The sequence below is a fragment of the Notamacropus eugenii genome, chromosome 1 (genome assembly GCF_028372415.1).
Source record: "Notamacropus eugenii isolate mMacEug1 chromosome 1, mMacEug1.pri_v2, whole genome shotgun sequence".
NCBI classification, from domain to species: Eukaryota; Metazoa; Chordata; class Mammalia; order Diprotodontia; family Macropodidae; genus Notamacropus; species Notamacropus eugenii.
This window is the reverse complement of record NC_092872.1, coordinates 598496267-598568355: the sequence shown is the minus strand read 5'-3', so window position 1 is coordinate 598568355 and position 72089 is coordinate 598496267. Positions and strand designations below refer to the sequence as shown.

The window sequence follows — 72089 nt, the reverse complement described above, 5'->3', positions numbered from 1 at the left end:
GGAGTCTTAACAAACATGAGGAAGGATAGAAGACAATTGGGGGCTGAGGCCAACTCTCTATTATTTTCCTATAGTCTGCTTCTAGATCCTAGGAACTAATTAGCTCTAGTCCCAACTGAAAGATATTCCTATTCATCACAAGTGTCACACATTGCCTAGAAAAGGATATGACCCTGGGAAAGCCCTCCAAAATATCATTCTTCATAAAGTTGCCAAAGGATCTGAAATTTCACCCTTAAAAATGAATTTCTTTGGATTAAACACAACATCTTTCTATGACCTTCTTTCAAAAGACAGGTAACCTGAGTGTCTAATGCCTTAATATATCAGTGAATCAAATCTTCTTTCTGAAGATAAAACAGAACCAAAGAAGAGAACAGTAGAGTTCTTTGGTGGATGAGTGGGGGAAGATAAAGAAATGAGAGGAAGGAGGATGCCAAATGCAAACCACCTACTTCACAGTTTTGCCAAGAATAGTTCTTGCCTACCAAAAAGAAGGAAGATTCCCCCTATACTATAACCAGCCTTGGTAAATCTAAAACTTGAATGCATAAATGCAAAGCATTCTGGGAACACCATGTTCTAACCTTCTCCCATTACAGAGCTGAGGTTTTATGATTAGCTAATTGTCATCATAAAAACAACAGATTGCTGGCTGGGGAGAGGCACCAAGATGGGAGAAACAGGAAGATGAGGAAGAAACAAGAAAGAGGAATAATTTACATGGGGGTTAAATGGAGACAAGTGAACAGATGAGGGGAGGTTGGGATAGAAGCAACAGTGAAGGAGTGTTTCAAAGGTTTAATGCCAACATTAATTCAAATCATCAAAATATTTTTAGATATCCAGTATTTCTTACATGGTACCATGTTAGGTGAGGAGGAGACAATGATACAAATAATAATGATCACTGTACCAAAGGGCCTAAGACTCTATTAGGGATATGGAAGATGGTAGATATACTGATTAAGTATGACATTATATAAATATACAAGTAAGTATAATACAATCACTTACATACTGGCTAGTCCGAAAACACATATTAATCAGCACTCTGTGCCAATCACTGCGCTAAAACATCGGCAATACAAAGAAAGCAGGCCTTGCTCACAAGGAGTTCACAATCTGACGTTAGGGACAACATACAAACGACACATACCAACAAACAGTATACAAAAGTGGAGAGAAGCAGCCAGAGAAAGGCACTATCAAGAAGAGGGATTAAGAAAGGCTTCTTTAAGAAGGTAGGATTTTTTTTTTTTGTATGACTTGAAGGAAGCCAAGAGACAGGGAAAAGGAGGATGAGAATTCCAGAAGCCAATGAAAATCCCTAGAGATGGAAGATGGAGTATTTTGTCTGAAGAACAGCAAGGAGGTCCATGTCACTGGATTGCAAAGTACCAGGTAGGTAAGTAAAGTTCAAGTATTCATGAAAGGTAGGAGGAGACCAGGTCATGAAAGGCTTTGAATGTCAACAAATGATTTTATAATGATTCTGTAGATGAATGATAGGGAACCACTGGAGTTTATTGAGTGGGTGGGGTGGTGGTAGAGGAAAATATGGTTAGATCTGTGCTTTAAGAAGATCACTTTTTATCAGCTCAATTGAGTAGGCATGGGTGGTTGGAAGTGTGTGGAGGGGGAGACCTGTGGAAGGCAGAGCAACAAATGGTATTTTATTGGCATTCAAAGCCTTCCACAACCTGTTTTAATTCATTGCTTTGTTTTGTAAGTGTAGACCAACTCAGAAATTGTCACAATTAATAAGTTAATGTGTACCCACCATGCTTGAGAGTTTAAAAATACATCAACTAAAAAGCTAATGGTATCTTAGACTGCATAAAGAAAGAGATATAGTATTAATTACTGGAGAAGTGATGATTCCAATGGATTCTATTTTGGTCACCCCATCTAAAGCAGTATGCTCCATTCAAAATGCCGTATCTTAGGAAAGAAATTGATAAGTTGGAGTTCATTCATTGGAGGATGGTGAGGACAAGGAATGGTTTCAAGCGCCTATCGAAGGAACTAGGGGAAAAGAAAAAAAATGATTTAGCAATGGCAATACTTTTTAAGTATTTGACTAGCTGTCTTGAGAGGGACTAGACTTGTTTGGCTCCAGAAGGAGGGGTAGGAACAACTGGTAAAAGTAGCAAGGAGGTAGAATTAGAATTGACATAAATAAAAACTTTTTAACAATTAGAGCTATCCAAAAGTGTATGTGCTCTTTCACAAGGAAATGGGCTTCACTTCACTAGAAGTATGAATAGTGCATGCAAATAATTATTTGTTGCAGATGTCAAAGAAAGGATTTGGGGTCAGTTATGGATGGGGTTACATGGCCTCTGAGGTTCATTAAAACTCAAAGACTCTATGAAATTAGTTGAAGTTTGAAATAATTCCATCTGGGCACTGTGTCAGATCTGAATAATATGTGAATAGCTTCAGCTCCATACCAGACTTTCTGTGACTTCACATGGCCAAAAGACTAATGAAGACAAAGCGTCCCATAAAAATGTTTGCTGATTGACATTTTATTTAGGCTCAGCTGCAAACTTAGTACCCTTCTGTCTGTATAGCGAGTTAATCTTGAATATGTTGCTAATGAAGTCACGGGTTCCAGACTAAATGTTCTTAATTTTTTACCTGTGTCATGGACTCCTTTGTTAGTCTGACTAATGCTATGGACCCTTTCTTGGAATAATGGCTTTTCCCCCCTATATTCATCATTGAAGGGAATGCTAAATTTCTGTTAGAGCTTACTGAAAATAAAGATATATTTTTTCCATTCAAGTTCATAGATCCTCTGAAATCTATCAGTGGATCTCAGGTTAGCAACCGCTATTCTCAACTCAGAGGTTAGTTACTTTGAGAGAAAAAAAAATGTGTCATTTACTTGTCACATTAGGAGAGAAAAAAAGGTTAGAAGAGTGTGGATAGGTGAGTCCATAAATCACTACTATTGGAAAAACAACTCAAAGTGATCATCTCCTGATCTTGGATGATAAGGGCTGGAAATTGGCACCAGAATCACAGAACTTTGTGTATATGTTGCTAGTTGGGAGATGGGTTCAGAAAAATTGGGGTAGAAAATACTACTACCACTCCACTCCACCCCCACACATATACCCTATTTCCCAATTATCAAACCCTGGAGAAGGAAGAATAAGTCCCAGGCCCCACACCAACTAGGTTGTTGAGTGTTGTATCAATTGTTCTGCCTAACTTTGGGGTCTGCTAATTAACCTTTGAGCTAAAGTAGCTCTGTGGATTAACAAAGGAAGGGGAAAAAAACAGAACCTTCTTCAGCTACTTGAGGTGATTTTCTAGACTTTTCCACTTAGAAGACAGAGATTGGAGGTGCATTCAAAAGGAGCCCTCAGTCTTTGGAATTCCTGCTTTTTATGTGCAGGCTTTCATCCAAAAGTTCCCTAAACCTTAGACTAAAGCAGTTCTACATAGCCTTTATGGGGTAAGAGACCACATTCTCCCCAAAATAATTCCCTATATCCTCTCCCAGCATCAGTGTATGCACCATGACTTTTCCTTATCTGACAAATCAAGAAGTTGATTGGATGAGATAATCTGTAATGCCCCTTCCAGCTCTGCTTTGACTCCCAGGCTCAACCAACATTCTGTTACTAGGCATCAAAATGAAAAGGAGTGAGTACCAGCTCAGTTTGGTTTCTAATGACTTCAGAGAATCTTAATACCAAATTAATTTTAATAAGATATTTATTTATATACAACTACATGTATATGCAAACATATATGCATGTAGGTATGTGTATATATGTATTATGTGTATATGTATGTGTGTCTCCATGGCACACACCATGAACAAATAGTTTTTTTTTGAGCAATTGTACAGAAACTAATTTTGAAATCCATTGAAACACAAAAAGGTATACCAATTCCTGGAAATCTGGGAATTGCTTTCTTAAAAATTCCTGTCCCTCTACAACTCATCTGATGGAACTCTCCAGAGCTGAAAAAACTTTGCTCCAAGAGAAAAGAAACTTTGATTATTTTTCCCCTAAGAACAAAACAAAACAAAACAAAAGCACAGCCATTTCTTAGAACTTCAGTTATGAAGACATCCAGGGCAAAATTCTTTTGAGTTACTCTTTCATTTCTCAGCCCAATAAATGGAAGCTCAAAGAATGTGGAACAAACCTTTCCTCGCTTTCTTCCCAGCATTCTTGATAATTAATCATATCCAGAATCCAATTCTAGATTGAAGGAGGGAGACTAGGGTAATACGTGAACTTACAACTGACTTCTAAATTGGTCTATCGTATTGGTTGACTATCCTTACTTACAAATGGAGCCTGAGAACCTTATCCATTTCACATCATCAACTGCATTATCTCCTCATTCCTTGACTCATAGTTCTACATATAGATTGTAATTTGATTACCCTCTGGTTTACAGAGTCTATGTTCTGTGACTCTGTGAGTATATATACCTTCTTCCTCCTCATTTGGTGTTCTGATCCATACTATCTTTTTGTACTTTTCAACACTTTTTGGGGTTCTGATCTTTTCTATCACTTTGTACCTTCCCAACTTTTCCTTTTGAAGGTCTCTTTCTAGGTTCCATTTCCTGTGTACTTGACGGTGACATCTCGTAAAGATAAACACATTCATGAACTATAGAAAGCATATTTCCAGCTTTTCCTCCCAATTGAGGAATCCTTTAAATAATATTCCTAATGTAAAGTCATCGCACTCTGCTTATATAGAGTGATGGAGGACTGAATGGAGGTTTGCTCCGTTACTGGATGACTCTGAGCATTAAAAAGTTCTTATGTGTGTTGAAACAAACGATACCTCTTTTTAACTTCTGTGAGTCCCAGTTCTATATATGTTGTCTTCTACATAACAGCCCTTCAAATACTTGAAGACAGCTCTAATTTCATCCCTTCCCCACCCAAGTCTTCTCTTTTCCTAAATTAATATCCCTAGTACCCTGAATTGTTCCTTCTATGACATGGTATTCAGAATCTTTGATGTCATTTGTATACCCTCAAACTTATATGTGAGTGTCCCTCTCACATCTGCGTAGATGTATCCAGATCAACGTAGAAGGTAGGTGAAAGTTTACTTTGTTTGGACAATATATTTTAAATGAATAAAGTAAAAGACTGTATTAGTTTATTTTTTCTTCTGTTTTTAGCAGCTTCACCAATAATATTGGTTCAAATAGAGCATATTGTTAATTAATGCCCCATTATCTTTTCCCCATGAAAGACTGTTAAACCAGTACTGCCTGGTCAAAATAATGATTAGGTGGGGGTCAAGAAAAGAGCCCTGTTTAATAACAGTATAAACCTTACTGTGGCTTGGTCAGCATTTTAAACCATCTAGGAATCCACATAAATGTCCCAATGCCTGGGGTTCCCATTTTTCTACTTTATCTACAAAGATATCCATTCACTCAAAGCAATTAAAATAAGTAATTAAGGGCCTGCTATGTACAAGGCAGAGTGCTAAGCACTAGAAAGTTGAATTAATTGCTAAGAAATGATTCCCACCTAAAGGGAGATTACCCTATACAAAACACTCTAAAATGTACAAAAAGAAAACAAATCTATAAGGCAGAATGCAATAAGTACAAAGGTAGTTTAAAAAAATACCTTGTTAGAATAGGGAAATGTTCATTTCTATTCAACTCTAGTAAATTGGATTCAGTTTAAAAGAATGTTAACTATCTGATCTATGCCTAGCACTAAACTAGATGTTGAAGATGAAAAGTGTTGACAAAATGTGCCCTCATGGAACTTTTCATCTAGACAGAGGATAAGATGCATATATAAAAAGACAAGTCCCAAACTAAACATAATCAACAAGTATTTATTAAGCACCTACTATGTGTCAGATATTTTTCTAGGTACTGCAGATGAAAAGATAAAAATAAAGTAGTTCCTACTCTCAAGGATCTTACGTTCTATGGAACAACATAAATGTACATAAATAAATATATCCAGAATATATGCAAAGTAAGGTAGCTTTCAAGGTCAGGAATATACCATGTGCTAGAGAATAAGGAAAAGATTTTAGGTATAAAAAGGGATGCTTCATCTGATCTTAAAGGGGAAAAGAAAAGATCTGTGTGATAGAGGTCTAAAAGTTTTCAAGCATTTCAAGCATGAAGAAAAGTCAACTAGCGATGGGAGACATAAAGTTATATGGCAAAAACAGTAAAAAGGCCAGGTGAGCAGTTATTGGATAGTTTGAGTAAAAGGTAATGAGTGCTTGAACAATGGCAGTGACTGTGTGAGCAGAGATAGGGAGTCATATACAGGGGACATTTTAGAGGCAGAAAAATGCATTTTGGCAAATGAATTGCTAAGTGGGGTGAAGGAGAATGAATAATCAAAGACAAAATTGAGGTTATGGCCCTGAGAGACTGCGAGGGCAGTGGTGCCCTAGAGAAAAATGGAAAAGTTTGGGAGAAAGGATGATGAATTTTGTTTGAGACACGTTGATTTTGAGATGTCTCTGGGTCTTCCAGTTAGGAATGTTCAAGTAAGCAATTGTTTATGTGGGATTAGAGCTCAGTATAGAGACGAGCTATAGGTAGATCTAAAGATAGAAATTATAATAATGCTTAACACATACATATGAGCTGTGAAGGCAAAGAGCTGTATGACTTCTGGGGATGGAAAGGTTGTCAGTGGTAGGCTTTCTGGAGGAGATGACGTTCAAGTTGAATGGTTAGGAATGACATAGCAGATAAAGTTGTTGGGCTTGGAGTCAGGAAGACCTAACTTCAAATCCTACAATCTTCAGTGGGTCACAGAGGCAGGGGATGGAATGCCAAATTTGGGGAACTACAAGTAGTCCAGTTTGGCTGGAATACGGAATATGTGAAGAAGACAGATAAAGAACGTCTAAAAAGTTAGGTTGGAGTCAGGCTGTGTAAGGCTTTAAATTAAACAAGTTTTCATTCTCTTCTAGAGGCAATAGAAAGTCACTGATGATTCTTGAAGAGAGGAGTGACATTTTCTGGACTATGTTTTAGGAAAATTATTTTTGGCAGCTATGTGAAGACTTGTATATTGGAGAAAAAAGAGACTAGAAATGTAGAGCTGTTGATAGAATAAAGAGAATTATTTTTTCAGGTTTGGGCATATTATATGGTTATTGAACTACCTTCCAATTCTAATATCTTTGCCAAGAAAAGCCCAAATGGGGTCATGAAGAGTCAAACATGACTGAAAGTAACTGAACAATGACAACGTTATCGTATGGCTTTGTGTATTTTTCAATGTATCTTCACTTATATTTCTTATTTAATCCCCAGAAAAACACTTTGGGGAAAATGTTATTTCTGTTCCACAGAATAGCAAACTAAGAGCGGGTATAAATGATTTGTCCAAAAATACAACTGAGGTCTACTGTCTTTTTAACAAATGTTCTTTCTAGTATACCATGGGGCCTAAGGACTAAGGACCTGAAGGACTAAGCTGAAGTATAATGGATGTATTTTGGATATTACAAAAGTCACAAAATAACAACTGAGATTATTGCTGATTGAATTTTTCTTTCCAAGTATATAAAAAAATTGGGTGTATGAGAAGTACAGGGTGGTGGGGCATGTGGGAGCCAGCTGTAATTGTTAACCCAAATGTCAATTTTTCGGTGCTAGCATTTATACCTCATAAATCAGCAAATGCTAGAAATTAGGACTAGAAATTATGGTTTTGTTTGGTCTCTATGATTTAGACTTAAGAAAATGATAGAGAAAGCATCAATAATTCAGATTAAATTTAAAAATATGTCTTTGTACATTTCTGGGGGGCTTGCTGTTAAACATTTACCAGCACACCCCTGTGAGTAGGAGAGAAATGGGGAAGAACAGTGAGGAAGGAAGTATGCCAAATGGGTCTTAGTATTCTGTTTCTATTTTCCTTGGAACTTCTAGGATTGTTGAGCCACCATTGGTGAGATCATCTAGACCTATAGAAGATAGGCTCTTCTTGATTATTTCCATTTTAGTCCCATAACCAAATCTGTGAAGCATACGTTTAAGAGCTAAATTTCTGTTCAAAATCAGGAGAGGGTTACATTGCTCAGAGAAGAGTTTCTTATCTCTCCCAAAGCGGAAGCTTCAGATGGGGACATCCATCCATTTTATAACATTTCAAAACTTCAGTGTTTTAAAGATCTGTAATTTTGTCAGCTAGGCACTTTCCCTACCAATTCAAAGCACAACTACTTAGTAACTTAGTATGTCATCCTAGAGAATTTTTATGGCCAAAAAAAAAATCATCATCCTGTGGCTAAACCATAAGTAGCAATTTATATACTCAGGCAAATGGCAGCAGTGAAGGAATTGAGGATGATGGGAGGAAGGAAGAAGAGGTAAGGAAATCTAAGGCTCCTCTAGAGTAAAACGAGTGCATTTTAGGATACCATGAAGTTTCTAAGCTTCTGAACTGGGAGGCTGAAATGAACCTGATGTTGCCCTCTCTTGCTATTAGGGGATGTCAGACAAGGGAGAATGCTATTGGTAGTCTTTTTTGCCCTAGGACAAAGTGCTGATTGCCTCACTCTAATGACAGCTCTGACCTATGGCCAGTTAAGTGAAGAGTGTTATCTAAGGATGGATAGTAGTTAGATAGTAGAAAGGCAGTCTATCTTCAGGCCCATACTTAAATGCTTTCCTTTCCAAAATAAGGGAAAATCAAAACGTCCTCATCAAAATGAGTAAAGCAATTATAAACAAAAAATAAGAAACTAATTCCTGTGGTATGAAATCATTGATATGATATGGGGACTTCTATAGCTGGGGTAGCAGAACCTTGATGTTGCAAAGAACCAACTCTTTTAGTAGAAGAGATCTATTTTGAACTCGATTCTCTGTTCCTAGATAGTTTATATTGATTTTTTAAGGTATGGAAGAATCCTTAAAATATATGGAATCAACTCTAAGTACATTTGAAAAAAAGTTCAAAGATAGAGATATTTGCAAATAAGGTAATCACTGAAAGAGATCCTCTGAAGTAAACTATTTTGTTAAAGCTTAGGCTATCTAGCAATTGAGCCATGTTTCCATGAAAGCTGAGTAGTGCATCCATCTAGACTACAGGTTTATAAAAGAACTGCATTGTTCATCATTGCATTAAATTAAAAATTCATTTTTTTTTTGCATTTGCCCAAACAACATAGATAGGAGAAGCTAACACGTGAGTGGATGTATGCCTATATGGTTTTTAATAAGCTGTACTATGTGTAATAATTCAAGCCATCACAGAATCTTACAGCTAGAGGGGATCTTAAAGTTACCCCAGACAGCTGAATCTGGAGTCAGAGGGCATGGCTTTAAATTCCATTTCTGCTACTAATTACTTGTAAAATCTTGGACAAATTAATCAATCAACAAACATTTATTCTCAGACTAGGCGCTAGTCACTTAAGAATACAAATGCAAAGAAAGAAGCGACAACTCTTAGGGAAATTACATTTGAATTGAGTCACTTAGCCTTGGGGGGGGTGTCTCAGTTTTCTCATTTGTAGAATGAAGAGAAAAGACAAGATGATCTCTGAGGTCCTTCCCTGCTCTAAATAAATATCACCTACTTTACAAATTCCAGTGGCTCCCTAGTACCTCTAGAATCAAGCTTATATGTTACTGATTAACTTTTAAGGCCCTTCACAACCTAGGCCTAGCAAGTACTTACACCTGCATGGCACAGTACTTCCCCTCCCCCTCTCTTCAATACAGCCAAATTGACCCTCTCTGTTCGTCCCAAGTAACGTTGTCTCTCCTATATTTCTGTCTTTGGATTGGCCCTCTTTCAGGCCTCAGCCATACTTCTTTTTACTTTCCCCTCATAGAATCTTTTTCTTCCTTCAAGACAGTTTAAGCAATACTTCCTACGTGAAGTCTTTACTAATTCCCTCCAACTGCTAGTGTCTTTCCTCCCAAACAATCTTGTACTATAATAAAATGTATAGTATTATATAGTATATTGTAAAATGTAACATGTTATGTTATATTATATTACATTATATTATATTTATATCCATCACTTAAAAATTTTTTTTCAAAGCACTTTACATGTAAAGTATCATCTTAAACAGTCCTGTGAGGTAGGTGCTATGGTTACTCCCATTTTACAGATAAGAAACAGAGGCTGAAAGAGTGAAGTTACCCAGGTTACTTACCCAGGATCATATCGCTAGTATTTCTGAGGAAGGCCTCGAATCTAAGGTTTCCTCACTCCAAGTCCTGTGTACTGCTTCACCCCATAATAGAAGCTGCCGTTTATTTAGTATTATCTAGACCTCTATTCACTAGATTACAGGAAGGATTTTGCAAAGAGGTGGGGTTAGATAGAATAAGGAGTGGTCTTTAATTTTGGAGAAGAATCAGTATTTATTGATCAGAAGGGACCTAGTGGATCATGTAGTCTAATTTTCTAATTTTGTTTAATTTTAAAATTTCTTTTTCAATTACTAAACATTCTTCCCCTCTCACCTTTCCCTATGTCCCTTGGTTCCTTAATTTTGTAGATGAACAAGGCCTAAAGAGGTGAAGGTAAATAATTATTATTGTCCAAAGGCCTACAGTCAGTTAGCTGGTTTTTTCCCACCTCTCTATTTACTCTGTCTCGATATAGACTCAACCTAAAGGACTGGTAAATTCCAGAGGATTTCTGCTCAGTTTCTTTAGAATAAAATTTCCCCAAACGTCAGTCATGGAAGGGCCTTAAGAAGCCATCAGATTTGGTCAGGAACCTTCCCCACAGCAACCCCAAGAATGGGTCATCCAGTTTCTGCTAGAGACCTCCAGGACTGGGAGCCTGCTACCTCATGAAACCACCTCCCCCACCATTGGACAGACTCACATTCTCTTCTGTGATTAAATCTGGAAAAGTTCACATTTAGGTGAAAGGAACTCTGACTTAAGTAAACAAAATGCTTGTTGACTGAGCCTGTGTCCCCACAAACAAAGCAAAGTGGAGCATTGACACGACAGGCTCAGTAATTCAGTTTAAGAGAATTTCACCTGAAATATGTGGCTCCTTAAAGCATTGTTTTCCTTGTGAAATACCTGGACAATTGCTTCCCTTCTCAGCTTACTTGGGCTCTGGAGGTATAGCCAATGGGTCAGGTTCCTGCCCGATCAGCATAAGCCACAACACCCTCTCCATTTCCAAGTAAACAAACAAGGAAGAGGGGTCTAGCATTGGAAACAGGACAGGTAGAGACACAGGCTGAGCAACTGACAATAGCAGAGGCTTTCCCAATTGGCTGAAAGGGGCAACAGAACAGGCCTCAGCCCCATTTTTCTTCTGTACATGAAGATAAGAAGCAGATGGCCCCCTTCCAAGAACAAACACCTTGAATTTGAAGCACATCTTCATCGTGATCCACTGGACAGAATTTACAATTGTGTTTTATCTGTCTGGGCCATGGTGGCCAGTGACTCAGGAGGAGTCCTAATAGCAGGTATAAATCTGTAGCATATTTGAGTGTGCTCAGGCTGTGGGATGGGGCTAGTTTCATTGAGGAGTCTGCTGTGACTTGGCCATTCTGAGCACACAATTAAAAACAGAGCCCACACCAACCTCCAGAAGCCAGGGAAGACATTGCAAGTCATTGCATGTGGAATTCAGCTCTATAGTTTGCTGTGTGCACGTCGGGAGACCCTCAGGAATGCACGGCAGGGCAGCTTCGGTGCATTCAAAACAGAGAGACTGCCTTAATCTTTGCAAAACTAACAAAGATAAGCAGCCATAGCATTGAGTTGGCTGAAATTAGCAAATGGGGCTGCTACACAATGCCCTTGTTACCATTAGCCAGGCAGTGACCGCTGAATGGCACTGCTGAAGTATGCTGGCAATGTTTAACAAACCATCTGTCTTTTTTACCTGTTCTTACTAAACAGGAACCTTTGTTTGAACCGAGGGATCCATCCAGCACGGCTGCTATCTGCTCATCGGCAAGATTAATCTGCTACCCATCATCCTATTAATTTTAGAGCTGCCTTTATTATTGCATGGGATCTTACAGGATGGCTCATGTTGGGCCCAAGTTTGGAAGGAGAATAGATGTTTTGCTTTTCTAATTGTAACCTCTGTATCTAGTTCTGACTTACAAAGGACAATACAAGGAAAATCCCGTGAAAACTTTCCTGCCTGCAAGTGACATTTCAATATCCACCTGACTATTACCTCCAATGCCATTTCCCCTAATTTGCAAATTTCTTTTTCTTTCTTTCTTCCTTCCTTCCTTCCTTCCTTCCTTCCTTCCTTCCTTCCTTCCTTCCTTCCTTCCTTCCTTCCTTCCTTCCTTCCTTCCCTTCCTTCCTTTCCTTCCTTCCTTCTTCCCTTCCTTCCTTCTTTCCTTCTTTCTTTCTTTCTTTCTTTCTTTCTTTCTTTCTTTCCTTCCTTCCTTCCTTCCTTCCTTCCTTCCTTCCTTCCTTCCTTCCTTCCTTCCTTCCTTCCTTCCTTCCTTCCTTTCTTTCTTTCTTCCTTTCTTCCTTTCTTCCTTTCTTCCTTCCTTTTCTTTTTCATACCCTGAAGGAAATGAAATGTTTGTATCCAAATAGCAGATTTTCCATTTCCAAAAACCAAAACAACACCCTCTGGAGATGGTTATATGGTACTTTCATAGTAAGAAAAACAAGTGCTTTTAATTATTTTAAAGAAAAACTTTTGAGAAGGGAACTGTGATAATTCACAAACATTGTTTAAGAGGGACACTGCTTTTGAGGGGAGGAAAAAGCTACCAAAATTCCTTCAGTAAGAGCTTATTCTTACCAGTTTCTCCACCAATGACCGTCCTCTTTCCATAGAAAGAAAAAAGATACTCCTCATCTTCTTTTTTATGTGGAAGAAGAAAAAGCTTCCCTTTGCAAAGACTATAACAGAACTAGGCCTTGAACTCAGAATACTTTGCACTTGTTCCAAATGCCCAGATTGGCTTTTGGCTTTATCAGCAGCTCTGTGGTGCTGTGGATGGAGCGCAGGTTCTGGAGTCAGGAAGACCTGAGTTCAAATCCAGTCTCAATCATTTACTTTCTGTGTGACCCTGGGCATGTCATTTAACCCTGTTTGCCTCAGTTTCCTCATCTGTATAATGATCTGGAGAAGGAAATGGTAACCTACTCTAGTATCTTTGCCAAGAAAATCCCAAACAGGGTCCCAAAGAATAGGACATGACTGAAGTGACTGAACAACAACCTTGTGGAACAAACATTTGACTAGGAATTAGGAGACGTGGGTTCCAGTTCAAGTTCTACTGTCTACTATTTGAGGAAAGCAGGTCTCAGACACCTTCTTGGACCTCAAAGTTTCCTCACTTATAAAATGAGAGTGTTGAATTACATAGTTTCCCATTTCCCATCTCTCCAAGGAAAAGAGGTGGCATATTTTCCAAATCTTCCCTACGGCCAAGATTACACTTAGTATTTTTTTTAAAAATCTTATTATTGTAAATATTATGTATATTGTTTTCTGGGTTTTGCTTATTTGAATGTTTTAATTCATACAAATCTCCCCATGTTTCTCTAAATACCTTCTATTCACAATTTCTTATCAGTAAAATAATATTTCTATGCCAGAATTTACTTACCCCTTCTTTATTCGATGGACACACAATTTGTTTCCAGTTATTTGCTACTCCTAAAAGTGCTCCTATGAATGTATTGATAGATAAAGGACAATCTTTCTTTTCTGATAACACATTTCATAGTCATCAATGGAAATTCCAGTAAACATAGGGCAACATCTGTCTGAATTGTTATTGGTACAAAATTACGGTCTTTGCCAACCACATCTTCAATGTAGAGGTAGATAACCCTTTAAATTCCCTATTCATATTAGCTTTTTATCAATCACTGCATGTTTTTGAGCACTTTCTCCGTCTCTCTCTCTCTCTCTCTCTCTCTCTCTCTCTCTCTCTCTCTCTCTCTCTCTCTCTCTGTCTCTTTCCCCACCTCCTCGACACATATAATTGTACTAGGTTCTAGGGAGATACTAATAAATATATTTGAGCTCTACCCTCAAAAAAGATGAACTGATATTTCAAGATTAGGCACTTGGTCTGTATATTAGAGTGATCGCTGACCCTTTTTGAATACAATTTTGCCTTTACAAAATGTACAATTAGGTAGGAGGTATTCAAGTATACATACTTTTAATCCAATAAAAATAAAACCTGAAAAACAGGATGTACTCTTCAATAAACACTGATGACAATAAGGTTTTTTAATTTCTGACGGGACAAAATTCTAACCAAATAAAACAAATGTCTTCAGATGTTAGTTGTTCTAGGTGACCCCAAATTATCATATGGAGAACTTGCTCTGAGACTTACTAGCTACATTATCTTGGGCAAGTCATTTGCCTTCTGTCTGGGCCTCAGGTTCCTCATTTATAAAAATAAGGGTGGGGTAGGCAAGATAATACCTAAGATTTTTTATAGGTCTAATATTCTGTGAGTCATAGTGTGAAATTTGGTAACATATAAAAGGCAATTAGTCTAGCTTTTGGGGGAGTGAGGTTCTTTCTTAATTCAGTTATTTAGTGACCTGGACAAGTCAGTTAATTCAGAATTCTGACCTGGGAAATGGAAATAACAGCCATTGCCATTACCATTCTGGGGCTAAAGCAGTAACAGTAGCTATCTGAGGAGACTAGGTAGGTGACATCAGATAGGCATATTTGGAGGACTATGTACAGGGGTCATTGTTGAGGGTCTAAATTAGGTTTAAGGGAAGGGTAAACATAATATAGTCAGAGAAACTGGAGACAGTATCTTGGGTCCTGTATAGTGGTCATGCCCATGACACTGAGACATAATGACTACTGATGCCAGAAAAATCTAAGTTCATTTTGGCTTTACTTTACTTGGTTTGAGTGGATAAGGGTTCAGCTTCCTAGAGTGAGGCAGGATATTTCTTACTGCAAATATCCGGACAGGCAGGCGGTGAGGTCATTTAGAAAATCCTTAGAGATATCATACTTTAGAACATGAGTAATTAATTCTCTTCACCCTCCAACTCATTAGAAGTATAGGATCTTTTATTCAGAGTTAGAAGAAATCTTAGAGGTCACCTATACAAGACCTTTATTTTACATGTGAGCAAACTAAGGTCCAATTGATTTGAAGTGACTTGTCCATCTCCCACAGTTATCAAGTAGCAAAGCTTGATTTTGAACCAGGGTCCTTTGATTACAAATCCAGGGCTCTTTTTACTATGACACAATGAGAGATCATATGATAGATATTCTACTTTCCAATCGGCAGAAAATTGGAAATAAATGGTTTAGAATGCTGGAGCACATTACTTCTAAGAAGATAGAAATATCCACTTTGAGCAGGCTTCTGGTTCCCTAGTTTAGCATCAGAATCCAGATCATCAGAAGCAGAGGGAGCCCTAGATACCATCTACTCCAATCCCATTAGTTTGCAAATAGGCAAGTTTGTTAACCACTCTTAGTTTTAGTTTCCTCATATGTAAAATGAGAGAGTTGGGCCCAAAGACCTCTAAGGTGCCTTCTACCTCTGAAACTAGAAAACCTATGAAGTAAGGGAACTACTTCCCAGAGAGGAGAGATGATTCTACCAGAGTTATGAAGTTATTTAGCGGAGAAGTTAGGACCAGAACTCATGTCACTTGAATTCCACTTCTGTTCCAGACTCCCCTCTGCCATACTCTCTTCCATTTCATCTTCATCTGCCCTCAGGAATCAAAAAGTAATGGGTTAGAACTTTGTCATACTTACAACTTTTAAAAGACGTCTAATCCTTCTTTTTGAGCAAAGAGTTATCTTGGGATACCAATACATGGCTGCATTCCCATTGCTTTGATAGCTTATATATTGGATCTCCTTCAAGATGGAAACTTCTGGCCCTTGGTTTAGCAAGGTCAAATCAGCAAATATTTATTAAGCCCCTACTCTGTGTCCAGCACAGTTCAAAGTGCCATGGGGGGTGAGGGGAATGTGCTGCAAAGGTTCCTCCCTTTGAAGAGCTGACACTGTGCAAGTTGAATTCATATTACAACAACAAAAAATTCATAGTGATGACAGTGCGTTGTTGGACTCTGTGAGCCTGTGCATGTACAGGCCTATGCATATGCACCCTTGCACATACACAGTGCTAAAGGAACTCAGGAAAACTCAAGGAGTCTTTCTCTGTTTGGCCACCAGGGTGGCTCTTATCTTTATTAATACTGTGGAATGTAACTGTCATGTTGTCACTTCCTTACTAAAAAAACATCTAAAAGGAATAATCAGAAAGTAAATAAGGCAGGTTGTCTAGTAGTGCCCAGACTCTACAGGGTGATCCAAAGGAAAGCAGGGAATGAACAGCCTCTCTGCTGTGTACTCAGTCAGTTTACAAAAACCCTCCAAGCTTAGGAGTCCAGGGGGAGATTGAAACTACTTAATCTCTAAAGTGAAATGGAAAGAGCACTGGTGTAGACCTCTAAAGGATTGGAGTTGTTCTGGCACGGTCCCTCGGTAGTTCTGTGACCTTGAGCCACCTCTCATAATCTTAGGTTCTTCTTTTGTAAAATGGAGATAGTAATGCACTCACCCATAAGACTGTTGGAAGGATCAATTGAGGCCATTTACCAAAAGCAAAAAAAAATACCAGTAATAACTATTACTATGTCCAATATCAAACTGATTGTTGCTAACTATTTTCCTTTGTTTAGAGCTTTGAAGGCATTGATGCATAATACGGAGAGCACTTTGCATTTTACATGTCATTACACATCAAGAGAGCAGTAAGGTAATCTGGTTTCTTGACTAGGATATACAAGTGAGCTCCTCTGTGTCATTGGGCAATCACTTGACCTGTTTCTCTTTTCCCACTTATAAAATGGAGATAGAAATACTTTTCCTGCCTATCTTGTGTTGTTATAAGGGTGAAATTAGGTAAGGTGTGGGAATAACTTGAAAAAGTTTTTAAAAATATCTCCAAATGTTGAGGTGGGCTCAGAATTGAAAAGGAAGAGGAAGGTAGAGGGAGATTGCATTTGGAAAACTGCATATAACATTTTCAATTATCTTAATATGTTCTCTGACACAAAACCCATATTTTTTAGCACCAATCATCTCCCAGGGATGATAAGTAAACTTTAAATCTCAGAACACCACAATCTCCAAAGAATCAAAATTTCAGGTAACTCAAAGTGCATTTGAAAGAGGCATGCTTGTAAGGATCTGGTCACATATTACCAGCAATGACTCCCCTGAAAGATGTGGCAAAAGAGATAAATTTATGGATAGAAGAAACAATTTGGTCTGGTCGTGTAATGTGACACTCCAGGGGGACAACAGATGGACAGTCCAAATGTTCCTCTGTTATCTAAAAATATGAAAAGCCCCATAAGAAGGCCCCCAGTCCAATGATTAGATGCTCTTGTATGAATTATGGGAGGAAAGAAAGAAGCAAGCATTCATTAAGTACCTACTATGTGCTGGCACTTTATAAATTTCATCTCATTTGATCCTCAGAACAATCCTGCAAGGTAGGCCCTGTTATTACCCCCATTTTACATTTGAGGAAACAGAGGTTAAGTGATTGGTCCAAGGAAATAGAGCTGCTAAATGTCTGAGGCCGGAATAACATTCAGGTCTTTCTGACTTCAATCCCCATGCTCTACCCACTATACTACCATCCTGCCTCTGGGAAGTACATGGACGAGAATGGCATAAGATAAAAGGGTATGAATTGGTTCCAATCTTCATGACTGAAAGGTATGAGTATTCATGTTGATTAGATCAAAATTCATCAAAGGATTGAAATTTTGTTCCAAAGGGAAAGCAGATTATTTTTTTTTTGTTACTGGAATTTAAACTCATTCCTCTCTATATTGGTCTAAATATCCTTTTCTCCATTTCTCTAAGGGTGCTTAGCCTGTCTTCTCTCTGAGCTCTTGGGCAAAGTTCACTTTGGATTACCAAAGTTTGCACAATTAGTCAATGAAGGAACTGGGACAAGGCTTGTGTCCCCACTCTCAGCCCTGCTCTCCTTCCATTAGATTACAAGGCTTGCCTGTGGCAGGCTGTTGACTTTGAATTCATTGAATCATTGTCAGTCCTTCAGTTTCCTTTGTGCTTGGTAGGCACAGAATCAGCCACAGGGAGGTCAAAGAGTGTGACCATGATCATACAGCATAAGAGTTGCAGAACCATGGTAGCTGGAACTTCAATTTCCCATTTCTTATCAGTCGCTAAACCCTTCACAGTCATTTTGAATTTGTTACCACGCATATAATGGTTACAAGAAATATTGAGGTATTAGTCTTTAGGTTTTAAACAACTAAATTTATTAAAAATACTCTAAACATCTGAGCATATTTTAAGGCCTTGGAAAAATTAAATTACTAGAACAAATGATGTGTGACATATTGGGAAGAAAAACAACAGATGGGCATTAAAAATTAGTACTTTGATTTTAGTCTTAATTAGCTGTGTATGTTACAAGACTCTTCAAGTGTTTAGATGTGCAACTATGTATGTGTTCCAGCATACTCAGGTGCCACTGTCTATGCATTTTTCCTTGATTTCCCCCCCTCCATTAGTTTTCTGTCTTCAATTTCCACTGTATTCCACAAGGAAGAGTTTATACCAAGGTGGGGAACCCCCACCCCGGTTTATACAATGAAGGGTAAAATGATGGGGGGAGGGGAGTGGGAATACTTAAACCTTACTCTCATCTGAACTGGTTAGAGGGAGGAAGACTATACACACACATATGTTTGGGTACAGAATTACATCTTACCCAAGAGAGAAGTATAAGGGAAAGGGCTAACAGAAGTGGGGGAGGATGGAGAAGAAGAAGGATAGATTAAGGTTGACGGTGATCAAAAGCAAAATAGACTTTTGAGGAGGGTACAGGGTAATACAAGGTAGGTGCAAGGGAAATAGTAATCATGTGAATGTGAATGGGATGAACTCTCACATAAAATGGAAGAGGATGGCAAAACAAATTAGAAACCAGAATCTCACAATATGTTTATAAGAGGTATACTTGAAAAAGAAACACACACACTGAGTTGAAATAATGGACTGGTTCAGAATCAATTATACTTCAGCTGAGGTTAAAAAAAAAAAAAGCAGGGGTAACCATCACAATTTCAGATAAGGCAAAAGCAAAAATAGACCTAATTAAAAGGGATAACCAGGAAAATTACATTTTGCCAATAGGTACTATAGATAATGAATTGTTGTCAGTATGGAACATATATGGATCAAATGGTATAGCATTCAAATTCTCGAAAGAAAAGCAAAATGAGTTAGAGCAAAAAAATACTACACTATGGGGAGCCTCTATTTACAAGTCTCAAGTCTAGACAAATCTAAGCATAAAATAAACAAGAAAGAAGGTAAGAAGATGAATGGAATTTCAAAATAGTTAGATATGGTAGACCTTTGGAGAATATTGAATGAGAAAAGAAAGGCACATACCTAATATTTGCTGTGTATTGTACTGCCACAAAAATTTACCATGTATTAGGGCATAAAAATCCTTTACAAACAAATGCAGAATAATAAATATTAAATTCATTTTTTTCTGATGGTGATTCAATAAAAATTATGTCCAACAATGGATCTTCAGAGCACAGATTAAAATTAACTAGAATAATTTAATAATAATTTAAATAATTTAATCTTTAAAAGAGTGAACAAATCAGATTATTAATCAATAATTTCATTTACTATAATTAAAATGAGACAACATAACAAAATTTATGGGATGCAGCCAAAGCAAAATTTAGTCAAAGAAGTACAAAATTTTTATATCTAAGCCCATACATCAATAAAAAAGAAAGAGATCAATGAATTGGGCATGCAATTAAAAAAACTAGAAAAATAACAAATTAAAACCTCCAACTAAAGACTATAATAGAAATCCTAAAAACAAAAAAGGATTAATAAAATTGAAAATATAAAATAGTAATAAAATTAGTAGCTAGTTTTATTAAAAAACAATAAAATAGACAGACTATTGGCTAATATGACTAAAAAATAAAAGAAGAAAATCAAATGACCAGAATCAAAAATGAAAAGGACAAATGCAAAGCAAATGACTTTGAAATAAAAAAGAAATTATTAGGAGCTACTTTGTCCAATTATAAGTCTATAAAACCGTAAATGAAATGTATGAATATTTACAAAGATATAAATTGCTTAGATTAACAGAAGAGGAAATAGAATGCTTAAATGACCCTATCTTAATACTTAAGTGACCCTAACAAACCAAAGATGGGCTCTTTGAGGAAAACAAACAAACTTGGGAACAAGTGAATTCTACCAAATATTTTAAGAGCAATTAATTCCAAAATTCTATAAAATATTTTAAAAAGTAGGCAAAGGAGTTCTACCGAATTCTTTCTCTCATACAAATATGTTGGGTTTTTAGGTTTTCCTAAATCAGGGAGAACAAAAACAGAGGAAGAAAACTATAGACTGATTTCTCTAATGAATTTTGATGCAAAAATTTCAATAAAATAGTAGCAGAGAGATTATAATATATCACAAAAATATAAACTATGACCAGGTTGGATTTATACCAGTAATATAGGGCTGGTTCATTGTTCATAAAACTATAAGCATAATCAACCATATCAATAACCGAAAACACAAATCATGCAATTATTTTAAGAGATGCAGAAAAAGCTTCTGATAAAATACAACACTCATTTCTCTTAAAACACTAGAATGCATAAAACAAAGGTAACTTTTCTTCAGATAACAAGTAGTACCTATGTAAAACCAAAAGCAAGCATTATATGTGATGGAATTAAACTAGAAGAAGTCTTTCCAATAATATTAAAGTAACGGTGTTGTTTATCACTATTCTTATTCAATATTATACTAGAAGTGTTCATTATAGCAATAGAATAAGAAAAAAATTGGAAGAATAAATATAGGTAATGAGAAAAACAAAAGGATCCCTTTTTTGTAGATTATATGATGGTACAGAGACCTTAGAGAATCCTAAAAAGTCAAATAAAAAACTAGTCAAAAAATGAACTTTAGTAAAGTTGCAAGATATAAAATAAATCCATACAAATCATAAGCATTTCTCCATGTTATCAACAAAACCTATCAGGAAGAGATAGAAAGAAAAACTCCATTTGAAATAACTGCAGATAGAATAAAATACATGGGAGTCTGTCAACACACAGGAACTATATGAACACAATTACCAGATATGTTTCATATACATAAAGATCTAAATAACTGTAGACATGTTAATTGTTCATGAATGAGTCAAGTAGATGAAAATAAAATGACACCTAAGTTAATTTACTTTTCAATTCCATACCTATTAAACTATACAAAAATAATTTATAGAGCTAGAAAAAAGAAACAAATGAGCATAGTAACTTAGTGTTTGATAAAATCACCCAAAGATCCCAACTTTTGGAAGAAGAACTCACTATTTGACAAAAAGTGCTGGGAAAAGTACAAACTTAGTCTGGCAGAAACTAGACATCAACCAATATCTCATACCACATACTAAGAAAAGCTGAAAATGAGTACATGATTTAGACATAAAAAGTGCTATCATTAGCAAATTAATGAAACACAAGAAATTACATGTCAGATCTATGGATAGGGAAGAATTCATGATCAGATAAGAAACATGTTCACAGGAGGAAAAAAGGAAAATTTTGATTACATAAAAGTGATGAGTTTTTTAATGAACTAAACCTAAATAGTTAAAATTAGAAGAAAAACAGGAAACTGGGGAAAATTTGCAATAAATTTCACTGATGAAAGTCACTTTTCTTAAATATGCAAAGAATTAAGCCAAATTTATAAGAATGAGAGCCATTTTCCAATTGATAGTCAAGGGATATGAAGAGGCAGTTTTCAGAGGATGATATCAAAGCTATCAATTATGTGTGTATACGTATATATTTATGCATATATGTGTGAGTGTATATGTGTAGAAAAAGTTAATAATAATTAGATGCAAATAAAAAGAATTCTTAGGTACCATCTTATCCTCATCAAATTGACTAAGATGACAGAAAAGGAAAATGACAAATGCTGGGGAGGATGTGGGAAAATAGGTACACTGTTAGAGGAGCTCTGAACTGTGCAGCCATTCTGGAAAGCAGTTTGGAACTATGCGAAACCAGCTATTAAATTGTGCACCCATTTTGACCTAGAGATACTACTAGGTCCTTGAACCAAAGGGGAGCAAGGGATTGGAAACTGAGTGATTACTCATCAATTGTGGAATGACTGAAGAAATTATGGTATATGAATATGATAGGATGCTATTGTGTTATATGACATGATAAAAGGGATAGTTTTAGGAAAACCTGGGAGAACCTATATAAAATGATGAGCAGGTGGAGAATAATTTACACAGTGAGCAATATTGTAAAGATAGTTAACTTTGAAAGACTTGATAAGTCTGATTAATACAATGATCCATTATGACTCCAAAGGACTTATGATAAAAAATGCTATCCACCTCCAGATAGAGAATTGATGAACTCAGAGTGTAGATGAACCATGTCTTTTTTTCTTTTTTCTCAGAACAAGACTAATGTGGAAATAGGTTTTGTATAACTTTACATGTATAATGGGTATTGTAAGTCTCATCTTGTCTATGGTTGTATAGTGAGTAGGGGGAGAGAGATTATTTGGAATTGAAAACAAAATAAAATTGAATGAATGAAAAGAAAAAAAAAACAATTTTTCTGTATTTACTCATCTATGTACATTTCTATCCTGTGGCTCTCCACCTTTAAGGCTTTTTTGAGGAAGGGCTTTTTCCTTTTTGTCTTTATATTTCCACCCTTTCCACAGTACCTTCAAAATCTGGTCAGTTCTAGTAATTTAATAAAATTTTGTTGAATTGAATTGAATGTATCTTTCTCTCTCTTACACATACACGTAGCTATAGGTTCTTGTAAATAGAGATTGGGTCTTAGAAATCCCTGTATTTTCCATAGCATCCATTGCAAATATTTGTCTGATGTTGAATGTGGCTGAAGATCTTTGGTAGCTCCAATTGTTTCCTATTTATTCCATATGACAACAATTCATATTTGGTCTTTTGCTTAGCACCTTTTTCAAAACAACAGTCATAACTGGGCGTCAGATGTTGAAGCCATAACCAAGTTGTGGCCAACAGAAAGGAAGAAAGTCACCTCAGATTCACCTCAGAGAGGTGATTAATGTTATTAGAAGCACTGTTTCCATCACACAGGCAGCAAAAATGCATTTCTTACTTCATCTCTTCATCAGCTTTGCAGTAATCAATAGAGAATAAAGAAACACACCATTTTGAATTCAGTTACAATTTAAAGAAAATGAAGAATAGAGAACATACTGCTACAAAGAGAAAAACTCAATAAAATCTTCAAAGTTCAAGAAACAGACTGTGATAATGGATGGCTTCAATGTGAAAGTTAACTTGGAGGAGACTGGTAAAGGCAAAGTTGGAAAAATGGGAATTAGAATAGAATAGGTACAAAACTCCTGTTTCCTATGAGAGTTAGCAATAAAGGGCAAAGAGTAGTAAGAGTTTACATTTCTATAGCACTTTGAAGTCTGTAAAGTGTTTTAACACATTTTATTTGAGCCTCACAAACCCTAGGTAATATGTATTATAGGGATACTACTATTCCCTTTTCAGAGTCAAGGAGATGATTGATTTGCCCATGGCACATATCAAGCAAGTATCCAAAGTCACATTTGAACTCAGGTCTCTTTAACTTCAGGTGTAGCACTGTATCTCTCCCTCATATTGCATTCCTTAGGGAAAGAAAGGTGTGGTCTTAGCTATGGTTAAAGGATCATCTGTTTATAGGTTTAGTGCTGTTAAGGACCTTGGAGGTCATCTAGTCCAAAATCCTCATTTTATAGATAAGGTGATGTGGACCTAGGAAAGTTAAGTGACTTGCCTACAGCCCATAAGGTAGTAAATGGAAGAACCAGGATTTGCATCCAGGCACTCTCTGACTACAAATCAGCGACCCTTTTCCAATATAATAGAAGTTGTAAACTAAAGTCCCTAAAGCAAAATCTCTGCTGGGTATATCCAAGGGGGATGGTCAGCCTGGGTGACCTTCAAGTTGCCTATGCACGAAACCAACTATCTGAATCAAAACTGAAAAAAAATAAACCTCATGTTTAGTCTGTTTATTTTTAACATTCATTTAAAACATTTTTAACAGAAAGGAACTTCCAGGAGCCAAGATGGCAGAGTAAGCAGTGAATTGGCATAACTCTTCTATATTCACTTCCAAAGAACTATAAAATAGGACCCCAAAAGAAATACTGCAACAATGGGATCAGCAAAAAAGATGGGGGAAAATAATCTTCAAGCTCAAGAAACTTGAAAGATCAGCAGGAAAGGTCTGATTCAATCTGGTAAAAAGGAGAGTGTGGTCCAAGACAAGTGTCCTAGCAAGACAGCAAGAAATCCCACCTCAGCAAACCAGGGGTAAATCCTGAGCCTCAGTGCAGAGAAGCAGGCAAACACCAACACCCGGACCCCCTAAGAGCTTCAGTATAATCCTGGGTAAAGAAGCAACCTCTAGCAGCCTGACCTCCAGGTGCTTAAGGGTAGCTCTGGGCAAACAGATAAACATCAACCCTTTGGGGTATCTAAGCAAACAGGTAGTCAACAGGGCAGTCCTGTCTTGTGCTTTAGCATAGCCCTGGGCAAACATGCAGATGCCAGCAGCCAGACCACCTGGCACCTCAGTATAGCCCCAGGGAAATTCAGAAACACCCTACCAGCCTCAGCACAAGGTAGACACCACCAATAGGATCCCCAACTTAGCACCAGGTAAGCTGCCAGACCACTACAGCCTCCAGCAGCACCATTCACACCCTACCCTACCCCCCCAGAACTGCACCAGACATAAAGGCCCTAAATAAGTCTCAGGGTAACATCAATGAAACACTAGGGAAACAGCCAGTGCCTGCAGTCCCTAGCACTAGAAGCTTGAGACAGTGCCCTTTCCACCCTAGGAGCAGAGCTGAGTTTTAAAAGAAATTTAAAAGGACAAAAAAGATGAGTAAACAAGCAACAAAAAAATAATCTGACCATAGAAAGGTAATATGGTCTCAGAGATCAAAACACAAGCTCAGAAGAGGGCAACAATGTCAAAACATCTGTAGGAAAAACCCCAAAGAAAAATGGGAAGAGGTCTCAAGACCAGAAAGAACTCACTGAAGAGCTCTAAAAGGAATTTTAAAATAAGAGGAGAGGTAGAAGAAAAACTGGGAGAAAAATGAGAGTAATGCAAGAGAATTATGAAGAAAAGAGTCAGCACCTTGGAAAAAGAAGACAACTGCTTAAAAAGTAGAATTGGCCACATGGAAAAGGAGATACAAAAATCTGCTTGACGAAACAGCTCCTTTAAGAGTACCATTGGTCAAATGGAAAAGACATACAAAAGGTAACTGAGAAAAACAACTATACATCAAAAGTTAGAACTGGGCAAGTGGAAGCTAATGATTCTATGAGGCATCAAGAATATATCAAACAAATTCAAAAGACTGAAAAATAATGAAAGAAAATGTAAAAAATATCACATGGAGAAAACAAGTGATCTGGAAAACAGATCCAGAAGAAGCAATATCAGAATCACTGGACTACTAGAAAGCCAAAATCAAAGAAAAACCTAGATAGCATCTTTCAAGAAATTATCAAGGAAAACTTCCCTGACGTCCTAGAACCAGAGGGCAAAATAGGCATTGAAAGCATCTACCAATCACCTCAGGAAAGAGAAACTTAGATAAAAACTCCAAGGAACATTATAGCCAACTTTCAGAATTATCCAATCAAAGAAAAATTACTACAAGTGGCTAGAAAGAAAAAATTCAAACATCAAGGAGCCACAATCAGGATTACACAGGACTTGGCAGCTGCAACATTAAAAGATCAGAGGTCATGGAATATGATATTGTGGAAGTCAAAGGAGCTAAGACTATAACCCAGAATCACTTACCTGGCAAAATTAAGCATAATACATCAAGGGAAAAGGGGTGATTCAATGAAATATAAAAATTTCAAGGTTTCATGAGGAAAAGACCAGCATTAAACCAAAAACTTAATCTCCATTATCAAGACCCAAGAGAAACATAAAGAAGAGAAAAGGGAAAAGAAAACATAAGAAATTCAACACAACTAAACTGTTTAGATCCATACATGGGAAAATAATTGTAATTCTTAAAAAAAAAAATACTAATAGTATAACTAGGAGGAATATACGTAGACAGAGGTTATGGGTATCAGGTGAATTTGAGGGAAAGACATGAAAATTAAGGGATGAGAAAGAGAAGTACACTAGTTGTAGAAGGGAAGGAGAAGTAGAAAGGGGGAAATTATTTCACATGAAGAGGTAGGAAAAGCCTATTATAGTGGAAGGGAAGATGGGAGGGTGGGCAATGGGCATCACTTAAACCTCACTCTCATCAGTACTGTCTCAAAGAGGGAATAATATGCACAATTAGTTGAATATAGAAATCTAACTTACCTGATGGACTGGAAGGAAAGTAGAAAGCTGGGAAATAATTTTTATTGTCAGTGTTTCTAATAAAGGACTCATTTCTAAAATATATAAGGAATTGAGTCAAATTTATAAGATTACAAGTCATTTCCCAATTGATTACTGGTCAAAGGATCTGAACAGGCAGTTTTCAAATGAAGAAATTAAAGTTATCTAGCCATGTGAAAAAATTCTCTAAATCACTACTGATTAGAGAAATGAAGATTAAAACGCTGAAGTACCATCTCATACCTATCTCATGGGCTAATATGACAAAAACGGAAAATGGTAATGTTGAAGAAGATGTGGGAAAGGTGCAACACTAATGCATGTTGGTGCAGTTGTGAACTGATCCAACCATTCTGGAGAGCAATTTGGTACTATGCCCAAAGGGCCATAAAACTGTCCATACCATTGGATCCAGCAATACCACTACTAGGCCTGTATCCCACAGAGACAACAAAAAATGAAAACTGACCCACATGTGCAAAAATATTTATAGAAGCCCTTTTTGTGGAGGCAAAATATTGGAAACTGAGGGAATGGCTGAACAAGCTGTGGTATATGAATGTAATGAAATACTATTTATGATGGGGAGGCAGATTTCAGAAAACCCTGGAAAGACTTTTAGAAACTGATGCAAAATGAAATAAACAGAACCAGGAAAACAGTGTACTCAATATTGGCAACATTGTATGATGATCTGCTATGAATGACTCAGGCTTTCTTAGCAGCACAGCAATCTAAGAAGAGTGCAAGGGATTCATGAAGGAAAATACTATCCATATCCAGAGAAAGAACTGATGGACTCTGAATGCAGATCAAATCTTACTTTTTTTTCACTTAGCTTTTTTTTTTTTTGCAGTTTTTATCCTTTTGATATATTTCTTCTTTCACAACTGTGACTAATATGGGAATGTCTTAAATAATAGCACATGTATAACCTATATCAAATTGTCCATCATTTTTGGAAGGGGGAGGGGAGTGGACAGAGGGAGGGAGAAGAATCTTGTAAAAATGAACGCTAAAAATTGTCTTGACATATAATTGGGGGCGGGGAGGATAAAGTACTGTTAAAAAAGAAACAAAACATTTTTTGGGTTCTAAATACTCTTCCTCTCTCCCAACCATCCTCCACCTATTGAAAACGCAAGCAATATAATATCAATGGTATACATGACGTCATGCAAAACATATTTCCATGTAAGCCATGTTGCAAAAATAATAATAAAAAGAATGGAAAGAAAACTTTTAAAAATTATACTTAAATTTGCACTCAGAGTTCATCAGTCCTCTCCTTGAAGATGGATAGCATTTTTCATCATGGGTCCTTATAAGACTTAGAAGTCTTTCCAGGTTATTCTGAAAACTTCTTGTTCATCATATCTTAAAGTACACAATCATATACCACAACTTGTTCAGCCATTTCCCAATTGATGGATATCCCCTCATTTTTTCCAATTCTTTGTCACCACAGAAAGCTGTTATAAATATTTTTCTATATATGATCCTTTGCCCTTTGTCTTTGATTACTTTGAGATACAAACCTAGTAGTAGTATTGCTGAATCAAAGAATATACATATAATTTTGTATCCTTTTGCCCACAGTTCCAAATTGTTCTCTGGAATGGTTGTACCAATTCCCAACTCCACCAAAAATGCATTCCTTTTTTTCGTATCCCCTCCGGTAGTTATAATTTCCCTTTTCTATCATGCTATCCAATTTGATAGGTATGAGGTGGTACTGTAGAGTTATTTTAATTTGCATTTCTCTAATCCGTAGTGATTTACAGAATTTTTTTAAACTGCCTGTTCATATCCCTTAACTATCTATATATTAGGGATCCATTAATATGCTTTATAAATTTGGCTCAGTTACCTTTACATTTGGAAAATTGAATCTTTACTGAGGTTCTGAGACACTGTAAATTTTTCCCCAGTTTCCTGCTTTCTGGCTAATTTTTGTTGCATTGGTTTTGTTTGTGCAAAATATTTTTTGGTTTAATGTAATCAAAATTATCCATTTTACTTCTTGTTATGTTCTCTTTTGTTTGGGTCATAAATTCTTTTTTTATCCATATATCTTACAGGCCAAAAAAAAAAATTCATGACCCTATAATTTGCTTGTGATACCATCCTTTATGCTGAAATCATCTAACCATTTTGACTTTATCTTATCATACCATGTGAAATGTGGGTCAATGTCTAGTTTCTGACAAACTAATCTCCAATTTTCCCATAAATTTTTGTCAATTAGTGAGTTCTGGTTCCCAAAGTTAGATGTTTGGGTTTTTCAAATATTAGATTCCTATAGTCATTTACTACTGTACATTTTGTATGTATTCTATTTCACTGATCCATTGCTTTATTTCTTAGCCAATATCAGATTATTTTGATGATTGCCACTTTGTAATATAGTTCGAAATCTGTTACTGTGTAACAGCAAGGAACTCGGGATACATAGAGGGGTCTGCTGTACAGGTTCTTAGATCTGCTTTTCTAAAAGGAAAGCAACTTTTGAGGGGTCAATAATCACTTTAATCAAACACATATATCATTCACTTAGTTCAGGAGAAAAAAATCAGCACCCTGAACTTTAGAGAAAATGCAAACAGAGAAATAAAGACCAACAGACAGGGCTTCCAACTGTCTGACATAAGCAATACATACACCACAGATCAACAGACAGATCCAAATGTTTAACCATTACATACATACATAATTACCAGCGAGTGAAGCACCAACATCTTGGTTTTCAAAGCCAGGGGGCTCCTTAGCAGTTGCCCCAGTCTCATCTGGCCAAACAAATAGGTTCAGTGAGTAAGCCCCAAAATAAGATAACACCTCAGAATACATATACACTTTTCAGAGCCAGAGGGCATCATGACCCTTGAGAACCAGTGCCTGGAAATTAATAAAAGGTGTGGGTCTTCCTACAAAATAAATCTTCCCTAATCAAGCTTCCCTTAATGGGCAGGCCATTAATGGGTGGGGGAGATCTTTAACTCTCATTAACATAATTAACATAACAGATGGGTTGGATAAATTCTCTTTTTTTTTTTTGCCTGGAGCGGGACTCCCAGAAAGAGGGAATCATTTGCCATTCTGGTTGGACTCCACATGCAACTTATCTTTTGCAGGGTTAGATGGGGGGAATAGCTAGGGAACAAGAACATGGAAGTGCTTTTGGTTCCCTGCGCAGTCATCAGGAAGGCAGGTGAGACTGAGAAGTTGTAGGCAAGGGTGGGCAATGAAAGAAACTAAATTGTCTAGCAGACTTCTGTTTTCAAAAGACTCTCTAATTTGGCCAGTATTGTTAGTATTTTGCACTTAACATTTGGAAATATCTTAACTTCCTGGGGTCATGAGTATGGTCTGATTCAATGAAATTATGCTATGGTATTTTAACATTTCCAACAACTAGGCAACCCTATTTTTTTCATCATATCTCTAGTTCACAGTGGAAAACATCAGCTGGCATTGGTATTTATGGACTACAGGATTTCCCAAGTTCCTTTGCAAATGGCAATACTGATACCTGCCCCTACCAACTCCACAAAGATGCTATAAGGAGAAATGAGACAATATGTGCTATAATGCTCACAAGCACTCAGGAGAAAAGGTGCTGTTTAAATTGCAATGAAACAGTAGGAGATTTTAAAGCACAACATTGCAATGGAATTATTATAATGAATGGCAGAAATAGATATTTGAAAATATATAAGTTCTTTTATTCTTCTTAAATGTATTTAGTGTCAACTTAAGTCTCATTTTTTACACACCCACACATACCTTTATCACTCAGTGAAAAAGAAAAGAATATTCTCTTTGTCTTTGCTAGAGATCCTTAATTTTTTTTTTTTGTCTTACCCAGCCTAACCCCATAAACTGCTTATCTCCATTGTGGCTGGTAGGAGACATTTTACTTCCTTTCTGTTTGCTGCCTGCTGCCTGGAGGAGTCCTCTTCACTCACCTATATTTCCTTAGATTGAATAACTACTGCCTTGTTCAAGCCTATCTAGCATCTGGTTTATTATCTTTATAGCCTTAACTGGTCAGACTAGCCACTGAGACAGAAGTCTGTCTCCTTGTTTGAGGTATATCTGATTCCATTTCCTTAATGCAGCACAGTGGAGAAAGCATTCAGTTTCTATTTTTAAAGATTCCTTCTTTGCTATTTAATTTTTGCAAGATATTAGACCTTTCTCTGGGCCTCAGATTCCTCATTGACAGAATGATAGGGTTGGGCTAGACCTCCAATGTCTCTTCCAGCTTCTACATATTTGTAGGTCTTTAAGGTTTGCAAGGTTTCTCACAAAAATGTCATACAGAGGCATCATGAAACATTACAAAGACTTTGGGGTCAGAGGACTTCAGTTAAAATCTTATCTGTAAGTGACCACCTATATGACTATCAGGAAGTCACATCACTTTTTTGAGCCTGAATTTTCTTCTCTATAAAATTATTCCCCTCCCCTTGGAGCAAAGGGCATCATGGCAGTTGGTCACCTACTTTCTCAAAATGGGCGGAATAAATCCTCTCTAGTCTTTTCCTACCATGGGACTTCTAGAGAGAGGGAACTGTTTATCACTATGGTTAGACTCAACCTTTTTTAGCTCTAAATATATTGTTCTAAGTAAAGAGTTTTATTATTATTATTATCACCATTATAAAGAGGGGAAGACTGAGACACTAGGAAGTGAACTGATTTTCAGTGATATATTGGTTATGTATCTGAAGTGAGATTTGAATATTAGTATCCTGACTCCAGGTTCAATGTACTTTCCACTATGTCACATTGACTCAGATGCTATGTTCTTCCTGCCATTCAACTTTCTTAGCATTCAGACAATCAGTTCAAATCCCTTTGAAGCTGAGGGGCAATCTTTTGTGTTTTTAGAAGACATAGTTTCTTGGTTCTTCCTCCCCACTCCTGATATTTGCATTGCTATATTACATATTATATATCTGTACTTATTGTATACACACATGTATACATATACACAAATACATTAACATATATGATAAGTATATATATAACATATGTAAATCTGCATATATTCACATTTACATGTGTATATGTACAACTATATAATATATATTGAGTACACTGGTATAGAGAAAAAACATGCATAAAATTAAAGCAAGTCCAAATCAACCAAATTTTGATAATTTTCAAACACCTTTTGAGATTACTGCATCCCCTCAACATGTTAAAACCATGACTGAGAATTGCCAGTGTAGTCATTGAACAACTTCTGCCTCTTTCCTCTACATCAGGGACTTCCTAAATGCTCTTAGAAACTGCACATCTACTTTCCCAGAGTGATCTCTTTTTTCTTTTAAATCCTCCTGAAAGAAACTGCACACCTAGTTTCCCAGAGAGACCTCTTTTTAAAAAAACCCACTTTAATTTTAATATTTTATTTTTAACATAATTTTAATTTCAGAATATATGCTTACCCTCACTCTACCCAACAAGCCATCTTCTGTAACCATAGAATAAAAAGAGAAGGGAACAAAAAGAAGATCAAACTAATCAGCACAAAAAACAAATCTGAAAGCATATATAATGTTCCAAACCCAAAGTCCCCGCACATGCAAAGAAGGGAGAGAGGCGCATTTTTCCTGGAAGACATTTTACGCTTTTGTTCTCTTACCAAAGTTAGCCTTAGATCTGGTTTTCTAAATTTGCTTAATTAATATATATTTTTCTAACCTGTATACTTAGTGCTTTTGTTTGGACGCCCCTTAATGAGGATTGGCACCAGTGTCAGTCAAGCATATGATACCACATGGATAGGTTTACTGAATAAATGTTTGTTATAATTCATCTCTCCTTGGGGGAGGCCACGGTAGTTGAATATCGCATTGAATACTAAGGGTTGACTCTGCAAGTATGTCTTGGATTAAAATGCCAATCATAGTGGATACAAAGAGCACTGAAAGAGTAAGTTGTTGACTGGACATGAAGGTAAAGGATTTCATTTTGGATTAGTAAAGTGGTTGGCTACTTTGCTTGGTTTTCCAGTGTTGATAGAGAAGAATTGGACCATAGCTCCACAGTAGATTGAATGGAAATAGTACCATAGAGCTCACTAATGGTTCTGACCATGATGTCCCTATTTTGGCATCAGATGCTGAAATCTTCCTCCTCTATACGTGGATTTATTGCCTCACAACAATGGGCCTCTATCATATGAATATTCTAATTTCTTCCTTTTATCCTCATTTCTGTTCTATGTTCAGTACTGTGGACTACTTCTTACAAAAGACAATAAAAACTTTGAGAAAATTCTCAGAAGTGTTCCCAGGATGGGTAAGGTCATCAAGATTATTCCATGTGAATGTCATTTGAAGAAAGTGGATGTATTTAGTTGAAAGGAGAGAAGACAAGATAGCTGCCTCTAAGTTTCTAAAGTGTTCTTATTTGTAAAAGAGTAGAGTTTTGTTCTTGATGTCAGCTATTAGTAAATAGTACTAGAGAGCGATCCCTATTCAGGTGAAAGTTATAAGAGAGGGAAAATATTCCTGGCCAAGATGGCACCTGAACTCTCCCAACATTCCCCTCCAAACAATGTTAAAATAATTCACCAAATCAAATTTTCGAGTGGCAGAACGAACAAAAGGTCACAGGGAGATATTTTTCCAGTACAAGAAAACTTAGGAGGTTCACAGGAGAGGTCTGTAATACCAGGGTTGACTCAGGCCCTGAACACAGCAGAAGCATCAGTGGTAGGCCTTGGCTGCAAGGATAGAAACAGCAGTTTTGGGAATTCTCATCCCAGGGATGGTAAGGAATTAGGAAAGCTTGTGAAAAAGAGATTACAGCAGACTCTTTGCTGGCATTAGGTGTAACTGGACACTGATTGGCAATTCTATTACCCATAAAGAGTTCAAGGTCACAGTTCCAGAGTGGAGAGGGGCACTTGTGATTAGTAGTAAGGAAGTCGGGACCTTGGTCACAGTTCCAGAGCCAGGAGGAGCACTAGTACTTGTGGATGCAGGGGAAGAGGGGCCCTTCCTTGGTAAAAAGCAGAGTCTAGACCAGGAGAGCAGTGACCATACTTTCCCCTGCATAACACACACCTTTACATGGAAAACTCACAAAACCACAGAATTAGCTCTTAAAACAGCAAAACAAAGAAGTCTGAATCTTGGTGCAGTACTTCCCCAACCCCAGCCCAACATGAACATAAAATTCAAAGTGAAGAAACGATGTGGTAGGAAAATGAGCAAACAACAACAACAAATTAAACAACTTGACCATCAAAAGCTACTACAGTGGCAGAGAAGATCAAAACATAAATTCATAAGAAGATGACAATATAGAAATAGCTATGAGAAAAACCTCAAAGAAAAATTCTAACTGGACCCAAAGTCAGTGAAAAATTCCTGGAAGAATTAAAGAAAAACATAAGAGTAGTCGAGAAAAAAAAATTGGGGAAAGGAAGGAGAATAAGGTAAGAAAATTACAAAAAGAGAATTAAAAGCTTGGTAAAAGAAGCACACACAAAAAAATACTGAAGAAAATAATAGCTCTAAGAAAACAGAATTGGCCTAATGGCAAAAGAGGCACATAAATTAATGGAAGAAAATAACTCCCTCAAAAGCAGAATAAGCCAAATAGAAAAAAAAAAGCGGTACAAAAAACTTATTGAAGAAAAGAATTCCTTAAAAATTAGAATTGGGCAAGTGGAAGCTAATGACTCCATGAGACATCAAGATATAATAAAACAAAGTGAAAAGAATGAAAAAGTAGAAGAAAATGTGAAACATTTTCCTTGGAAAAATTATTGACCTGGAAAACAGATTGAGGAGAGATAACTTAAAAAGTATTAGACTAGCAGAAAGCCATGATAGAAAAAAAAAGAATATGCTCATCATATTCCAGGACATTATCAAAGAAAATTGCCTTGATATCTTAGAATCAGAAGGCAAAATAGAAATGGAATGTTCTACCCATTACCTCTTTTAGAAAATCCCAAAATGAAAATGCCCAGGAATATTATACCAAATTCCAGACTTCCCAGGTCTTGAAGAAAATATTGCAAGCACCCTGAAAGAAAAAAAAATCAAATATCAAGGAACCACAATCAGGATCATACAAGATTTAACAGCAACCATATTAAAAGAATGGTGGGCTTAGAATGTGATATCTCAAAAAGCAAAAGAGCTAAAATTACAGCCAAGAATAACATACTTAGCAAAACTGAGTATAATCTTTTTTTTTTTATTTTAAGCTTTTATTTAGTATTTGTCTTTTCCCAGGTACATGTAAAAATAATTTTTAACACTCATTTAAAAAACTTTGAGTTCCAAATTCTTTGAGCATAACCTTTCAAGGAAACATTTAATGAAATAAAAGACTTCCAGGTATCCCTGATGAAAATATTAGAGCTGAATAGAAAATTTAATATTCAAACAAAGCCTCAAAAGAAGCATAAAAATGTAAACATGACTCAGTAGAGTTAAACTGTTTATATTCCTATATGGGAAGATGACATATGCAGTTCCCAAGGACTTTCTCATTATTTGGGCAGTTCAGGTCTGCTTAGATAGATGCGAACAAGTGTGAGTCAATTACAATGGGGTAATCTCTAAAACAAATAATGTAGGGTGAGAAAGAGGGATGAACTGAGGGAAGTAGGGAGGGAAGGATAGAATGTGGCAAATTTTCTAAAAAGAACTTTTATAATGAAGGAAAAATGGGGGGAGGGTGGGCAATGCTTTAACTTCACTCTCAATTGGAATTGGTTCAAAGAGGAAAGAATATAAAGACATACTTAGTTGGGTATAGAAATCTATCTTACCTAATTGGGAGATAGGATGGGAAGAGGATAAGAGACATGGTTGGAGGAATGACAAGGGGGATGTTGGATTTGAGGAGGCAGTGGTTTGAAGCAAGACAGACTTTTGAGGTGCAACTGGATAAGATATGATGAGAGAAAAGAATAAACAGGAAAATGGGATAGAGGGAAATGTACATCTAGTGATAATAACTATGAATGTGAATGGGATGAGTTAACCCATAGACTAGAAAAGGATAGCAGAATAGATGAGAAATCACAATCCAACAATATATTATGTGCCAGAGATACACTTAGGACAGAAAGGCACACACAGAGTTGAAATAAAGGGCTACAGTAAAGTCTATTATGCGTCAGATGAAATGAAGAGGGCAGAGGTGGTAATCATAATCTCAGGCAAAACAAAAGCAAAAATTGACCTAACAGAAAAAGACAATCGTGGAAATTCTATTTTGTTAAAAGACACCATAGACAATAAAGTAACATAAACAAAATTTGTAGTAAGTTTCTTTAATAAAGGCCTCATTTCTCAAGTATTTAGGGAACTGAGTTAAATTTACAAAACTAATGTGCGCCCCCCAATTGATAAATGATCAAAGGATATAAACAGGAAGTTTTCAGAAGAAATCAAAGCTGTCTGTAGTTACATGAAAAAATTCTTGAAATCAGTATTGATTAGAGAAAGGCAAATTAAAAAAACTCCAGGGTACCAACTCACACCTATGAGAAATAACATGCTGGAGAAGATGAGGGAAAATAGGTACGTTAATGAACTGCTGGTATAGTGAACTAGTCTAATCATTCTGAAGAACAATCTGGAACTACACCCAAAAGACTATAAAACTGTGTATCTTCTTTGATCCAGCAATACCATTATTAGGTCTGTACCCTAAAGAGAACTAAGAAAATAGAAAAAGACCTATGTGTACAAAAATATTTAGAGTAGTTATTTCTGTGATGTCAAAGAATTGGAAATTAAGGGCATGTTCATCAATTGGGGAATGACTAAACAAGTTATGCATATGATTTATGTGGTAGGAAATTATGAGAGGGTAGTTTCAGAAAAAGAATACGGCAAGACCTACATGAACTGGTGCAAAATGAAGTGAGAAGAAATGGAATCTCTGTGCACAGGAACAGCAATGTTATAGTGATGATCAACTGAGAAAGACTTCACTCTTCTGATCCATGCAGTGATCCAAGACAATTCCAAAGGACTCATGATGAAGAGCTGATGAACTCTGAAAGCAAACTGAGGTACAATTTTATTTCTTTTTTTTCTGAAATGTGGGCAATATGGAAATATGTTCTCCATGATTTCACAAGTATAATTTGACATATTTTTCTGCCTTCTCAGTGGGAGAGGGAGGTGTGGGAAAGCAGAAGAGAATCTGGAACTCAAAAATGAAAAAGAAAAGAATGTCAAAATTAGTAATAAATAAACAGAATGCCAAAAAATGACCAAAAAATGAAATCCTAACAATGACAGTTATCTCAAGGTGGGATTGATTGCTTCTGGGAGCATTTAAGTTCTTCCTCACTGAAGGTGTTTAAGTTGAGGTTGGATTACCATATCTCAGTCTGATGGCAGAGAAGAAATACTTTTTTTGGTACTTGTTAGACTTACTGGTCTCTGAGGTTCCTACCACCTATGAGATCTTACAATTCTGTAGCTGAATGGATTGATCAACTCAGCAAAATAAACTGCTAAATTTAATTAACCAAAGGGATATTCTGTCTAACACAAGACCCAGTAGATTAGTCTGATTTTTTTAAACTTTCAACATGTTACTTTGATGTTGTATTAGCACAGTCTTGGAAATGTACCATCTAAAAGACTTTTTAAAAAAATCTCTAAAACTTTAAACTTTCCACTGATTCTCAACCCAACTTTTAGACCTTTTAGGAGAGGAAGAATCAATGGTATGCTTTTTCTCTGTTAAAAATGAAAACAAAAACAAATTCATGTGCTTTCATCTGAATCCAAAGTAGATACTATTAGCCCACTTTGTAGTAGAATATAAAAGCTGACATATTTATTTTCTTCAATGGAGATAGATTTACTTGGATTCACTCAGAAAATATCATCTGATTTCTTGTACAAAATTACCTCAATGGGTGATACTATCTATGGCCACTAATCAGTCAATCAGTCAGTCAATAGACAAGCCTTTATTAAGTTTCTTACTATGTGACAGCACTTGGCTATTCACTGGGGAGACAAATACATAGATTAATACAATTCCTACTTGCAAGGAGCTGAGATTCAAATGGGGCAGACAACATTTACATAGGTAAATATGTATATAGAAAAAATATAAAGAGAATAAATGCAATCAATTCGAAGAATTTTGAGAGGTAATTTAGACACTAGCAATTGTGGGGAGGGATCAGGAAAAATGTCATGCTTAAAGAGGGAATGAATTCCAGCAATAAGGATAGCCAGCACAAAGCCTTGGAGATACATATTATGGTAGAGATGGAGATGGAGATGGGAATGGAAATGGATTGATGTGTAAGAGGAACAGAATAAAAGCCAGGTTGGTTAGATTGAAAAGTACTGGAGAGAGAATAATGTACAATGAGGATGTAAAGATAGGTTAAATCCAGGTAGTAAAGGACTTTAAAAGCAAAAAAAAAAAAAAAAAAAAGGTTTTCCTAGAGGCAATTGGAAGATATCAGAACTGACTAAAGAATGCAGTGACATAGTCAAATCTGTACCAAAGAAAAATTGCTCTGGTATCCATTTGTTGGATGGACTAGAATGGTGGGTACTTATGACTCGTAAGGCAATAAAAGAAGGTTGTTATAAAACAGACTTGCACACATTGGCAGTAGGTAGGGGCCAAAACCAAAATGGGTTAAACTTTGGGCTGCAGATATGTTTTAGAAGCTTACTTTCCAAGTAAAGGTATAATTAATGATTAAACTATTTCCCAAAAACACTTTTTTAAATTGGGACATAACCCAGAGCCTGCAATCAGCAAACACCTCTTTATGAAGTCACCTTCATTAAAAGACTTCCCAGCAGCAGCAACTTCTTTAGAAATCTGAAAACTAACGTTGTCACCTCCTTTTCTGAGTTTAATTTCTTGAAAAACTGTTCTTTCCTACTGAGACTTTCCAACAATTTGGACTCTTTAATTTGTTTTTCATTTTTTCTAATTTGCCTAAGTCAGGATGTTTTGATTCAAAATGGTGGTGCAGTTTGTATTCCCTTGGAATGGCTATTCTTAGCAAAAAAGGCACAATATTTTTTCTCTCATGCAAGTAAACAAGTATCTATTTGTGCACTCCAAATTAAACACTTTGTTCTGATTTGATCTTCTGTTTCTTTTTATCACTCATTTCACAAACTTACTCCAAAAATTTTAATATTATAACAAAAAAAAAATCTCCACAGCAACTGCTCACATATAAAGAAATACTAAACTAAGTGAGTGTCTGACCTTCAAAGAGCACCAGAAACCCATGTAACTTGGAGGGTGGTTGTGAAGCAAGAGAGGGGAAGAAGCCCTAGGGTTTGCTGCTCATCTCATAGTGGCATCAGCTGTGGTGGTGTGTGGCTACACTCACTTTGTCCCTGTTCAACACGAATAATGACCAAAAAACACAGCAAAAAAGATATGACTCACACTCCTATCAGACTGGAGACAGACTGAAGATCCTTGGTTGTTGTGGGTCACATGGCAAACAGGAGAGAGTGCACAGTAGCAACCCACCTGCCAAGTTACAGCACTGGCACAATAGTGACTAGTGGAAGGAGGGTTAAGCAGGGCACAGACAAAGCATTCTTTACATCTTTACTTTCTTTCACATCCTCTACATTTTCACAGACTGCCCAAAGTCCTTTGACAGGCAACAAGCATCCCATATTGGTTGGGTTGTATATTGTGCAAGCCTGTTACAAAACAGGAGCTAGTAAGGGACTGAATTAAGGTGGTGGTTGTGTAAATAAAGAAGTGTTGGATGTTTGAGACATTATGGAGATAGAAACAGCAAGAGTTGGCAATTGATTGGCCATGTTGGGGTGAGGGAAAGTGAGGCATTAAGGAAAATACTGAGGTTACAAAACTGAGAGATTTGAAGGATGGTAGTAGCTTCAACATAAATAATGAAGTGTAGAAGAAAAGAGGGGAAGATAATGAGTTTTGTTTTGGACATGTTGAAGTTGAAATGTCTCTGGGATATCCAATAGAAAATGCCAAATGGCTAATGAGTGACATGGAACTGAAGCTCTCAGGGGAGATGTATATTTCTCTGGATGCATAGAGCTATGAGTCACCAACGGGAGATGATTAAGTTACCAAGAGATGAAGACAAAAGGGAGAAGAGAAGAGTCTAGGATAGAACCTTGTGGAATAGCTAAAGTCAAGGCATGGGATACATATTATAAGCCAGCAAAGGAGATGAGAGGAATGATTATATGGGGGCGGGGAATACCATAAGAGAACGGAGTCACAGAAACCCAGTGTGGACCGAGTATCTAGGACGTCACCAATATTCATACAGTTGATTGAGAAGGACGAAGATAAAGAGTTATTTTCTGGGTAAACCGAACTAAAAATGGAAATAGTGAATACATATCATATAGAATTACATAATCCTACTTAACAATGTTTTTACCATTTGTATTTATATATTCCTGTTGTCTTTTTATCCAGGCTAGTTTATATTTGTAGAGAGATTGGAATAGCTTTTAGAAAAAAAAAAGGGACTCATTTATTATGTAAATTATTCAGACAATGAGACTGAATATTTGATACATTGATTCCATCGGTTTTGGAATGAGAATAATAGGTGGTACTGTAGATATAGTGCTAGATTTGTAGTCAGGAAGGCTTGAGACCCAATTCTGTCTCAGAGAGTGTATGACCTTGGGTAAGTCACTAAATGTCTCTCAGCCTTAATTTTTCTCCTGTAAAATGGGGATAATAATAGCACCTACTTTATAGGACTGTTGTGAGTATCAGTTGAGATAATACAGGAAAGTACTTTGAAAACCTTAAAGCACCATATAAGTGACTTTTATTATTATTACCAATATCATTATTTTATTTTGGGAAAATAAGTTACCATGGGTCTAAGAATATTTTTAGAACTGTACATTTGTGTCTGTTATTTTTTTAAAACAATCTCTTATTTATAATGGAGGACTAGACTATATGTTATTTTGTTCAGCTAGCTGAATATTTGACAATTATAATCTATCTGGCTTTCTGCTGTAAAACAATAAACAGAACATTCATAGGCCCAGGTAACATGGAAAGAATATTGGATTTGAATATGGGATTTGGGTTTGAATCCTAATCTACTAATGATCTGTGTGACCTTGGTTAAGTCACCTCTTTTAGCCTCATGCTACGTAATCTGGAAGAGCCTTTGCAGCTCTAAAATCTTGCAGTCTTCAGGTCTGGGACTCAATATCACTAACTAGAAAGCAATACAATTTCTATCCCATGAAGCACCAGCAAAGGTAATATATTCTACTCTCAGAAGAGGTTTGGAAGTTTTCCAAAGGTGTTAGGAGGAAAACATTGGTTCATGGGATGCCATGCAAACCAATTCAATCCAATCAACTTTTATTTAAATGCCTACAAAAAGGAAAAAAAAAAAGTACTTCTATTCAAGAAGTTTACATTCTACCAGATGGATGAGTGGAGATGAACACCACGTACTCTGACAAGTAAATGCAAATATATGCAAAATAAATACTAAATAATTAGAGGCAGTATTAACAACTAAGATCATCAGGAAAAGCTCTTGTAGAAGGTGGCTGCTAAGCTGAGTCTTGAAGAAAGTCAGGGAAGCCGAGAAGAGGAGGTGAGCAAGGGAAGCATTTTAGACAAGAATAATTTGTTTAAAGGTATAGGAAATGAAATGTTATTTACAGGAAAAAAAATTGGTTATTTGGCAGGAACATAGAATATGTGAAGGAGAATAATATAAAATAAGTCTCAAAAGACAGGATATGGTGAGATGAAGAAGGGCTTTGAATTCCAGACAGGATGGGTTCAATTTTATCCTAGAGGCAACAGGAAGACACTTAAACTTCACAGACATGAGGGTTACATGGTAGGAAATATGCTTTAGGAAAATCTGTTTGAAAGCTCTCTGAGAGGAGAGACAAGAGACATGGAATGGGATAAATCATTACCATATTAGTAGGGGTGAGAAGGGATGAAGGCTTGAACTACAGATGTGAGTGGTAGGAAGGAGACATTTGCTAGGATTATTCCAGAAGTATAACTAATATGATTTGGCAACTGATGGGATAATAATAATAAGCATTTATGTGATTTAAGGTTTGCCACGGGATTTAAATGTTAATTTATTTAAAATGAGGATAAGGAAGATTAATTGAAGATGAGTTCAAGGTTATGAATCTGGGTGAATAGAAGGAGGATCATGCTCTCAACAGAAATAGAGTAGTTGAGAAGAGGGGAGGATTTTTTTTTGGGGGGGGAAGAATAAGTTTAATTTTAAACATAATAAGTTTGAGATGCCTATGGCATATCCATGTGGAATGTCCAACAAGCAGTTGGTGATACTGGAATGGAGTTCAGGAGAGAGGGGAAGGCTAGATATGTAGATATAGGAGATCATAGTTGGATCCATGGAAGCTAAAAAGATCACCAAGAAAGAATATAAAAGAGGGCCCAAGAGAAAGCCCTGCAGTGAGGGGAACTTGCAGCCTCAAGTTACATGTGGCCCTCTATGTCCTCAAATGTGGTCTTTTCACTGAATTCAAAGAGTTACATTTGATCTAGAGGGCCTCGAGGCTGAAGGTTCTCCACCCTGAAGACATTTGGGGCAGTACATGAATGATGATCCTGCAAAATACACTAAGAAAGAAGGGACAGACAGGCAGTCAGTGAATCAGTAGAGAATGATGTTATGATGACCCTGGAAGGCGAGAGTATCCAGGACAGGAGGATGTTCAATGGTACCCAGTACTGTAGAGAGGAAAAGAAGGATGAGTTCTTCCTAAAGCTTATTGAAGCTGAATTCATGGAAGGACAGGGTAAATTGGTCTGGCCTTGGACAAAGCTGTGGAGCAAGTTGTCTGTCTTTAGTGCCATACCACATTTCCTACTCCTAATATCTGCTTCTTAGTTCTTTTTTGACTGACTAAGTAACCCTTCCTATTCCAGGTGTCCAGGACTCTAAGTTCACCTTGTTCCCTTTTATCAAAGAAAAATGTATCTGATAAACTCTTTCCAACTGAGGCTTTAGTGACTGATAAGAACCTAATGTTTACTTTTTCACAAGCATTTTATTCATTTAAAGATAGGACACCTGGAAAGGATAATTTTTTATTCCAAAGGAAGAATTCTGAATAGTTTTAACTACACTCACTCTAGCACCTGAGCAAGTGATATTTTTTTATTAGGGGGTCTTTCGAGTCATATCATGTGGATAATTGTTTACGCCATCTAAGTATGGCTAAGGATAGTTCTGGAAGTGAGTGGTATAATATCAGAGATAATAATTTCTGCTGTCCTTTATAGTGGTCTAATTGGAGTAAGGAGAAGAGGATTCCCAATTGGGATAGGTGATTTTCTTTTTTCTTTTGTAAATTAATTTATTTATTTTCAGTTTTCAACAATCACTTCCATATGTTTTAACTTTTCTCTCCCTCCCTCTGCATCCCTCCCCAAGACAGCTTGCAGCATTATATGGGTTCTATGCATACATTCTTAGCAGACACATTTTCACTTTAGTTATGTTGCATAGAACTAAAATGAATGAGAGGAACCATGAGAAAAAATAAAACAAAACAAAACATACCAAAAGAGAAAATAGTCTTTTTCATTCTGTGTTTTGACTCCATAGTTCTTTCTCTGGATGTGGATGGCATGTTACATCAAGAGTTCTTTAGAAATGTTTTACGTGCTTGAATTGCTGTGAAGGGCTAAGTCTATTAGAAACAGTTCTCTCACACTGTGGCTATTACTGTATATAACTTCTCCTGGCTCTGCTCATTTCACTCAGCATCTGTTCATATAAATCTTTCCAGGTTTTTCTGAAGTCCACATGTATGTCATTTCTAATGGCATAATAATATTCCATTACATTCATATATCACACCTTGTTCAGCATTCTTAAAGACAACAGAAAGGGCACAAAAGTAGGGAAACCAAAAAAGCACTGGGATGGGAGGCAAGAGATCTGGGTCCTATTTAACCTCAGCTGAACAAAAACTGTGTGACATTTGGTAAGCCACATAACTTCCTTGGCTGTCAGTTTCCTTATCAGGAAACAAGGAGGTTGTACTAGATTGCTCTTTAATTGGGAAATTCTCTGATTTTATGCCAATATAAAAAGGAATCCCAGTTCAAGTTGAAAACTCTTTCTGGCTAAGAAGGAAGACAAGTGAAATGGAGTCTACCTGAGCAGAAACAGGTTTCTGATTTCTTGATCTATTTGTCACTGTCTTGATTATTCTTGGTTTATGTCACTGCCTGAGATTGTTCTCAGTTGCCCTGACTTCTGAATCAAGTGGAGAGGTAGGAGAAACCAGTGTTTGTTTATCTGGAACCTCCCCTCAAGCTCCATACTGGCTGGGAACTGAAGGTCACAGCTGAGCTCCAATTAAGCTGCAGGACTTGGCCATCACTAGAACAGAACCCTCAGCCTCATTGCCTCTCTTTCTCTCCATGGAAGGCCTTTGGCAAGAAAAGAAGATATTGGGGGAGGGAAGGAGGAGGAAAAAATCTGAGGGCAGCACCAGATGCAAGCTGTTGTTTGCAGAGGAAATATGTTACTAGGAAGGAAGGAGCCCATTGAGCAGCTGCTTCATGAAGCCAGTGATAAAAAATTAAAAAATAAATAAAATAAACTTTGCATGTGAAAACAGCATTAGAACAACATCTGCAAAGCACCTAGCAGACCCCCTAGTCCTAATGCAGGGCAAAGACAGTCTAACCAGAAGGGAGCCTCTTCACACAGGTGGACGCAAGCAGCCAACCCTTTTGCCTAGTCACACCACTCATATTGTAAGCCAAGAGGAAGAAAGCAAACTTAGCAGGGCAGCTGCTGAAATTGGGAGGGCCCTCAGGCATGGTGCCCATCAGATTATCCAAATGCACCAAGAAATGTACGTTCCAGTGAGAGATGTTGAGCAGAACCGTGGAGTCACCATCACTGGGACACTTCCTGTAATAGCAGACTGACCTCTGGCATCTTGATACTGGGGTTGGAAACAGCTAGCTATGGAAGATCGGGCCATCAACCCAAGACAGGTGTTGTTCAAAGTATTTCATCAGCAGTAACAGATAAAATATCTATCTAGACTTTTACTTCTTTAATTTTTAAATTATGAACTTAACAAATATGGAATAAAATGAGCATGACCAGAAGGGAAGGATCATTCATGAAACAGTGAATTTCTATTATATAGAGCTTGCTTTTTTAAAAAAATATATATAATAAATTCAACATGCATCTTTCATAGCTTCCCTGATTATCTGTCACACAGTAAAGCAGTCAACTAGTATTTATTAAGCCATTAATATAAGCCAATCTCTGTGCTAAACTGTAGAGTGCTGCCCTCAAGGAGCTTATGTGTGTGCCTGTCCGTTGCCAAAGAAGACCATGCCATCACAGAAATGACATGACTTGCACTTGACTTTTTTTTTTTTTGAGTGAGGGAGGGCTGTGCAGGTCACTAGCCTCACTTCTCCTCCAGAGCCATCTGAATCCAGTGACCAGACAGTCATCAGGATGACTGGAGATGATCCAGGATGAGGCAATTCGGGTTAAGTGACTTGCCCAAGATCACACAGCTAGTGAGTGTCAAGTGTCTGAGGTGACATTAGAACTCAGATCCTCCTGACTCCTGCACTGGTGCTCTATCCACTGCACCACCTAGCTGCCCCTTCAAGGAGCTTATATTGTAATAAGGAAAGACAGAACATAAAAGAAAGCTAAGAGGGGGCAGTGGGTGGTGGTACAAAGACAGAGGCATGGAAGAGAAAATTCAAAGTGCAGCTTGAAGAGGAGTGGGCCATGGCTTTCCTGGGTGATCTCCTGAAATGGAAGTTCAAGAAGAGTCATCCAATGTGGAGGGGGAAGGGGAATAGAAAGAGAGAGAGAGAGAGAGAGAGAGAGAGAGAAACCAGGGTCCAGGTTTTTCTTTTTTAAAAACCCTTTCTTTCTACCCCACCTCCTCAGCTTCCACTACATGGGAGGTGAGGGGAAGAAGAGTCAAACCACTGTATCTAATGATGTGTACAACCAAGCAAAACAAATCTTCACCTTGACCATGTCCCCAGAATGTATGTCTCATGTTATGTATCCTGAATCTATCACCTTTTTTTTATATCAGGTTTGGGGTAGTATATTTCAGTACTGATACTCAGTCTGGAACTGTGGGGTGGTCATTAAATTGTTCAGTCATTTTGTCTTTCAAAAGTATCTTTTTTTTTTTTTACATTATTGTTTTGGTATAATGTGTTCTCCTGGTTCTGTTCTCATACTGAATCAGTTTATACAATTCTCCCCAAGTTTCTGAAACCATTCCTTTATTTTTTAAGGGTGGGGTTGAAACCACACCACCTCATTCTAACTCAGATACATTACGAGGTATGCATATGTCTCAATCAATTACAGGACCTTAGACTGCCTATAAAGTCTTGTAAATCTTTATATAAAGTGAATGTTACCAAGTAGGAAGTATGTCCTAAAAAGATGGGAAACATATCCACACCTTTATTGCTGGTCAGTTCATCTGACTCTTTTTGACAACACTTGGGGTTTTCTTGGCAAAGATATTTCAATACTTCATTTCCTTTTCTAGCTCATTTTACAGATAAGGAAACTAAGGCAAACAGGGTTAAATGATTTGCCTAGGATCACACAGCTAGTACATGTCTGAGGTTGAATTGAACCCAAGTTTTTCTTACTCCAGGGCCTGCCCTCTATTCCCTGTGCCACCTAGAGGCATCCACACCTCTAGGGATTGTCAACAAACTATGAGATTGTCAACAAACTATGAACTAAACTGAGAAGGGAAATGAATTACAGAAATTGGGAGTTTGTGGCTTTCAAGCATATTTTTGAGGAGTGAGGTAAGACTGGGCTATAGATGAGAAGGTAGATATCAAAGGGAGTCATTGGTTCCCTAGGCACATCACAGTGGAAACCTCAGACTAGGGGAAGTTCCAAGGAAAGTTGACTCCTTTCTGCTTGGTTCTTGTATCTGTTTTCCACAGACCCTCTACTATAATCTGATGTTTGATTACTCAAACCTTTTCAGTAAATTAAATTTTGCTTCAACCAAAGAGGCCAGGGGTTAACTAGGGATAGACATAAATATGTAAAGTTAAATACAGAGCACAACTTTTGACTAAATGTTAGGAATTTTTCTAACTGGGAAATTGGAGTGATTGTAACTAAACTAATAACTTCTGCTACTACTGCTACCAAGGGCAGCTAGGTGACACAGTGTATAAAGCATCTGGCCTGGATGCAGAAAGACTCATCTTCCTGAGTTCATATCTGGAGTCACATGTTTATTAGCTGTGTGACCCTGGGCAAGTCGCTTAACTCTGTTTGCCTCAGTTTCCTCATCTGTAAGGAAATCACAAACCACTCCAGTATCTTTGCCAAGAAAACCCCAAATGGAATCACAAAGAGTCGAATGCAAGTGAACCATTACTTCTACCATATCTAGCTAGCTAAGTTTAATACAATGTGCTAAATTTATCTTCATAATAACCCTGAGAGGTAGGTACTATTGTTATATGTGTGTTAAAGAAGAGGAAATTGAATCAAACAGAGGCCAAATGATTTGTCCTGGATCACATAGCTAGTAAGTGTTCAAGGCCACATTTGAACTCAGGAAGATGAGTGTTTCCAACTCTAGGCCACTTTACCACCTGGATGGTGGTAGTACTGGTGGTGTTGACGCTGGTGGTGCTGCTGGTGGTAAATATTTAACATAGTATTTGAACTCAGATCTTCCTGACTTTAAGTCCAGTTCTCTGTCCAGTGCGTCCTGCGGGGCCTTAAGCTGAAAAGAAAGGCACCATTGTAGACTATAGGAGCCATTATATTGCCCTCCAGACTTTGAAGCAGTTAATTATGGCAACAGAGTATTACATGTCTTTTCATATGATTCATTAAAAGTCCATTAGGTTAATATTCCATAATTAGTACATCTATTTCCCAACGGATTTGGTTTACAAAAAGTGCTGATACATATATACACACCTGTACATACGGATGCGTACATATGTATACATATTTCCCCCTGTGGATTCTTTCCCTTTTTAATCTCTTTTAGGGCATACGTCTACAAAAGGTTTATCTGGGTCAAAAAGTAAACACAAATGAGTTTCTTTTGTGACATACTTCCACATTGCTTTCCACAGTGGTTGGATTAATTTACGCTTCCACCAGTAATGCATTAATACGCCTATTTTCCCATAACGCCTCCAACACTTTCATTTTCCTATTTTTTTTATTCTTCCACTTCTATGGATATAAGGAAATTTGGAATTGCTTTAATTTACATTTTTCTTGGAGCTTCATTTTTTTTTCACTATGGCTATGAATAGCTTGGATTTTTTCCTTAAGAACTACCAGTTCATACTTTTGACCACTTGTCAATTGATGAGTATGACTTTTTTATACAAATTTGAACTAGTTCCTTATATAGCTTAGAAATGAGAACCTCATCAGAGAAAATTTGCCGTAAATTCCCCCATTAACTGCTCTCTTCTTATTTTAATTACTTTGAATTTATTTGTGCAAGAATCTTTTTTTAGTGTTACATAATCAAAATGTTTTTTTTTTTAATCTTCTGTGGTCATCTCTATTTCTTGTTTGGTTATGAATTCTTCCCATATCCATAGTTGTGACGAACAATTTCTTCCTTTCTCTTCTAATTTATAATGTATTCTTTTATGTCTGTCACATATTCATTTTGAATTTATCTTAATAAATTGTGTGAGATTTTGGTCTATACCTAATTCCTACTAGATTGCTTTCAGTTTTCCCAGAAGTTTCTGCTAAATAATTAGTCCTTTCCGCAATGGAATCTTGGTATTGGCAAATGCTTTAACACTATGTTCTTTGCTTCTATATGTTATGAACCTAATCTAATTTGTCTATTGATTTCTCTATTTTAACAGTGTTAAATTATTCTAATGATTACTGCTTTGTAGTAAAGTTTAAATCTGGTACTGCTTGATCCCCTTCTTTCTCACTTTTTTCTTCATTATTTCCCTTGAGCTTCTTGATCTTTTGCTCATCCAGATGAATTTTATTTTATTTTGTTGTTATTTTGGAGGGGCAGCTAGGTGTTGAAGTGAGTAGAAGACTGGGATTTACTTTTCAAAGTGTTTAAAAACAGAAACTTTTCCCTAGGACTGCTTTAGCTTCATTACACAAATTTTACTATGTTGTCTCATTATTTTCTTTGATTAAATTGTTTTTATAATTTGTTCTCTGATCCATCAGTTTTTTAGAACTGTGCCTTTAATACCTAAGAATTATATTAAGTTAATTAATTTTGACACTTTCTTCAATAGCCCTTTAATAGATTTCTTTGCAATATCATCAGCAAACAATGTGTAGAATATTTCCAATCTGTCTTTATGATACCCTGTAGGGAAGTAAAGGAGAGAAATTATTATTCTCATTTTATAGTTGGGAAAAAAGACTTTTTTGATATCTCTAACCCTCAGAAATGATCAAGGTTTTGTGGGGTTTTTGTTGTTTTTGAGGGGTGTTACATTGACTACTCAAAAAAACCCAATTTAAATAACGTCATAATCTATAGACGTTAGTGTTGATATATATTGTACTATTCTTATTTTACCTTTTAAGAAACTGAGATCCAGAATGTTTAAGTGACTTTCTCAGGGTCATAAATAGTAGTAAGTAATAAAGCTTGAATTTGATATTTTCATTAATCAATGGGTTACCCATTGTCATATTGACATTAATACGGAGAAACCAAGTGATTTTCTCATGCCCATTTATTGGTAGAAGAGTTTTCTTAATTTTTAATATACGTTAGTGCTCACAAGAGCTAATTAGAGACAAAGGAGGAAGAAAAATTTTCTGTTCTGGAATAAAGGACCAGAAGTTATTTCTTATATTAGTTCCTCATCAATAAAACTGTTCAGGCATAAGCTGAAAGACTACATTTCAGGTATACTCTAGTGTAGATTGATCTGTTAGGTGGAGGTTAGAATTAATGATCTCTTGCATTACTTCCAGCTCAAAAAGTCCATTTACCTATTTTAGACTCTTCCATGAAATATACATAGTTAACTCTATATGATTCAAGGGGAACAGTGGTGAGATTTGATTGTTAAGATTTATACATTCAACAAGCTTTAATTAAGCACTTATGATATTTATATATTTAAAATATTTATATTTAGAAATATCAATAGTTGTTCCCTAAGGAATGGGACTGGAAGATGAATTAAGGGAAAATCCTGAATATAGGTCACACCAGAAAATTGTATAGATATAGTTTTCTAGAGTGTGCATTCTCCATTTATCTACAAACAAATGTTTTCCTTGGGATCTCTTTACCTTGGTTGACCTTTAGAAGTACATTGCTAACCTATGTTAGATTTAAGAAAAATGTCTCCTGTAGTTGGCTCCTGAAAACGTTTCCCTTTTCCTTGAGTAACCTACACTGAAGTCCCTTTTCTAAAGTCTTACCATGGCATAGTTGAAGGCCATGTCAGTAAAGAATAAACTATTCCAGATTCTAGAAATCTGGAAAATTAGAGAACACTAAAGATTTGATTGTGTAACTGTTGTCTGAGATCAGCTTAGCATTCCTTCACTCACTTATTCATTCAACAAGCACTTACTAATTGACTACATTAGGTACTGCTAGATTTGGGGGATACCAATACAAAAACCAAACAGTCCCTGTCCTCAAGGAGCTTACATTCAGTGAAACAACGTACACAGATGCATAAATAGCCAATAAATGTAACTTCAGAGTGGGGGAGACACTAGCAACTCAAGGGATCAGAACACATCTTCTGTTCGAGATGTTAGGAGCTAAACCTTGAAGGAATATAGAGATACTATCAAGGGTAAATTTAGAGAGATTCAATACTTTGATGCTGTTCATCAGGTGATGAATTTCCTCAACTCCAGCAATTTTTCAGTGTACCAAAGTTTTCAAGGGAGGAGTCACTACATTTATGCCAATGGAGGATGAGATCATGACTCCTTAAAGTGTTCCAAGAAGATACAGATTCCATGGTAAGAATTCTCTTTGTTCTGACTTGGGGGTGGGGCAGCAATTTCCTTTTCTCTTTCTTCATCTCCCTAGAATAAACACCAATATGCTTCACAAAGAGCCAGGTTTTCGTCATATATTAAATCAGATTTAGATTAATTTAAATAGTCATGAATTGCTGGCAAGAGTGCTGCATTTGGCAGCATAGCACCTGGGCTCAAATATTGTCTTTGCTACTTATTACCTATGTAATTTTGGTCGTCTCTGGCCTTCAGTTTCTTTATAAAAAGAGGGCAATGAACTAGAGCTAGATGACATCTAAAGTTTCTCCTTTTTCTAAATCTGTGACCCTGAACTAATAATCTCTGAAGGAAAACAGAAATGAAATGAAATTTGGAATGTAAATATGTCCATTTGTTTGTTCTCTGCAACTTATTCAGGTTGTCGATGGTTATTTATTTCTACTACTTACCATTTGCTAGGGATTTTCTTCCTTTCTATTCTTCTCCAAAGCCCAAGTTGTGCATGAGTTTTTTAGTATATGTTTAACTAGGATATAATCTAAATCTAACCCCTCCTCCACCAAGTCCTTGTCCTCCATTAGTAAGCCCCAGGCTGTTAAGACCATCTATTAATGCTAGAAGAAACATAACATGCTTTCCTGTAGCATGGTAGAGTGACCGGGGTCTTACTTATGACAACCAGGCAAGTCAGATCTAATGCATGGTCTAGAGTATTTACTACCCCAAGGAATAGCCAGTGTAAAAAAAAAAAAAAAAAAAAAAGGGAGAAAGAGAATTTCCTTGAAGACTGATGAGCCTAAATGTCCTGTGCATTTTGTTGGAACTGATAACATTATTTGGATTGCAATCCTCCCACACTGTGACATCAGTTCTTTCTGAAATGACTAACTTTTGCCCTTTTGTGAGCTTTTTTTTCAGCTGGATGTCACAAGGCTCTTCCAAATCACAGATTCACCTAAGCCATAGGTGAGATAGGAATGGATACCCTTCTTCATTAAACAAATATAGTAGAATGATGGCAAACTGCCTTAGACAAGAGGTATGTGTATCTTATCTCTCCTATTAGATTGTAAATTCCCCGAGAGCCCAGATATATCCTTGATCTTTGTAGCTGTCTTACTTTGTCCTCTATTGCATAGAACAGTTCTTTGAGCATAGTAGGTACTCAGTAAATTCTTGACTAAGGGACTTGGACTCACATCAGACATTTAGCAGCAGAATGACCCTAGCAAGTTGTTTACACCCTCTAACCCTAGGTTTTTCATCTGCAGAAGGGGGCAAACAATACATATAGCACTTACCTCATAGATTGTTCTGAGGATCAAAAAAAATATAAAGCCTTATACATTTCACCTATTATCATTACTTGTTGTACAAATAAGTAACTAGTCATGAAGAGGTAAAATTCCCTGTAAACAGATTCCACTCCCTACCTTTAGCTTTTCTTTGCACAGATTTAGAATACTTGTCCTCCTCACTTAAATGTCCCTTTAAGACTCTGATCTAGGGCCTCCTCCAATAGGAAGACTTGCATAATTATCTTGTTAGTACTCTTTCCACCCCATCGTTCCCTTGTATATAATCTGTATTCATATCTGTCTATATATTGTTTTCCTCCCGGAGAGTGTAAACTCTTTAGGGACTAGGCCAGTTTCATTTTTGTCTTTGTCTCCCCAGCACCCAGCCTGGTGAATGGTGCATAGTGGATCCTTAGTAAATCTTGCTGGATTGGATTGAATACCAGAGTAAATAGAAGAAGTTTTTCCTAGGCCCGGAGTAGTCCGTACGTAGTTTCGGGCCCTTCCTGGGGCTAGAGTACTGGTCAATTCAAGTCAAATCTTTATAAGGCACCCACTGGAATTAATCCCACCTGGATTTGCTTGTCAACCCTAGGCAGGCCAAGTTGTTGTCACTTCCTCATCTGTACAAAAGGATATTAATTATTTGCAAAATTTCTGGTACAGTGTGAGGATTAGGGGTTGGTGAAGATCCATTAGATAAACTCTCTAATAGCCTCTTTCAAAAAGTGACAGGCAAGTACAAAAAAACTAGTAGGTTTCTCATTTAGTGTCTTTGTGGACATCTAACAGCATGCACAAAGCAAGACTCTCTGGTTTGGGAAGCCACTTGTCAATGCCCACTGAGATAGCTGATATGAACTTGTTCAATCTCTAGAAAGTATTTTACTGCTTCACTGTACCAAACTTTAAAGTGACTTGTGGGACCAGCCTAGGCCAAGTTTTGAGTATGCACAGTGTACTTGCTTGTTTGTATCTCTTCGCAAAAGAATGAGACATTATCAGTTTGACATCAACCCAGCAGTTTTATATGTTTTGAAGGGGGTGGGGGCAGGAGGAGGGTTCTAGTTTCACAAACCCCATCCAAAACCACTGGTTTTACCCGGATGCAAAAGGGCAAGAACTGAGGCAGTGAGAGCTCGGATGATTTGGGTTGGTGACTATGGGGCTAGGATGTACAATGGCATTTGGGATTTGATGAAGTCTAATAAAAAACAAAACAAAACAAAAAAACAAACCAGGTAGCAAGGTTTAACGTGGTTCTCATTTACCCTAACTCAAGTTATGTTTACACAGGAGCTCCCCACTGTTAAGGCAGTTCAGCTGTGATTTTCCATACAAAACTGGCAGGGGACACCTGCATTGTATTTGCTGAGGAGAAGGAGCATAACACTCCATATGAGACCCCAGGGTTAGACTTCTGGAGAAGAAAACCCCTCAAACCACCACACCCCATACTAAGTCACAGGCTAAAAGAGGAAGGATGGATGGATGGAAGGAAGGAAGGAAGGAAAGAAAGAAAGAAAGAGAAAGACTGCACTTTTTCATTTAGAATAGCTACAGGTCACTTTTCTGGTTTGGGAGAAAGATAACACTATGGTGGGGAGGAGGAGGATATTGACTTTTCATAATCATATGCCTTTCCTGCTCCCAGGCCAGAAAGTTGTTAGCCCCAGCCCATGAAGATAATATGTAAAGCAGGTGGGGGGAGTTCTAGCTCCATGTCTACATGGAAGCACGGAAGGGTGGAAGTGTGCCTGCGGGAGTGGGAGAGCTGGGGTGTGTTTGTGGGGTGGAGGGGGTGGGCACCAAAAGGTAAATTGGAGGCAGGTGGAAGTGAAATCGACCAGCCCCACGTGGCCCCCCATGCTGGCCCGGGAAGCTTGGGCCCATGTGTTCATCAGTACCTGGTTATGACTGCAACGGACCTGATCGCAAATATGAAATATCAAAGCGCTTGTCAGCACTCCTGAATGGGACAAAGAAAAGGCGCATTAATGATTAACTCGGCTAAAAGCTCCGGCTTTTGTATTCCCATGGTGCTCCGACTATCTGGCTGCCATGTGACAGCTCGGGCCATTTTCTAGCAGATTGGGGAAAGCTAGTGAGCAAACACAGGTGCTTCAGAGTCAGCAGCGCTGTCAGGGACAACCGCAAACAGCACCAGCTATGCTTGGCGAAATTAGCTGCTCTGTTTGCCTCCATTTTTGCTTCCTGGAGATCTTACTTTCTACATCCATCGTCTTTTTCTGCTGTCGGTTTTCAACTATTCACGAGGTGCTTAAAAAAAAGCCTCCACACACAAAAAAGATTCGCACAGACAGACGGCTGTTTGAACCCAGAGCAGCATTTGGTGGCCAAATGGAAAGAGCAAATCAAGTAATTAAAATTGCTTAGGTCTTTAGCACCAAAATAAAATGAGTTCCCCCCACTCCCACCCCACTTGTTTTTTTCTTTTTAAATCTTTGAAAAGTGAGCTTACCAAACCAGCAGACTGCAAGAATCCTGCCGTAAGCACAGAAGATAGGGAGCCGTGATTTCCACATTCGGGATCTGAATATTTCATGAAAACGGCTTAAAGCTCATGACTTTAAAAAAAATGCCAATATGATTGTCGCACGGGAGAGGAAAAGTGTATTCTATGTGGAGTCAATGGTCTTGGGTGCAAATTCTGACCGCTCCTTTACTCCCTGTGTGACTTCAAGCAAGTCACTTCTCCTGGCCTCAGTTTCCTCAGATGTAAACAGGGAGGGGGGAGAAAAGGGAGTTTGAACGGAATCCTTACCTTTAAATCTATGGTCCCATGATCCAGTGATTCTCTTTCTCCATTCCCAATCTGTTTTCCTGGCAGCATGAGTAAATTGGTAGGGCCCTTTGCAGGAGCTAGTTCAGAGTCAAGGTCCCTCTAGCGGTATTATTAGTTTAAATTTATTCCTTTCCAAGCCCAAATCAGACAGACTTTCTTTCCCTGTTCAAATATTTATATATGTGTATTATTGTACTGTGCTTAAACTGTTCACAATCACACCAAAGGCAATAAAGTGGAGACTATCAGTACCAGATGATAAAGGTGCTTTGAGTAAACATGGGAAATGAACAGAAAATGAAATAAAGTTATAAAAGGGGGACAGCATGGATGTCTACAAATAGTCAGTATATCAGTCTGTAGATATTCAGGCAATTAGCTACAACAGGAAAGAAATTTTATCCAAACAATATCATTGCAATGATTATTGATGTTTGATATTTAAATATGACATTCTACTGGATCCCTCATTAAAAAAAATAAAAAGCCAACCTCAGAGCAGAGCCTTCTTGGATGCAGTTTTCAGTTGCTGAATGCCAGCCAGCCCAAGCACAGCTGTGTTGTGTTGTGTTACTGTCTTTTCCCAGTTGATGTAGACTGAAGAAGGAAAAGCTCCAGCATCATTTGACACCAAATGGGATATAAGCTATTTCCATCTACTATGGTTGTTTGTTGGGGATTTATGTTATCTACCCACCCCAAGTTCTGCAATTTTCCAGTGTGTAGATGGAGACAGTTTTTCTTACTGGTTTGAGAGGTTAGTCACTATGGAGACCCCGATTTCATCCCATATTTACTTATCATTCATGTTGATGCTCTAACTCACCTCTGTGTCCAAAAAAAATCTCATCTCCCAAGGAACAGCAGGCCACAGGCTGTCTATGACGATTGAACTAAAATCAACTGAACTGGCTGAATTCTGCCATATTTGTCTCAAATCCATAGAAAGGGTATCCTCTCTGTTGCCCAGAAGGCTTCGGAGATGATGATCAAATTAAAAAATCTGCCATAGCCAAAGGAGATATGAGAGGAGATTAATGAATAGAGTCAATCTGAAAACCTGAGATATGGAAACTATCTTCCATGGACAAGTGAACTGGAAACTGATCAATAATGCTTTGCTTTTATCCCTGGGTTTTCTAGCAAGAAAAAACAGTTTATGTGATATTATTTGATTTCCAAAATTACTGAGGAAATTAAATTTGCAAATAAAGCTGCAGGGAGTACCCTGTATCAAAGGCTGATTGGGCACAAAATGGGAAAGCAACATACTTAGGAACTGTCAGAACAATGTTCTTTCGTGTACCACGTTCATTGTCAAAAGTTTATTTTTTATTTGGAAAAGCTGAGCTTAAAATTGTTTGTAACAGCTAGGTGGCACAGTAGATAGAATGCTGGCCTGAAATCAAAAGGATCTGAGGAAAATTCTGGCCTCAGATACTTACTAGTTATGTGACGGGTAAGTCACTAAATTTGTTTACCTCAGTTTCCCCAACTGTAAAGTGGGGATAATAACAGGACCTACATCCCAGGGTTGTTATGAGAACCAAATGAGGCAATATGTGTAAAATATTTGTACTTCCACAATGCCTAGCACAGTCAGTCATTACTGCATAAATGCTTATTTCCTTTACTCCCTTTCCTTCATGAATTTAAGGAACTGGGATTGTAAAACTACTACCCTCAAGCCTAGAAAGGCAATGTTATAAAGGACAGCAAGCCAGTCCTGGAGTCAGTAAGACACATACGGTCTTTGTGATCCTGACCAAGCTACAATTTCTTAGCGCCTTCAAGCTACTCTCTAAGGATACCCATTATGGAGGATATGCATTGGTAGAGGGAATTCCCTCATTGGCAATTCCCTGTGAAAACATGAGTCTAGTAAAACAAACTTCAAGCAATAAGGGACAAATTGAGGGATAGGATGGCCTAGGCCCTATTGAATAGTCAAAAAGAGAGAGATCCACAGGCACTCTGTAAGACTATAAGTTGATACACCAATATGATTGTTGGAAGAAGATCCTCATACTGATAAAAATTATACATGGGTTGGGGGAAAAGTTAAGTCAGGCATGGTGGTTCAAATCTATAATTTCAACTCCTGTAGGAACTGGGCAGAGGAACTGAGATTGATGCATCTCTAAAGCTTACGAGTTTTGAGCTGTAGTGTGCTAAAGCAATCCATACTAACTCTAACATCAGTATGGTAGCCCCCTGGGACAAAGAGATAACAGATCATCTAAGAGGGATCAGCTAGTTCAGTGGAGTAGGAGTGGAGTAGGTCCAAACTCCTCTACCCATCAGAGTGGAATTGGATCTAAAAGAAGCCCCTGTTCTGGGGAAGATAGCGAGACCCAGACTTTAAAAAAAAAATAAAAAGTTGAGGCCAGCTGAATCCTATTTTGGGGGAGGGTAGAAAAGTATTTATGGTAATGAATAGGTTTTAATGACATTTTCTTTAGGTAAACCCTCCAGGTTCAGTTAAAATGGAGTTCATCTTGAGGGTCAGAAATGAGAGAACTGTCAAAAGATTAGAATGCACAGGAAGAGGTCTCAGTTCAGCTGCTGCAGGCACTGACAAATGCTGACGAGAACCCAGCATCAAGATCAGGATGAACCAAGATCAAGGAAAATTGCCGTGGATGAGAAGAGAGCAGACAAAGAGGAAAAATTTCACATACAGAAAAATTAAAATCTGTGTATTTAGCAAGATTATGCCTGGAACCCATAAGTGCCAATTTATTTTTTCTCTATTGAGCTACAGCCAGTTCTTTCCTCTGTACAATGATGGATAAATATCATTAAAATAGGCCGAGATGGAAGCGACTGATGCCCTTGCATTAGCTGAAATGAGATCATGTGCACAAGAGGGAAGGGACAAAATGGGAGAGATTTGGATGTAAATCACTCAAATGAGACAGATTAAGAACACCTGGATAAAGGCAAATGGGACCAAGCAAGTGAAGTACAAGAGAAAGGATGGTTCAGTTGAAGTCAGACAAATTGTGGTCCTTATTGGGGGGAGGGGGAGGGACCGTTTCAGTACCAGAAAAAAATTTGCCTGCCTACAATTTCTGGGATAGCTAACCTAAGTGCAAAATCTCCAGAGTTGATGCTATATATCAAATGCAACCAAAAATACAACAGGGCTTGTTCTTTTAAAAAAAATAATAATCTTACCCATCCAAATGAGCAATATCCTTCAGAATTGCTGCCTTCGAGTGCTACACATTTATTCGAGATATTATTCTAATCTGTCTTTATTGAATTGAGTCAAAAGGATCCATTGCTCAAAGCCATTGATCTTGGAGCAGTGTAAAGAGAGCTAAACTTGGAATCAGAGCACCTGGACTCAGATCCTGGTTCTGCTCTTTATGACCTGTGTGATAAGTCACATCAGCTCTCTAGACCTCAGTTCCTTTATCTACAAAATCAGGGGTTTGCACCAGATGGTCTCTATGCTTCCTTCTAGTTCTAAATTTATTATCCCATGAACTTCTTTTTGGGAAATAGCCTTTAGACCTAGAATGGGACAAATAAGAATGATAATTCATTTTTCTAAAACATGGTAAGCTTTACAATTCAGCTTTCTTAATGATGACTCTGGGAAATTGTCTCATTAATCTCCTTACTTCACAGTCACTTACCTTGCTTTTTTTGATAAGATCCAGTTTTAGCCAGCTTAATAACCTGCATGGTTCACCAGATTTAGGTCTGAATAACTTTCGATTATTTCCAAAATTCATATTCATTTTCTGAGGACAAAGATTTGCTACCATTGAGGATAGTTATAATGTTGCAAGATGCAAAACTGGAAAGGATCTTAGGGATCATTGAGTCCAACCTTCTCATTTTACAGATGAAGAAACAGGAGGTTAAGAGAAATCAAATGACTTATGCTAGGTCACATGGTTTGTAAGCAGCAGAGCTCAGATTTAAATCCAGGTCTTGTAACTCTAGTTGCAAAGTTTCTGAAGATAGCCCCTGATTAGGAGTTCCAAAAAATATTGAGTAGTTTTTCAAATGAGCCCCTTTGTAGAAGACAAAACTCATACCAATTTCTGTTCTAGTATTTTCTTTTGAGGGGGTAAGAGGTAGGGAATCCATTCATAAACTTCAGTGCATGGACTTTGAGGTATTCCATGAGTATGAATCCTACATGTCTTGGTTATTTAGTAGAAGTGCGACAGTAGTCAAGTCATTTAACCTCATTCAGTCTCAGTTTTCTCATCTTTAAAATGGGAGTAATAATGACACCAAAGTCACAGATGCTATGATGCTCAAATTAGATAATTTATGTAAAAGATGTAGAAAATCATTGATATTCAAGTAACAGAATGATGTGAAATATCCTGCGGAAGAAATTATTGTTTAGATGTTTTAGTGGGAAAACAATAAATCCAACTATTGTTTGTGTAAATGTAAATACCTTGATTTAATAAGGACAGTTAGCCTCTTCATGCTTAAACTAGAAAAACTTTATGTGTTTTGCTCATGGACTTAGTTATGTTCCATGCTCTCTTTTCACTTAAAATGATTCTCCCAAACGTGAATAGTGAAGACTTTTCTCACACACATTAACCAGTATGGAAAACAAGTATGAGAAGAAGAAGAAGAGGAAGGAGAACAAGAAGGAAGAAGAAGAAGACTCTACCAGGGTCTCACATTGCATCCTGAGCCATCTCCAGCCCTCCTGATGAATATCTGGCCAGTGGATGCAGATGACTGAGGAGAAGAAAGTCAGGTTGGTGACCTTGCACAGACCTCCCTCATTCAAATCAAAGTCAACTGCAAGTCAAGTTCATCTTGATGTCATGGTCCTCTTCAAAAACAAAGGACAAACACAATGACTCTTCATGATTCTTTTGAGGTTTTCTTAGCAAAGGTACTGGAATGGTTTGCCATTTCCTTTTCCAGCTCATTTTACAGATGTGGAAACTGAGGCAAAGAAGACTAAGTGACTTACCCATGGCCACACAGCTGGTAAGTGTCTGGGGCCATATTTGAACTCAGGAGGATGTCTTCCTCACTTTAGGACCACCTACCTCTGTTATTTTAATTAGCATTTCTCTATTCAATAGTGATTAGATAGATTATTTTTTCATGGAACTATAGCTTTGATTTCTTCTTTTGAAAATTGTTCATATTCTTTAACCATTTGTCACTTGGGGGAATGGCTATTGTTTTTATAAATTTGACTCTGTTCCCTATATATTTGAGAAATGAGGCCTTTTGTCAGAGAAACTTGCCGTAAATCCTACTCCGGCTCCACCCCTCAGTCTCCTGCTTTCCTTATTATCTTGGGTGCATTGGTTTTGTTTGTGCAAGTCCTTTCTAATTTAATATAATTGAAATTATCCATTTTATCTCTCATGATCCTCTGTATCTTTTGTTTGGTCATAAATTCTTCCCTTATCTGTAGATCTCACAGGTAAAAATTTCCATGTTGCCCTCATTTGCTTATGATATTACCTTTATCTTTGATATTTGTAGCAGTGATCTTGAATCATAAAATGAAGGGACTACCTCCTCCAAGGCTCAATTCAGATGCCACTGTCTTTATCAGGAAGCCTTTCCTCATTCCCTACCCCTACTATTAGTGCTTCTTCCTCAAATTATATTCTGCTTACTATTTACATATTATATCTGCATGTAGTAGCTGATCCCTTTTAGGGCAGTGACAAAGTTTTTGTTTTTGTTTTTTCTACATTTTTTGTCTTTATTATTATTATTTTTGGTCATTATTTGTATTTATTATTATGAAGTAGATACTTTATAAATATATGCTAGATGGATTTGATTGAATGTTATTTGTTATTTTCAAGATTTTCAAATGTTTTAAGAACATTTCATTCAAAATGAAACAAGATGGTATTTAAAGAGGAAAGATGTATGCTACCTGGAAAAATTTGCCGCTGATTCTTTTAAAACTTCTGGATAACAGAGGTGTTTTGAAAACAATATATGAATGACTGATAGCTACACATTTTAGTCTTTGTTGAACAATTCTACTGGGCTGTCACACAATAAGGACAAAGACAGATTTCAGCTCTTCCTGACTCTAGCTCCACTCTATCTACTATGTTACACTTCCTGATCATATGCAGTGCTGGTTCTGGAGTCAGGAAGACATGTTCAAATCCTACTTCTGACCGTTATTAGCTATGGGTTTATGAGAAATTCATTTATTCTCTCAGTCTCAAAACCTAAACAAACAAAATACTCCATGACATATTTAAGGTATGTCCAGGTTGCAAGGTAAAGGGAGTTATCACATCCAATAATAAAAAAATTCAAAATTGATAAAAAAATACAAGATTTTCTGTGTAGATAGTTAAAAACAAACATTTCATTCATACATGAATACCTTAGTTTGTTTCTATGGAACTGGGCAAATCCTGTCTGCTTCAATAATTCTAGCACGTAGAACTGTACTCTGCCAAGGAGACTCAAAAATTCTTGTTGAATTTGTTGAATTGAATTATCACATGGAAGATATATACTATTTTCATAACCCTGAAAAAAAAGAATTTTATTCTCTACTATGAATGAATGAATAACATTTAAAGTATAAGGCATTATGCTACTGTTATGCTACAGATATAAAAAACTTCTGGGTGGTACAGTACATAGAACTCTGGGTATGGAGTCAGAAAAACTTGGGTTCAAATCCAGCCTCAGATACTCACTGGCTTTTTGACCCTGGGCAAGTCACTTAACCTGTTTGCCTTAGTTTCCTCATCTGTAAAATGGGGACAACAGAAGCATCTACTTCCCGAGAGTATAATGATGATAAATTGAGCTATTTGTAAAGTGCTTGAAAATTTTAAAGTGGTACATAATGTTAGTTATTATTATTAATTATTATTATTTCAAAAGCCAGACAGTATTTAACTTCAAAGAGTTTATATTCTTCTGGGGGAAATACAGTATATGTACAAATAAGTAGATACAAAATAATTCCAAGAGGGAAAGTACATTGCAGTTGGGGAATGGGAAACAGCAGTCAGCAAGCGTCCAATATGGTAGAAGATGGAAGCCAAACTTCACTTTGAGTAAGCCGGGGCTTGACCAGGTGGAGGTGAAGAGAGTGTGTATTCCAGATAGAGGAGACTACATGTAGTATGGCAAGGAATGCAAGCCATGTGCAGAAAACAGCTGGCAGGTCAATTGGACTCCAGTGGAGTATGGGAAGGAGAGTTATATGAAATGATTGTAAAGGTAATTGGGAGCTGGCTTATTAAGGGCCTTAAATGACAGTTAAAGGCTCCAGAATTTATCCTAGGAAATAGGGAGCTACTGGAAATCTTTGAGTGGAAGACAGCTATGGTCAGATCTGTGTTTTGGGAATGTCTGAAATGACTCTCAAAGAAAAGAAAGAACTGGGGAAGAAAGGTGAAAGAGGAATAAAAATGAAATATTGTTGAAGCATATTTATATTTGAATACGGTCCCTGCAAACTGCAATTTAAACCAACAATATTGATTTTTCTGTGGTGTGTGTGTGTGTTTCCATTGATAAAAATAAAAGCGAATGGACAATTTTGTTATGGCCATCAACTTCACACCAATAGACAAAAACTCTCAATTCCTTTTAGACTACTTTTTCAGGGTATCTTCCAATGAGTTGCCCAGTGGGCTTTGCAGTGGTCTGCAACTTGCTGCTCCATAGTAAGAAAGGCAGAAGCTGTCCCTTTACTGAGCCATTAAAAGCTCTGCCTAACTCTGCACAAGGCTCGTCTATTACTGGACAGCAGAAAGTACCCAACTTTCTCTTTATCCCTATCTCCTTTCAGGGTATGGTGGCAGTTGGGGGCTCCCTCCCCTCCACCCCCACCAAATATTCAGGCCCCCAGAGGGCAGACTGCTCACTTTGTGAAAGTGTAATAAGGGAAGCGATATGCTGTTAATCGATATACCCAGTGATAAATGTTTATCTTGGACTGAGAGCAAATAAAGGTGGGTTAGAAAGTCCTTTATTGCCCAGAGCATGGTCTGATATGTGATCAGCAGCTGGAGTCTTTTCTAGGTCGTGTGGAATAAAAGTTTAACAACCATTTTTTTTTTCTTGAGTGCTGATGACATGTTAGGAAAGGCTTGCCAGGGACAATATTTATTTACTTTCTACTTTTCTTAGAAATGTAGTCTTTTCAAAGGCCTAAGGCAAAAGTAGGAAAATCCCTTTCTTTGTGTTAAAGTTACCATGCACACACACACACACACACACACACACACACACGCACATTTGTGAGATCTCGTATAAATCCATATTCATCTGTATAGGCATAGTGCTTAACATTGAAATCCTATAACATTAAAGGCACTTAAGGAATAACAAGGAATTTTTGTGCCCTGGGAAAATGACACAAAAGGTATCTTGAGTTTTGGACATAGTAGATACCCCCGCATTTGGAAGACACAGAGACTCAAGGACTCGGGCAGGGAGAATATTCATACAAAAGACAGATCAATGCTATCAATGCCCTCTAGAGTCAGTAGTCTGGGGCAAAACCAGAGTTATTCTCCATCTAGTTAGGGATCTGAAAGGATGCCTTGGATTCTAACTCTCTCTGGTTTTCTAGGACATTGAGTGTCAACATTAATATTCTCAAAACAAAGTGAAGGAGGAGTGGGAAGCCACTATTACTCAAAAATTCAGTGACATGGATGGTGAAATGGAGAGTATACTTGATAAACTTCAGGCTTCATCAAGCACCCTGGGAAAAGAAGATTATAATATCTGTACTACTTACTCCATTGTGTTGTCATGAGGAAAGAGCTTTGATCTTTAAACTCTATAGAGATGTGAGCTGTTATAGCCTAGGAATGGGAGATAGAAAGACACTCCAATGGAATGACATACAAGAGCAAGGGACAAAGTCAAAACTCAAATTGTATAGCCTACATAGTTAGGAAGGATTGATCAGGCACATAGGAATATGCTACATATTTCACTTGAGAATTTATTTACATTTTAGGGAGAATATTGAGTATTCAATCAAAAAGTATGTTATACTTATTCATTTAATAAACTACAGACTGAAGCTTAACTTTTAATTTAAAAAACCAAGTAAATCTAATTTAAAAAATATAATATTAAATAATGAAACAGATTTTGTGAAATTAGCATTTTCCCTGGCACAGCAAACACATCTTACATACATGCCTTTGGTCAGACACACAAAGACAAAATCCTAAACTGAGTGTGAAGCAACCATATCTCCAGGTTATTTCTAGTTAGCAGGAATTTGGGGAGAATTCCCTCAGGATCATTAAAAAGTCCAACAGCCAGATCAATTACCCCAGCATCATTTCACGTATCTTGGCTCTTTGATTGGTAACTCAAGGTTCAGTTCAGTTTTATGAAATAGTTGGAAACCCCTAGTGACTCTTTAAAGTCTATGGTGTAGATGCTATGCAGTGAATAGCCCACTCATGAATAATTGAAAGTTTACTACACATGAAACACTATTCTTGAGTGTTGAATTCATAGTATATCTAACATGAATAGTTGGGCTATATCAAGGATCTATATCCCTTCATAATAGGAGACAAGTCTTAGTGACTTGGTAGAGACAAATAACCTCAGGGAGGTTATGTGACATTATTAAACAGCTAGTAAAGGTAAGAGCCCATCTTCAAAGTTAGGGCTTTATAATTCCGTTCAGCATTTTATCCACTGCCAGAATGGTTTTTTAGGAATGGTTTAACACATTATACATACATATACATATATATTATTCATGTTTCCAATTTGATAGCCATATATCTATCAGTCAATAAGCATTTACTATGTGTCAGGCACGGTCCTGAGATTATTAGAATGATAACATCAAAAGAGGCAGCTTCAATAATTCTTAGAGTTTTTAGTTGGCTGGGTTCTTTTCTTAAAATAATGGGAGTCATGAAAGAAAAGACACAAAAAAGGCTCAGCTAAGTGGGGAGACTCAGTAGAGTTGCATCTGGAGGCACAGCTAGTCCAAATTTTGGTCACTTGGTTGGTCCAACAGCCACATAACTTCTAAGGATGTTTAAACAGAGGAAGGGGAAAGAAATGAGCTTTTATATAGTGGTTACTATGTGTCAAGCACTATACTAATTGCTTTACAAACATTATCCCATTTTATCCTCACAACATAGTAGTTCCACATCTATATATTGTGTTGATCACATAAGTAGTACAGTGCATAGAGCACCAGGCTTGGAGTCAGGAAGATCTGAGTTCAAATCTGGCCTCAGACACTTACTAGCTATATGACTTTGGACAAGTCACTTAACCCATATTTTCCTCATCTGTAAAATGGGGACACATTGGAGAAGGAAATGGCAAACCACTTTAGGATCTTTGCCAAGAAAACGCCAAGAAGTCAAGTAGAGTTGGACACTCCTGAATGACTGAAAAAACAGAAACAATATATTTCTGAACACATACTCATATAATACCTATATATCTATATCTGTATATAAATATATCTATAAGTATGTCTACATGTTCTATCTATATCCTTATAGCTATGTCTCATGGATCTCTATCCCTACATATGCATTTTCTTGTCTGTGTACATGCTGTTTCTTAAACTGGAATTTAAACTTAGGGTATAGACTATTTTTTTTGTCCTTATATCACCAGTTTCTAGTAGTTAATAGATACTTAATAAATTCTTGTTGGATGAAATTGAAATGCACTGTCCCTGAAACATTCCCATTATCCTTCAAAGACTGACTTTGTGCCAAATGGAAGCAACATAGTATAGCAGAAAAGCCCTAGAAAGCCCAGGTTCAGGGGATCTGGGGTCTATTCCTGTCTCTCCCACTTACTTCACTTTTCAAGGCACCAGTTTCCTAATTTATAAAATGAAGAAAGTACATAGTCTCTAAGGTCCTGTCTAGCTTTGAGATTCTCTGATTGCTATGCCTGTTTTGAGAAGGGCATTCCAGGTGCTGAGTTAGATCAGACCAAAGTTCCTATTTACAAGTAAAGAAGTTAAGCTCAGAAGTCCGCTGACTTGTATTCAAGGTTACAAGACAAATTTCATGACAGGAACCTTGATGCACACAGATTCCTAGTCTTGTAGTCTTATAACTAGTTGATAATGGGAAAAGATGATGGGAAATGGAACAAATGACACCAACAGATTGAATTTCAATTACTTACCATGGAAGCTGACCCTGCTTCTGAACACAGGTCTGTCACAGGTTGATTTCTCATGTTTCAAAAGGAGTTAATATGTGGACACAACAAGGCTTGACCTGGGATTTGGCTCTTATCCCAGAATAAGTAACCTAATGGTGACAGGCACTAAGAAAAATCCCTTTGCCAAAAATGGAAATGGAACCTGGATGTCTTCTTTGAAAAACAGCTGGATTATGATTATTTAGAAATTTAAAAAGCACATTTTAAATTCTGAGGCGGATATTTTAATGTCTAAATGAAAGCATGTCTTTTTTTTTAAAGAACTATTTTCACAATTTAGACACACTGCTTATGAGTCCTTTAAACACTAGTAATTAGCTAAATTTGGATGTCTATATTAAATACTTCCTTTAGTTTTTTCAATGCTCTAGTTTCTATAAATTCTCAGAAAAAGCAATATATCTTCATTTATATGATAATTTCCTTTAAATAAATGTCACCATAAACAAATTGCATCTCTGGAGTAGATGAAAAACATATGGGTGATAGTCTACCAGGGGTTATTAATTTTACACTTTCCATCTGGAGTCTATAAAGGATTCATTCTCAGAGATAATAAAGATCCAAGGTCACACTGAAACCTTTAGTTAACCGCAGACAGGACTTAGTATTTATGAAAACTGGGGTCATCACTGCTATAATAATTCCAAAAAGTCACACCAACTTACATTTAATTTCTCATTTCCACAAGTACACAGACATACAAAGGTTTTAATTATGTTAAAATTCCAAGATAGATAATCATGACCTGAGTCCATTTGAAAATTGCAGAGATCCAGAAAGCAGCACTTAATCTTAATAATCTTATCAATCTCATGCTAATTAATTTGCAATGCCTAACAATCAAGTGACATACAGAAACAAGATTCAATCTTCCTGTAGAGGCTACAGTATTTGCTTTGAGACTATACATCTTCCAACTAATTCCATCTCTCCTCTTGGACAGCTATACAAGTGGTATGTATGAAGGAGGAAATCTGGTTTCCCACTGAGTGTCATGACCACACCCACACACTCAGATTTTCATTGTTTGGGTCAAGGTGGTAATTATGAGCAGGAAGTGTTCATAGATAATATTATCTTTGGTAACAGATAATAATAATAATGATAATACTATAACAATATAGTAATATGTATGGTAAAGAAATATTTGCATTATTGTCTATAATAAGACTCACAGCATGGTATAATGAATAGAAAGCTGGTCTTGAGGTGAGAGAGAGGTCTAAGCCCCAGTCCTACTTTTGACACATGTTGACGATGATGTGACCTGGGACAAGTCACTTAACTTCTTCATGCTCTGGGCAGCTCTACACATTTTAAAGAAAGTGCTGAGATGTGGTTGCTATGTGATATCACAGACCCAGTCTCTATCCCTAGAATAATAGTAAGTAATTTGTCAACAATTATTAAACATCTATTTAACATGCCAGGCATAGTGCTAAGCACTGATGATAGGAAAAGAGACAGGTACCAGTCCCTGCTCTCAAGGAAGTTCACATCTAATGATGTATAATACCTTTAATCATAGGAGTTCCCACATAATGTCTGTGTAACCTATAAAATGCCTCTATTATAGAACTTCTTAATTTGGAGTCCGTGGACCTTAGGGAGCCTCTGAATAGTTTTCAGAAAACCCACGAATTTTTTTAGGAATATTTAATATCTGAAACATTAATTATTTAAATATGTTAATTATTTATGTATGTTAATTAACTAAGTATAATATTACTTAAGTATTTTAAAATGCTTATTATTTTAACATGTAACTTTTAAAAAATAACTCATTTCGTTTGTAATAGCTATAGTTTCTTTAAGGCATTTAAAAAACATTATTCTGAGAAGACTTCCATAGCCTTCATCAGATTGAAAAAGATGTCAATTAAACATACATAAAAATGTTAAGAACCATTACTATTATTGTTATCTGTAAAAATATAATACCAGTGATATAATATCTCTATTATTAAAATTAATAAATATATGATATAATAATAATATTGGGCTACAATGTTATCTACAATAGCATTAATTTGCAATAATCACTGGTCAATAATAACACCTATAGGACCTTACTTACTTCCCAGGTTTGTTTCAAGGATCAAATTACATCCTGTTTGTATATCACCTAAAGAAACAGTAGGGCTGTAAGTAAAGTTCTGGACTCCAATCAATGAGCATTTATTAAGCTCCTACTACATACATATGGTATTTGTTGGGGATACCAATACAATGGTCAGACAGTCTCTGCCCTCAAGAGTCTATGTTCAGATAGGAGAAACAACATGTTCACAGACAAGTTAATACAGGCTATTTACAAAATAAATACCCAGTGATGGAGAGGGGCACTAACAACTGAGGGCATTGGGAAAGACTTCTTAAAGGTGGTAACACTTTGTTTGAGCCTTGAAGGGAGTGCCCTTAGTTTAAAGCCTCATCACCTCTTGCCTGGACCATAGCAATAGCTTTCCTTTAATTTTATTTTTAATATCTGGAATATTAATTCCAGATTATTATTATCATTATATATTATAGTTATATTATAATTAATTATAATTATAATTATTAACATCATTTCCATAACAATAATACAACTTAAAAAAGATGATCACATATGAATCTTCACATGTACTATAAACAAGTTGATATTCCTTTCAAATATACAACAAAATTATCATGCAAATTTCTTTTTTGTTTCCTCTCCCTTTTCTCCCCACCCCTCAGAGATGGCTACCATTAGACATAAATAGGCATATATGTGTAAAATTATTCTAGACATACTTCTAGTTATCTGTTCTTTCTCTGTATGCAGATAGCAATAGCTTTCTAACTGATCTTCCTGCTTTAGGTCTTTCTCTACTTGCATACCTAGGTATGAAGGACTGACCATGTTATCTCCCCACTCAGTGAGCTCTGGTGACTACCTATTACCTACAGGATCAAATAGAAAATTCTCTGTTTAGTTTTTAAATGCTTTTATAATCTGTCCTATCCCTCCTTCTCCATTCCTTTTATACTGGATTCACCTTCATTTATTCCAACAGTCAGTGACATTGACCTACTTCCAATTCTTTGAGCATGAAAATCTATTTTCCTTCTCTTTGTCTTTGCACTGTCTATCCCTCATAACTGGAATGCTTCCCTCCTTCACATTGGTCTTTTAATTTTCCTTGCTTTCTTCAAGACTTAGCTGAAATCCCACTTTCTATGGGAGGCATTTCTAGGGCTCAGTTCCTAACACCTTCCCTTTTTATGTTATCTTCCATATACTCTCTTATGTATTGTATGTACATAGTTACATGTTGTCTACCTTCTTCAGAAGATGTGCTTCTTGAGGGCAGGGTCTATTCTTTTGCCTTTCTCTGTATCTCTAACACATAGCATAGTTCTGGCCATATAGGAAGCAATTAGTAAGTGGCTGTTAATTTCCTGACTGACCCACTCAGGTTCCATTTTCTTATATCTTGGAGTGGGGAAAAGACTTCTATTTACCAAGAAACAAGACAAGATGGAAAACCCAGAGAACACTTCCTCCTATATATACCTACCAGAGAATTCACAGGAGACCAAAATAGGTCAGGACAATCCCCACTCATCTAGTTAACCAGGAAATTGATTTTAGATAAATGTTTTTTTTTTTTTTTTGACATCTTCATTTCATGTAACTCTCATTGTCAACATTTTGGTTTTGTTCTTTATAACTCTTTTCTTGTTCTAATGGCCCTGTCATTCATTTCACAGGGTCTACCTTCACAAGCAAACAGCTCTTTGTGCATTGTAGCTAAAACATTCCATACAATAGCAGGGGATTTTAGAGCTTGGATAAGGAGTTGGTTCACCATGTTCTTGTAGTTCCCCACAGCCATGATCTCACAGTTGTTTGTTACCTGCTGACTCTAATTTTCCATCTTTGGGGTAAGGCAGTGTGAGCTAATGTGATTTTGTGGCAGAGGTCCTGGGTCCAGAATTTCATTCTGCTACTTATTACTCCTGTGATCATGGGCAAGACATATAACCTTTCTGTGCCTCAGACTTCCATGTTTACTGAGGGAACCGGATAAATACCTTCCAGCTCTTAGAATTTTATGAAGCCTTTGATAATGCAAACCTCTAAGTTTGAGAAACAACTGTTCAAGAAACAAATAATAGTTGTATAGTTTGTCACTTTATCGTTTCATAGCCCTATGAAAATAAAAAAAAATTAACTAATGTTGCTGTGTGATTAATGCTGGGTAGGTTAGGAGAGCTGCCTTGTAAATGTTTGCATTAACTTAACCTATTGGATGGGCAGTCTGATCATAAGATCATAGCTTTTACAGCAAGAAAGAACCTTAGAGAACATCTAGTCCAGGGATTCTTAAATATTTTTGTGTCACAGCTTTGATTTTTTTGGCAGTTGGGTGAAGTCTATGGAGCCCTTCATAGAATAACATTTTTAAATGCATAAAATGCCTCAAATTAGAAAGGATATGAATTATTTTGGGATGAATCTATCTACCATCTATCCAAACATCCATCCATCTATATATACACATATACAATAACTATCTATCTATCTATCTATCTATCTATCTATCTATCTATCTATCTATGTCTATCTGTCTGTCTGTCTACCTACCTACCTATATGTGCATGTGTTCGTCCTTTGTTGCTGAAGAAGACCATACCATTAGAGAAGTGATGACATGACTTGCACTTGCCTTTGTTTTGAGTGAAAGAGAGTTGTGCAGGTTACCAGCCTCACTTCTCCTCCAGAGCCATCTGAATCCAGTGACCAGATACTCATCAGGATGACTGGAGATGACCCAGGATGAGGCAATTGGGGTTAAGTGACTTGCCCAAGGTCACACAGCTAGTGAGCGTCAAGTGTCTGAGGTGAGATTTGAACTCAGGTCCTCCTGACTCCTGCACTGGTGCTCTATCCACCTAGCTGACCCAATCTACCTATATAGCATCTAGTTGAAAGTTAACAAACCCCAAGTTAAGAATTCTTGGTGGTTTAGTGGCCCAATTTTACAAATGAGGAAACTGAGGTTTCAGAAATGTGGCTTGCCAAGGTCATTCAAACATTAAGTGGCAGTTAGAATTTTAAACTGATGTTTCTTGATACCAAATCCATAGCTTTTCTCAATATATATGAGTATTTTCCTCTTTTCCTTCATTCTTATTAAAAAAATTTAATCTCACTTTGGCTCTTATTCTATAAACACTTTACAAACTTTGTGACATGGACTCATCCAGGACATGTTTACAGTACTTAATAGCATCTCAGAGAAATAATGAGAATGCCTTTAAAGGTTGCCTTTCCCCTCATGCAGAAAGGGTGGCAAAGAAAAACAGCAAGATGAGAGTCGAGAGTCCAGCAAGTAGAAAATTGACTTAATTTCCTTTCACCACATGAAATGGAGTGTCTGGATGATTCTGACCGAAATGCATGGCCTAAAAACCAATTAATTTTGAATTGCGAATTTGTGAGTGTCAGGCTGTGTGTGGAATTTCAGATGAGGTTGTGGCTGGTAGCCTTGGTCTTATTTGTAGAAGGTAAAGCTTTCCCCCTTAAATTTCCTTAATAGTTCATTTAGGGAGGGAAATGTTTTTGACAGACTGGAAGCATGAAAATCCCTTTTATCTTTTTACTTTTTTCCATGCCTTTGGAGATATTTTTAATAATATGAGTTAAGATTAGAGATACACCAAGCATATATTTATATGGTTGCTCTGTGACAGAAGCAAAACTCAGTATTGTACTGCTCCTTTTAATACCAGAGCTTTTTGTTCAGTAGCATCTTCCTGTTGAATTGACTAGAAATGCCCCTCTTTGACCCAATCTAACATTCAGCATTTGGATTTTCCCTGAAAATTCCCACACTCACTCACAGTTTTACGTGTCATAAGAGTAAATCCTGGCGAAAGTCTATACCATTAAAAAATAAAGGAGAATGAGATCAAGTACATTTTATAGGTAGAGTTATTAACCAAACAAGGAACAGAGTCACTTACAAAAAGAAAAGGTAGCTAATTTTTGGCACAAACAGGATTAACACAACTAGTAAAATAAGGGAAGTTATAGATTGAGGGAGCTTTGCCTTCTATGTTCTTGGTTCTGCATTACATGCTGGGGAGGCGAAAAAGAGGCACAAAACATCCCCTGCCCTCAAGGAGCATAGAATCTAGTAGGGAAACTACATGCAAACAAATATACACTAAGCAAGCTGTGTACAAGATAAAT

General features: G+C 37.0%; 1 long non-coding RNA gene across 1 annotated transcript; it reads right to left on the bottom strand.

Annotated features, from left to right (window-relative positions):
- Positions 1-41841: 41841 nt before the first annotated feature.
- Positions 41842-65870, bottom strand: LOC140520584 (uncharacterized). Its single transcript, XR_011972581.1, has 4 exons — positions 65822-65870; positions 55494-55670; positions 50415-55264; positions 41842-48929 (listed from the first exon to the last, which is right to left on the bottom strand). It is a non-coding gene; the product is annotated as an uncharacterized lncRNA (long non-coding RNA).
- Between the last annotated feature and the right edge of the window lie 6219 nt (positions 65871-72089).